At 41.3% G+C, this 71,943-nt stretch overlaps 3 protein-coding genes across 14 annotated transcripts in view; 1 reads left to right on the forward strand and 2 right to left on the reverse strand.

Moving 5' to 3' along the window:
* Nucleotides 1-2,082, reverse strand: part of ppp1r3ab (protein phosphatase 1, regulatory subunit 3Ab) — a 5,965-nt gene extending 3,883 nt beyond the window's left edge. The window contains 4 exon segments of the mRNA XM_031868702.1: nt 468-565; nt 675-742; nt 1,192-2,049; nt 2,051-2,082. Of these exon segments, the coding sequence (XP_031724562.1) occupies nt 468-565; nt 675-742; nt 1,192-2,049; nt 2,051-2,082 (1,056 nt within the window).
* Nucleotides 2,083-5,890: 3,808 nt separating this feature from the next.
* On the forward strand, nt 5,891-15,998 carry LOC116395129 (forkhead box protein P2-like). Its single transcript, XM_031868729.1, has 15 exons — nt 5,891-6,046; nt 8,401-8,505; nt 9,014-9,100; nt 9,549-9,657; nt 10,286-10,463; nt 10,869-10,973; nt 12,098-12,185; nt 12,393-12,530; nt 13,257-13,446; nt 13,539-13,609; nt 14,358-14,459; nt 14,570-14,691; nt 15,445-15,514; nt 15,598-15,719; nt 15,826-15,998. Exons 1-15 carry the CDS (start codon nt 5,891-5,893, stop codon nt 15,953-15,955), a joined length of 1,773 nt encoding a protein of 590 aa, XP_031724589.1. The 3' UTR covers nt 15,956-15,998.
* Nucleotides 15,999-25,768: 9,770 nt separating this feature from the next.
* ankrd26 (ankyrin repeat domain containing 26) lies at nt 25,769-50,850 on the reverse strand. Of its 12 annotated transcripts, none has more exons than XM_031868563.1 (45): nt 50,764-50,850; nt 49,700-49,965; nt 49,168-49,282; nt 48,845-49,018; nt 48,392-48,498; nt 48,179-48,316; nt 47,870-48,030; nt 47,717-47,743; nt 47,378-47,414; nt 47,228-47,297; nt 47,100-47,151; nt 46,813-47,006; nt 44,106-44,274; nt 43,443-43,504; nt 43,258-43,357; nt 42,906-43,010; nt 42,466-42,530; nt 42,315-42,384; nt 42,167-42,211; nt 41,449-41,715; nt 41,170-41,271; nt 41,012-41,085; nt 39,326-40,237; nt 37,976-38,151; nt 37,432-37,647; nt 36,955-36,973; nt 36,725-36,866; nt 36,359-36,572; nt 36,055-36,238; nt 35,637-35,783; nt 34,875-35,337; nt 34,044-34,549; nt 33,751-33,903; nt 33,389-33,564; nt 33,124-33,217; nt 32,961-32,987; nt 32,473-32,550; nt 31,354-31,488; nt 31,138-31,250; nt 30,472-30,619; nt 30,092-30,382; nt 29,623-29,858; nt 29,294-29,537; nt 27,474-27,519; nt 25,769-27,327 (listed from the first exon to the last, which is right to left on the reverse strand). In XM_031868563.1, the coding sequence occupies exons 2-45, from the start codon at nt 49,897-49,899 to the stop codon at nt 27,197-27,199; spliced, it is 7,185 nt and encodes a 2,394-aa protein (XP_031724423.1). In that variant the 5' UTR covers nt 49,900-49,965; nt 50,764-50,850; the 3' UTR covers nt 25,769-27,196. The 12 variants fall into 12 exon arrangements, 10 of the variants coding, with proteins under 10 accessions (XP_031724423.1, XP_031724431.1, XP_031724413.1 ...); XM_031868571.1 differs by having other exon boundaries at nt 50,304-50,823; XR_004213501.1 differs by adding an exon at nt 28,812-28,869 and having other exon boundaries at nt 27,288-27,327; nt 49,700-50,823.
* Nucleotides 50,851-71,943: the final 21,093 nt, after the last annotated feature.

Here is a 71,943-nt window from a genome sequence, read left to right on the forward strand (position 1 = left end):
TAGCTGCACAGGACATTATGTCACTGGTGTCACTCAAGTCCTGGTCATGTGATATTCTCTCAGAAAGTGCACCGGGGGGGTTCATGTCAAGTTTTCTGTTCCTCCTGTACCTCATAGACATCGTGGTGTCTTTAAGCTTGCGTTCATAGGCAACAATACATCAAACCTGGCAAATCAAGTTTGAAAATAAGAGATTGTTTAATCACTGAAAAAGGATCTGTAGTGTCTGATGAGAAAGATTTAGGATTTCAGAACAATTAGATCTCACGGAACTTCAGTCAGTCTAGTATTCTGCTATCTTAACCTGCAAATACACTTGAGTTGCAAGCACACATTTACTGAATTGGAGTTTAAATCTATATTTGGCTATAGTCCAAAGGCAAATCATAAAATGTATTAGTAAACTGGACTGTTGTCCACAGAAATAAACAGAAATGTGGAGTATTTGTGTTTTTCTTTTTACTTGCCAGTAATTTCTGTCGATCCTCCTCTGAAGTTCCTGACTGGCCGTCGGAGATTTGCTCGGCTTTCATGGTGTCCGCTATCTCTCCATGCTTTGACACATCTAGAGAAAAGAGCTATTTCTATTTATACTGAGGCTGCACTATTTACAGTGTCTTTTTACATTCCCCAATTGTATTCTTAATTTCACAATCAGCAGAATAAATATTCACCTGTTGAAATGTTCTCCTGAGATGAAGCTTCCGTTGCAAAAATGTTTTCCACAGTGGAGAAGCTCTGACTGTGAATCATTGGAATTGTGATCAGTCAGACTTTTATGTGACAACAATGTTGAGGTACTGTAATCCTTTTGATAAAAAAAAAACATTTCAAATAGTTTTGCAAGAGGTGATAATTCATAATGGATTTTAAAAACCTTTGTCTATTTTCTTGTCACAAATTGGTTGGATTGGTTGCACATCCCCTGCACCTCACCACATTTGGTCAATCCACCATTCAGCAATAACATAAAGGATCTTTGCACCAGTTCAAACGTAAAGAAAATACAGAACTCACGTAGTCTACACCTAGATGAACCTTAAGGCCCAACAGCTTTCATACAAGAATAATGAGAACAATTAGTCAGGCTACTATATCAGTTTTACCAGTAGCCAATATTTTTTCTGATCGTAAGGCAAAATCGTATTGAGCTTTAAAAATACTGATCAGTGAAACACTTTATATCCTCACCTGACAGTCTTAAGGCAGCTTTTCTTGTTCAATCTTTCCTTCTGTGGCATTTCTTTCCTCTCCTTCATTCTCCGGTGACAGAACAGCACGTAGTTCCTGTCGTTATTGTTGGCCCAGAATGTGCCCACCGAAGTCTCATATCGCAGACAAAAGTCAACTCTGGCTCCCTGCTCTCCGAACGGGGGCACCAGGGTGAGCTTAAACGAGAAACGGTCCGTCAGACTGTCACTGGTACCGGGCATGTACTCTGCCAGGAGGTCAAAGTGGCTTGACCAGGTGTCCAAAGTGGTTCGGACGTATACCGCTTTGTTGAAGGAGATGTTGAGGACACGGATCACTCCTTTCAGTATCGTGGTCCCCGGAAGTAGCTCGATGGTCTCCAGTTCCATTTTCTGCTCCCGGACTCTGACAAACAGCTCCTCGGTAGACAACGGAAGGGAGAAAGTGAGAGGAGATAGGAAGTATACCTCTGCATCTGTACCTTCGCCCACAGAAGAGTCACATTGGGGCAGCTTGGGTACATCCCAAGTGTCAAACTCCTTCACATGCACCAAACTGAGGCCCTTGACGTCTGCAAAGGACACTCTCCTGGAGGCAGACATGGGCGGCCCAGGCTCCGAGTCCTCGTCACTGTCAGAGCTCCTTCTCCGAGGGCGAGGAGAAGATTTGGGCCTGATGCCGATCACCACGTCACACTCATCGTCGTCCACTTCCAGGGGGCTGAGGCCTGGCACTCCTAAGAGGTTACAGGCCCCAGAAGGCCCTGGTTGTCCCACAAACTCCATGGAGCTCTCTGTAGGAGAGTCAGCGGGAAGTGAACTGCAATGCGTCTGCTTCTGGCAACTGACATTTAACATGACTTAACAGATGGAGTCGAGTTACAGATGACATTGTTGCAAGGGCCAACACTATAAATAGGCCAGAGGGGACTTAAACTATGTACAGTGGATCTAAGTTCAAGAAGAGAAAATATCATCCAATTGCCTCTTTGAGGAAGAGAGTTTGTGTGATATAATCTACGATATAGATTGATAATCATCTAATTATCTTACAGCAAAACAACTCCAACATCGAAACGTTTTGTGGACATTGTTCTTATGTAAATGTATGCCTGATAGTATGAAAGAAACAACCATTCCACAGAAGCGCATTCTTTTATGTGCTTATAACATATCAAGATGTATCTTGTGTTTGTACTATTTCCTTTGTTTAACTCACACAGCTGTGACAAAGTGGCATGCCCAGCTCCAGCCATGACCAAAGCGGTTAGTCCTTAATCTTACTGAGCAAATAACATACATATTTTCACAGTGAGTAAGAGTGTTGTGTCTCAACGCGAGAGCGGAGAGCCCCTCCTGAATTGGTTATGAACAGTATAAAAGCATGTCAAGGCTGTCTGGAAGATAATAGTTTTGTCCAGCAATCAATGAAAACAGAGCGATGACAAACAAGACAACATCTTTCAGATACTTCATACATGGAAGAAGAAAAAGCGGGATGTGACTTCAGAAATACATCTACGACAGAAGAGAGCAGCAGAGAAATGATCGGGGAAGAAACGGCTGCAATAATGGCAGATGCTGTCAGTAGCTATGAGGGCGTCCTCACCAACCCATCTCATCCTCTAGATAACACAAGCCGCTCCTCAGGCAATCCCTCTTCTGAGGGCACATAGCTCTTCTCAAAGCCCTCACTCTCCTACATTGCCCTGATTGCCAAAGTCCTCCTGTCCTCCCCGTCCAAGAAACTCAACCTGGTGTCCATCTACAGAGCAATGGAGGAGCGGTTTCCTTACCTCAGGGAACGACTGCTTTGTGAAGGTGAGCCGCTGCGAGGATGGTCGGGGCCATTACTGGGGTGTCCAACAAGCTCACCTGAGAGACTTCCAGCAGGGGAACTTCAGGCAGTACAAAGCCAGGGAGAGGAGGAAGATGGAGAGGGAGAGAGCTGACAAATCTGAGGGGTGTCTGCCTTGGATGGAGACCAGCTGCTTCCTGGGCAGGTTCTGTGAGTGCAGATCTTTGGGTTGTGTGGAGCCACAATGGCCTGTCCAGGAACAAAGGAGGTATCAGATGAGTTCTTTGGACTGGACCCCACCACGCTATCAGCCTTGGAGCGTCAAAGCGGGCCGGGTACAATCCTCCAGCTGGATGGGACGTTACTATTTTCCAGAGAGGCTACCCGTATAAGGCTACAGCTGGGAGAGGGCACGGCAGTCAACCCATGCCCTCCAGTCTGCACTGCTTTGAGTCGAATGACCCAGTACTGGGTGGCATGAAAGAGTCATATGACAGCAGGTTCACTACACCACCAGTGCAAGAGCTCAGTTTCCCTGGCTGCTGGTGTTTGTCTCCTGCCGTCAAAGAGATCATAAGACCTTTACCTTTCAGTCAACTTTTAATGCCTTAAAGCAGCAATGAAAAGTAGAACAGGGACACTGCATGGAATGTTTTTTTTTTAACCTGACTATACAGAAGAAATTTACATTACTTTTGTTTTTCAATATAAAATGTAGGGCAAGTAAATACTAATCCAGTAGGTGGCAGAAAGTTACCTTTGTAACAATATCTACATTTCAATCATTAATTGCTCTTTCATATTTAAACGTACAGCAAAAATCCACATTTACATGGTGTAAATATCTGCACCTTTAACATGTGTTACGTTATTGTTGTGTAAATTCATAGCTATGCCGTGTTATGTTTTCATTCTTTTTCCATGACGAGAGAGAAACACTATACATTGTGTGCAAATATATAAAAGGATATATTCTATGTTCTTTACCTTGATGTCCCTCTCGTCTCACCAAAGTAAAATGTCTCCTGATGCTATATGCAGCCTGGCCTTAGGTCCTCATCATCTTCCTTGATCATGTACTTGCAATCTGTAAAAGACATTTTGAAATAAAGACCTGACATTACAGGAAGCCACTGCAGGAGTGTAAAAAAACATGGTGTGCTTAGAAGAAGGAGGAAAGAATAAGAGATAAAATAATAAATAAAATAAATAAATAGTAAAACAGAATGAAAACACGAAACAGAAATGATTAGAAAAACATGAAGACATGTTCTCTACAAAGTTTAATTTCAGTTGTTTGTCAGTGCAGCTGTGTTAAAGTTTAACACAACAGGGTACATTGCATTTATCACAAGCCAAAATTAAAACACTCTATTTATTTTTAACAGATGTACTGATGTGCTATTCAAATAAAAGTGTACTGTAAATAGCTCTTTGATAACCGTTTGACAGTTGTGTGGCTGCAGAGTTCTTTTCGTTGTTGACGCATATCTAAATAAAGTCACAGACGACTATACTTATCCTTTTCTCAAAGAGAACGCTTTGTTTTAATCATGAAAGACAATAAATGATTTTTTGAGGTATTTATTTCTTTTATTGGATTGTTTATGTCTATGAATATCAACAAATAAAAGCGATATCTGCAAAATAAGCGACTGGAAAGCAAAAGATCATTTTTTTCACTATATGTTACAAATAGATGATATTCTTTATTGCAATAGAAGTGATATTTATTGATTATGCAAAATGTAGAGGAGCTTTTTGCAAATGCTGAAAAACAAAATCATCACAGCAAATGTGAATACACACAGCAGGTAAACTTTTAAGCCTACAATAAAAATGATTTATAGCTGAAGCTGATTTTCCTGTTTTGCACATGCTGGTAATCAACAGCTATTCTCACTGTCTAATTCACTGACGGACACTGTGACTCCTCCCCCTCAGGTAGACACACAACTCCATCAGATCGCTCCCATCCTCACTTCAAACTGCATGACTTGGAGACATCAACTCTGCCTGGCTGCTCTAAATTCGACTATTCACCTTCACGGTATGTAGCTTTAATACGATTCTGACAAAAATAGAGTGGGAGACCTTTGAAGAGATTTGACTTTTATGTATGTTTTTAGGAGGTAATACTTCAAGTATCTGTGCTCAGTTGCAGAGGTAATAGGATGTATTTTATAGCTCTCTTGCGTACATATGTTTTTTACCTCTTAGTTTCTTCTTCATGCACCGCCGAGATAAGTTAAGACATGCAAAAAGTTGGATTTAAAAAACTCCATGCAAGCTTTCCTGGATCTTCACGCCCTGCCAATAAGGAGCCACAAATACATTTACGGACTATATTCGGTGTCATATAACACAGATTTGAGGAAAGTGCAAGATAACTGTCGTATGCATGTTCAAAGTATCAAAAAGTATTCGTATGCATTTGGACACTTTCATTTAAGAACCCACTGTAAACTTACAGTATGTTATGTTATTTGTGCATGAAATCTGGATGATTTTGATGTAATGATGTAAATTAACTATGCTGAAATATTGACGCTGCTTTGCCGTTTCCACTCACACACAACAAAATTGTAACATGGAAATCACAGATTTATTAAGTTCTAGTCCGTGGTTGCATCTATAGAATCGCTTCACATTTTAAGCCTTGCGTTGTTTACTGCAGTTGTGCAAAGAAAAGTTTTTACTTTATTATTTTTCTCTTTGTATGTCCTATTAGCCAGCACCTCAAAAAGCATGCCCATTATCTTTGGTATTTTTGTTCTTGCCGTGTCTTTAACACAAAGCCACACAAAGGTGTAATTCAGCAATGATGCTGAACTGTATTTGCAGTGTTTGAGTCGCACAGTTTATTTAGGGTTGACTGTTTTCTTTTAGGACCTGTGCTGGAATGCCTGAGTCTCCTCTCAGTCCCCCGACAGCCCGTCAAACCCCAGCCAGCAGCCTCCTCAGTCACACCGACGTCGGTGCAGGAGAGAGAGTAGCTAATGGGGACTCCTGCAGTGGAGTGAGTGCAGAAAACTGGCAGTGTCTACACCATAAACAGGTATCTTCATCCACCTCCTTCTCCCCAACCTCCCCCTCGCCCTCCTCTTATTCCTTCGTCCTCCTGTTCATAAGTGGGAAATAAAACAGTCTTGGACAAACAGATGTCAAGAGAAATACACGACGGCTCTATATTGGACGTCCTCTGACAGGACACCAAACTCGGAGCCTGCAGCTCCGTTGACAGTGGCAGGGATTTCTTATGAGATCTGATCCGAGCAGGGAGTTGACACGCAGAACTCTGTTTGTCCTTCATTATTAGTTTGTGAGTCAGAGTCAGGGAGGAGTAATTGTCCACGGACCTAGGCCAAACAGATGCAAGTGAAAGGCAAATAAGCATGACCCAACACAATTTTATGGTTGTCCGTTGTGATTCTGTCCCTGGGAATCTTAATCTGGGGGATCAGTGAAACAACAAGATAATGAACGCCTGGTCACTGCCATTTCCTTCAGTCTGTTCCCTCATCTCGTTGCCCTTTTCTCTTAATTCACTTTCTAAATCTGTGCAACACACTTAACTTGTGACCCTACAAAAAAACATTGGTGCTGTCCATTGTAAAGGGTCTGCCAGCACTGCTAGCACAAGCTAGTGAGCAGAATTTTTAAACATGCTATTTTTATTTTATTTTTCAGCGAACATAATAGGTGAAAATGTCAAAACGCCACCGATGCAAAGGCTGCCTGTCTGCAAGAGAGTGTGATTTCAGTCTTCAAAACATAATAATGGCTTGTAATATGAAAGCTCTTCAACCCGCAAACTCTGCAAAATCATACAAATGAAGACCATTTACAGTGAAGACTGGTTTCTTCATTTAATGAAAGAGAAGGACCTCCATCTGTAATGTATTTCTTTTCTAACTGTAGCATCCAATCCACACACCACGAATGGTTCCCCAGTGATTTATAAAGCATGATAATGAAGCCAGCTGTATGTCAGTGCCTTCTTTAAAACTACATAACAAGATTCAGGAAAGACACAAAAAAGGGTCAGACTGGGTTGGCAACTAGCAATTGTTTTCATTATAAATGAATATATTGTCAGAAAATCCCAATTTATCAGATCCCAAAGTGATATCTTTAAACTGCTTGTTATGTTTCACTAAATAGCGGAATACTTAAATAGGTACATGGTGGGGTAAGGACATAGGTTATAGTACCCTGTGCATTTTTAGTAGACACACTAGGTTTATTGGCTGCTGCACATTGTTAGTTATGCGATTAGTTAGGTGAGGTGAGTAAGTTAATTTTGGCAAAGCCACTTTCTCCCTTTCCCCTCACATTAGGAGAACCTTTCTTTGTGTATTTAAATACTGCAAACAGTCAAATAAATGCTGCACATGTTCTGCTTATTCCACCACCACTTTCTCTTTTCTTTTCCTTTGTATGATTTTTCTGTCACTGTCTCTGGGTCCTTTAGTCGAAAAGAATATTAGATTTGAACAGAAAAAGCAGCAAATCCTCACATTTAAGAGGCTGTAAATGTAAAGTCTTTCAAATTGTCAATTTCAACAATCATCTAATTAATTAGTCGACTTTTGTAAAAAATAAAACCAAATCATAAATGCCTACAAAAAATGCACATGGTTACTGCTGCTGTGCCAAAGTGTGAATCCGTCATCTAATTTCCACTGTATCAGTCTGGTTGAAACTCAAGAGGTATTATCTGATGACACAAATGACAAACTCGAGGTCCCTGATGTGTTCCTCTTTCATTACATCCTGCAAGCCGCTAAGATATTACTCCAATATAGACAAAAGGCTTCACTATAACCTAGTCACAGCCTTTACACACGTCTGTATACAGCAAGTGACGTTTTAAATCTAGAAAAAAACATATTGTTCATAGAATACGTTTTATATTCCCCAGCAATCAATTGACAGCATTAGTATTGTTTTTGGCAGCGTTTGTAATACAACATGTTGAATTTGTAAGTGTCGTTTCTTAATGCATTCATGGCAATTGCTGTGGCCTCTGTTTGAATACAAAAGGAGACAGCCGCTCTGTTATTTGTCGCTCAATCAGTAACAGTGCAGATCAGTTATTATTCTGTGAGTGTTTGCCTTCATTAATACCCATACACTTCTATTAGGAGTCACAACAAGCATGTAATTGTGTTGCTAATTAACTGGTCAGCCTATCTCCCATCTCATTTACGGTCAATGACACAATCCAGCATGATGATGTTCACAAAAGGTTGACAGCACAGTTTTGTAATTGGATTGGAAAGAATCCTATTCGATGGTTATTACTGTTTAACACTTGACACTTGCCTTCTGTCTCGCTCACTCGTCCTCCTGCCTTCACTCTGTAGACTTTGGTCCTTAATCATTTCATTCTTCCTCTTCTGCTCAAAGGTTTTTCTGGCTATGATGGCTCCTCAGCAGATGCAGCAGCTGCTGTCCCCCAACCAGCTGCAGGCTCTGATCCACCAGAAGCAACAAGCCCTTCTGCTACAGCAGGTATTTATGCAATACTAATATGGATACCTTACAACTAATAATAAGAATACACTGCACTGTGGTTAACTGGTCAATACCAGTGCAGAATAAAAGTTTTTTTTTGTGTACAAATATGTATTGGACTGAAACTACTGTAACACAAGTTGTGGATGCAATACAATGTTAACATTAAGTGTGTTGATTAGCTAGTTAGCTTGTCATTCCAAGTTGAAACTCAGGCCAAGCCGAGTTCAAGTTCAAACAGTAAATGTTTTCATATAACAATCAAGGTAAGCTATGTCGTAAATTAGCTAACAGCTAGTCTGCTAAGGCAAACTAGCTGGCTCACACAAATATAAAAAACTCTTACAAGAAAATGTGTTATTTGTTTGGCTTACAATAATGCACAAAAGTGTTTTTACTGAAGACAATTGTATTTGCACTCTTTTACATATTTTACTGTAAGTTGTTAGGCAAATGTCTATAATCATTTTAATGTAATAGAAATGGTCCATCACTGTTTTTCCAGCAACATCTGAAAGAGTTTTACAAGAAGCAACAACAACAGATTCACCTGCAGCTGCTTCAACAAAATCCTGGCAAGACAGTCAAAGAGGTGAGGAGTTACTTGTGGTCTGTTTTTTTAAATTCATTTATTTTTTTCAGTTTGTTTAACTGGTTTTGCACTAAGTTTACATACCCATCTTAGCATCAAAGCTCTTTTGAGTAATATCAATACAATTAAATAAATTAAAAAACAATTTCATAATATTATAATAATTTTTCCTGAAAGTGACACAAATAATTTAAACGGTAGGGGATCCATCAGCAATGTCCAATCAAGAGAGAACACCTTTGTGTGTTTTGTCACTTGTTTTTGAGATTTGAGAACAATGATTTGTATCCAAAGTGAAGTAATTGTTGAAGGATGCATTAACAGATGAAGTATATGCTGCTGATTTTAGCCCAGGATTAAAACTGCCAGAAGGAAAGAAAGTGTGAGCAGAGTTTTACATGAATACTATCTCACCCTTCTGTGGAATTGTCTCCCCTCCATCCTCCAGCTCCCTGCACAGCAGCTTGTGTTCCAGCAGCTCCTCCAGCTCCAGCAGCAACAGCAGCAGCTGCTCCGGTTACAGAGACCAGTCCTGTCCTCTCCTGCCCTCTCTCCAGGTCACTATGTGTGTCGTGATGTTAGCTGCTACATTTTGAATGTACTGTGTTGAAATTGTCCGTACAGTATCTGTATTTTTAGTGTTGTAATTTGAGGGTAAAGTTGACGGTAAGGTTGCGTCATATCGTGAGGACACAAAAATAGACAAACATGGACATGCGTCTGGTACGCTTTTGTCACTGAGACCTCGACACAGGAAGATTAGTTTCTTGTTGATTTTACGCTCTGTTACATAACTGCACTGAACTCAGAGGAGACGATGATGAAAGTGAAACCTAAAAGTAGAAATTTGATCCTTGCTCATTTCCAAGCTGTGATAATTATTCCTGGATTACAGTGAGGAGGTAACAGCAGGTCATGAGAAAGAGTTGCTCTACCCGTCCTGCCCCGAGGCTTTGAGGTGCGAATGAGTAGAAACTGTGGAGCACAGATGAAAAAAGTGCAGGTGTAAAAAAGCACCAAGATACTTATTATAGAGGAAATATAATTCTAGAAAGACATGCCATTTAGTTGCTCCTAATGCATTTTGAATATATAATTAACCGTGCATTGTTGTTGCAGTTTCCTTCAGCAACATGAAAAGCACTACATCTACAATATACTGTATGCTTCTTTTTTATGTTTTAGCCGGTTTCAGCCCTGCGGAGATGCAGCAGATGTGGAAAGAGCTCACAAATGGTTCAACTGAAGATAAAAGCACATCGAAGAGCAACCAGGACTCGTCTTCTAACAACATAGTGTCAACAAAGGTCCCGGGGAGGCAGACCGGTGACCAGCAGTCGTCTTCTCCTCACGGGGCAGAACGGTACGATCTGTCTGTTGGTGCTGTAAACTGATTGTGAGAACTGAGACGACACTGCTTCTTTCTAAACATCAAAGACTTGTCATTCTTTCTCTCAAGGAGCGGGTGAGGAGCTGTTTGCTTTTGCAGCAAGACTAATTCCCCTCGGGACGATATATATTTTGTCTTGTTTGTTTGCTTTGTGTTCCACCACCTGAAGTGGTGAAGCAAAGAAAAAGTTTACATGAATACATGTCCCAAATCAAAAGTAAATAGTTTTCCATTTGTTTTCCACTTGCTCCCCTCCACCTCTCTCTGTCATTTCCTGCCACCTGAAAAAGAAAAGAAACGCCTTTTATATCTGTTTTATTGCTGTTTGCACATGTTTTGTTGCTGTGGTTTTCAATCATGACAATACTTTCACTCTAGCGCTGTCAAAGCCGATCGCGCTGCCACACACACTCTCTACGCTCACGGTGTGTGTAATTGGCCCGGATGTGAGTCGGTGTGTGAAAACTTCAGCCAGTTCATCAAGTAGGTTTTAATTCCTAATCTCTTTCTGTTTCTGATTTAAAAGAATACTTCAGTGAAACTCTTTCAGTATCAAATACTCCTGGAGGCTTGACTGGTGGCCCTGACATGTTTGTAGCCGATGCATTCGTTTTTCTGAAAGATGCATCTGTGGTAATCTTTGGAAAAAGCAGTAGGTCATTTAAACACAGTTACAGATGAGATATTGTCTGAGTCATCAAGAACTCTTATAAACATCTGGATAAAAACACATTCTGTCTACTGCACACCAGTTTGCCAAGTTGTAATTTTAACATATTTAGGTCGTCATAACTTACATTTATCCTTGCTCATTTTGTACGACACAAGAGAAATATAAACATGTTATTGTGTATTAAAATAGAAAATAAATGAAAGTAACAAAAATAGAAATAAAAGATAAAATGTATCTGATAATAACACTCTTTAACTTAATTAAAATGTCATTCCCTGCTACCACCTTTGTCTGCAAGAGGTAATTATAGTCAACAGGAAATTATAGGAAACAGGATGAAAATAATAGTTTTCATAGAGCAGAAGATGGAGTATTATTTCACCCAAAAGGACAGAATAATATTTGAGGATTCTAGAGATTCTTTTAAACATTGCTGTAAAAATGACTTTTCTTCGTTCAGGATTTATCTTTCAGACAAAATGATGCTCATCTCAGTGACTTCAGTGACTTAAAAGTAAGAATAAGACGTGAGAAGCACAAACTGGGGCTGAAAGGTCACTCAGTGTGGCTTCACTGCATTTACAATGTATTTCAATGGTGAATAAAAGACGTTAAAAACAAACATGTCGTATCAAAACATCCATAGAAACCTCTCAAACCACTCGAGCATCATCATCCTCCTCTCCTCGGTTGATGCATTATGTCCAGAATGCTTCAAACATTCCTCACTCAGCCAAGAAAATATCATGAAATTCATTCCTTCGCCAGCAGTTTGAAAGAAGTTTCCACAAATGTTTTGATAGATTTTGACACATTTTTCATTGTAGCTGCTGTGAATTCAAGCTGACTACAGTCACTATATCTCTGAGTATTTGATGCTCAATAGACAGATTTTCAGGGGAGTATCCCTTTAACGCCCCTCTGTGTGTTTCAGGCACATAGGCAGCGAGCACACTCTGGATGACAGAAGCACAGCGCAGTGCAGAGTGCAGATGCAGGTGGTTCAGCAAATTGAGCTTCAGGTGAGTGCTGGAAAGACAAAAGCTAGAGCTGCAGCTTGGATGTGAGCTGGTGGCCAATGCAAAGCTGTCCCGTGCTGTTTGGCGTCAAACGACATTTGAGGTTTTATGTCACCACAATGTCACCCGTGATATATATAGTGGCAATATTAGTCCATAATATTCAGTTTAGTTAGGCAAAACCCCCTCTATCTTCATTTCCTCTAACAGCTCTGCAAAGAACGGGAGCGTCTGCGGGCGATGATGGCTCACCTGCATCTGCCATCTTTAGAATCTCAGTCGATCTCTGCACCCGCGAGTCTACAGCGGCCCCAATGTGATACGGCTGCTGACCCACGCGGCCTTCAGGTATAGCGTGCAGTAATAGCTGTGTGAACGACAGAGACAAAGCATTTCGGCGCTGTAAGCAGAGCTCCAAATATGTGGTGGAGAGTGAAAGCAGCAAATGTCTTGTGTAGCACATATGTAGATATCGCCGGTCTGTAATTGACCCTGGTCAACTTTTACAGTTGGATGAGTAGCAAACATATGTTGGGATTTTCATATAAACAAAAAAAAACACAAGTACAGGACACACCTGCATCAGAAATGTTTGAACCTGGTCAGAAAACTTATGCCAGATCGGATCACAAATGTATTTCTTGAAAAAGTTTCATCATTTTGCACCTTTTCACCTTTACTCTCAAAATACTTTCCCACTTTTCCTTTGTTGGGATCTCCATTCTCATTGAGTGTGACTCACTGCACGATGTGAGTCCCGAGCGCTTCCTTTCGGTGCCCAGCTGTTGGCTGCCATTGTGTTTTCAGACAGCAGACATGCTCTCATAATGTGGAAGCTAATCAGTTGTTAATCTTGCAAATATTGCACCATAATCAAAACACTCACCAAACAATTTCACCCTATAATTAACAATAATTGGCTTCCTTCCTCTTGCGATATTAGTGGAATCACCTCTGAGGAGGCGAATCAAATTGCTCTGTTACACTCTCCCGCTCTGTTTTTGTTTCTCTGTCAGTTTTTTCATTCCACTTGCTCCTTTGTTAACTTGTATCATCTGCTTGCGTCGCTCTCAGCTCGGCTCGGTCGCTGCCCCCAACAACCTGCCCTCGCTGAGTCCGTCAGACTCGCCCCAGGTGTCCCCACAACCCCTGGCCCCCGTCAGCACTCCATCCCAGGTGTGTGAAGAAGAGTCGCCCGCTCACACGTCGTATGACGGGGCCTTAAGACATCGCCATCACCCTTTGGTCTACTCACTGTCTTCGGGTAAACCTAATACTGTCGTCATTTATATGTTCATGCAGAAGAGAAACACTTCACAGGACATTGTCCATTTACTATGTTTTGTCTTGTTTCAGAAAATGAATATGAGCTTTACAAGAACACCGATATCAGACCACCTTTCACCTACGCAACACTCATAAGACAGGTACGGCCTATGCATTGGAATAGATTTCTGTCTTTATTCAACTTTAAACATTGTATAGGTATTTTAGATGACATATGTTTATAATATTTAAATAGCTACGTAGAATAATTGCTTAATTTGCAATTCAAATGCACCAGATGTTTTCTCGACAGTGATTTTTTCAGTTTGTTTTTATATTTTGTATTCTCTGGTACTTATAATGTGAATAAGGAGAAAAACAACATCTCTATGTTCTGTGTTTCTACATTCATGTTGATTGCCATGTGAGGTCATTTATTAATTAACTGTCTACAGCGGAAAATTGACAGAAAATAGGCAACAATTTTGTCGATTTATCATGTTGATTAAGTAACTTTTCAAGCTAAAAATCTGCTGGTTCCAGTTTCTTAAATATGATTATTTGCTGGTTTGTGATAGGAAACGTAATATCTTTGTGTTCATCAAACCAAAAAAAAATAAGAATATATTGGTCAACTTGGGCTTTGGGCTATTTACTGACATTTCTAACATCAAACAATGGATTGGACAAAGGATTAATCATACTTAGGCAGATTACTCAATAATGAAAATGAACCTTTTCATCCTAATAAAGGTATTTTATTCATAGAATAAGAAAATGAAAAGACTGCGTGACAGTTTTGAGTGTGAGACTGTTTCCTCCCTCCTTGGATCAGAGGTGAAGAAGTCAGGGCTGTAATCTGATCCTGTAATGTGCTACAGTTGTTTTTTATTTCCTCTCCATCTACAGGCTATTATGGAAACAACAGACATGCAACTAACACTCAACGAGATATACAACTGGTTCACACGGACGTTTGCTTATTTCAGACGCAACGCTGCCACTTGGAAGGTACCCCCCCCCCTCTGATAATTAACTCTGTGATCCCGGTGTGTGTCATACCTGATTTAGGCAGCATGTACTCAGTAATATCTCCTTCGCTCTGATTTTCTCTGGATCAGAACGCGGTGCGCCACAACCTGAGCCTGCACAAGTGTTTTGTGCGTGTGGAGAATGTGAAAGGCGCGGTGTGGACGGTGGACGAGTTGGAATACCAGAGGAGGAGATCTCAGAGGATCACAGGGTACGGTAGATGACTTCCTGTTTGTCACAGGTTTGGTATCAGGTATCTGCACATATTTCATTTCAAATATTAATGATATTTAAGACATTTCTTTAATCTGTCCAAGATAATAATTGATTCCATTTCATTGGCAACACGTGCCGAAGCTAAGATACTCAAGGGTTTCTCACTTTTGCTTTAGTATTCAAGCAGAATCGCGGCGGTGTGTGTAGGTGTACGCTTATATTTATTGGAGTGTAGGCTAATTAACATGCAAATCCTTGTAATTGCTACTGTTGTGGGATTTAAAGCACAGCAAGAAGATGAAGACTGGATAAAAAAACAATTGTCTATTTTATCAGACCTTTTCTTATGAATAATAATACTTTTAAATCTGTGATCGGTTTAGACACCAATGTGTTGCCATCAAGTTAGAATTGACACGATATATTGTCTTGTGTACAGCGCTGCACTGGGTGCTCCGGTGTCATAATAGTTTCATTATTGCACCCATAGAGCAGGTGTGTTCTCCTTAATAAGCCTCAGGAAATGAATGATAAATAAGACTGGTGACAGTTTCAAGGTTCTAGTTGAAGGCTCCTTCTGACTTTCTTCATGCGACTGAATTATTTGTCATTATAACTGACCTTGCCTCAAACTATTGCTGTTTACCATGTTGTGGCTTCAATATATACAAGGTATTGATTTGCTTGCCATGAATCAGACAAGGATTGTGTCCATTTCTAAATTCTGTTACCTTGGTTTATTCCACAGGAGTCCATCGCTGATGAAAAACGTGTCCTCCAACCTCGATTTTGGGACCGTTCTGCATGCCAGCTTACAGGTGAGAGGGTTAGCGCGCACATTCCTGATTAGAGGAGATTGAACCAGAGTCTCTGTTTGATTTCTTCCTCTTCTTCTTTGTAGACGGCGGTGGCTGAACTGACAGGATTCAAGAAGGAGTGTGTCAGCAGAGACTCCAGGAGTCAAACACAGGAGAGCAACGCAACAAACAGCAACAGCCGTAGTAAACAAAACTTCCCTCCCGTGTAAGTCCAGCAGTGAGTTTTACTTAATGCGGACTCCAAAAATCTATGAAACGACTGACATGCTGAAATAACTGATCAACACGTCTTTGTTGTTCACCCCTTGAAGGTCTCTTTTCCTGAAAGACGAAGCGCTGAATCTTGATGACCAGGAATCTCTGATGCCAACAGTGAAAGCAGCCAGTCTGCAGCACGACACGGCTGAAGACGACGAGGAGCTTTTGTTTGGCCTTGAATGACAAGAGAAGGGCTTCAGACTTCCAGTAATCAGTTGCAAAGCAGTAAAGTAATCCTTCTTTGAACATTCAGGGACGTAGACCACAGTTTACATGTTGATCTTCAGTGTGTTGAGCCAGGAGGCCTGAAATTCTCACCAAGACAAATATACATCAAAATGGTCATATTCCATATGTGGTTTATTATATGATTCATATATTCATACACATGAAAACTGATTTTGTTGACGTGTCTGCAGCAGAACACTTTTTCTTTGAAGTACAATATAATACCACCTACAAATTGATAATTTTCTGCTTTTATGATCAGCTGAAGAAAAACATGTTTAAATATATAGGTCAAACATGTGATAAAAGAGCTAAACGTTTAGTGAAATATGAGATTCAATGTATTTAAAGCCATAAAGCTGCTCTCATTTGATGTTGATTTTTTTTTTTTCAAAGGAGACGTGTCCAAGAAAAGTGCATCATGACAAGCATGAAGTAAACATTAGAGGAGAATGTACGCAGTCAAAGATAGAGCTGGGATCTGATAGTTTGGAAGAAATTGTGTCTTTTTCACCATGAACAAAAGTAAATGATACATTCCAAAGGACAAAGTACATATTTGTTATAATATGACGAAGAGAATGAATGTGTTGTCTGTTTATTGTGATAGCTCAAATAAATAGCACAGGTTGAATGTGAATGCTACATTAAAGCAAAGAGAGAGATGTTCTGTGGTGACGGCTTTCTTTTTATTAAATATTTGATAACCTGCAGTCTGTGCTGTGGCTTCTTCTCTGTCGTCTTTGTACAATGAGCCGGTTGAAATGTGATTTATCAATGTTCATTTTCTTAAAAAGTAAGTAAAGTCACTACGTCTCGTGTGTTTCTCTGTGTGTAACTTATGTATTCAATACGGCGCTGTTTCCACTGTAATACAGATTCCACACATTCCTCTTGTATAACATTTTGAGTATTTACAATAGAAGCTGTGCACATACAAATATCTGTATTTATACATGTTTTTGTAATTACATGTCCAAAGTGTCTGATTGCGATGTAATAAATATATGTAAGTGTTAATTGTTTGTAAATGAATGCTGTTTATTTTTATCATTCTCACCTGTAATTAAATGGTGTAATAAAGACATTTGCGTTCAGTTAAATGTTATGCTGTTAGACTTTGTTACCCACCACCAGTATACTAACAGCACACGCTGCCACTGTCTTAACATGGATACACCTGTGAGAGTGTAAACGGCTATTTTATATTTTTTTGACTAATACAAATAGCAGGAGCAGGGTCATGTTGCCCAGTTTGTCTAATTCTAATGAGGATTAAGATAATAATGTAATTTTAAATCTTTTCATACATCAGCTATACAGTGCAATCCAAATCCTCCACAATATTGCAGCAAAATGCAATTTTGAATGTGTATTTAGCAATGTGTTTATGTAGATGGTGTGAACACAATGATAGTTGTGTCGTATATGAGGACAGTACAAATGCATGTACGACTGTGCATTAATTAAAGGTGCCATACTGTAAAATACTACAAATAATAATGATGAGCATCATTATATGAACAACAGATTGTCGTTTCAGAACTAATCATTTTTAAACACACAATATTTATGGCTATTTGTCTTTTGATGATCACTGAAAAAAAGATTTGACTTTATTCTCCTTTTCATCACACCATCACGTAAAATAATAAAATAAACGAATAAACAATGGCATCACGCCGTCTCCTCCACTGATGAGCACCATCAAGTGAAACTGTAGACTTCACTACCGAATGCAGAACAAAGGCCTGAGATTCTTCAGCTCCCTGTTTTGACTAATGTCAGTAATTGTCTTTGCTGATATCAAGTTAGCTTTAAGTTTGCTGTTGCCTCTCAGGGCTTCCTTTGATTCGCTGTCAGCCTATTAGATGACATTTTCTTCTGACTGCCTCTCCACGCTGCGTTCACTGACTGAAAGTTAGCATGGCGCTAGACAACTTCAACAGCTTCACTTATGTGTTGCTTTGATGTGCCATATACTCACTGTGAGGCGGGCAAGTCGACATGTTTTTTCTGCGCAGCACTTTTGACAGCACTTAGTCAACAAGCCGTCACAGAGGGCTGTTCTCTGTTCATCTCATCAGCACGTAATGATGATGCTGTCGTCCATGTGTCCAATCTCTTCAAAAAAATCCTCCTCTGTGGGAAAACAACATTTGCACAGACGAAGATTTAAATGTCACTGACTGATTACTTATGGTAAAATGGTTTGATTTTGTTCCGGGAAGTTGAAATACAAACTCTGAAATAGTGATTGATTGATTACTGTGCTCTCAAATTATATACTTAGTGTTTAAAAAATGCATGAAGACATTTACATTTTACTGCATGTTAACGGCTGTCGAAGGTAACACGGCTCGTTTAGATGAAACGTGAACACGCAAACTCCATCCACTGAGACAGACCATGAGATTGCGTTAAAAGCTAGTCAGGAGACCTTTTTTTCGTCAAACAGTAATTAAAAGAATCATAGATCAATGAGTCTGTTCATTTATGTGCAATAATGACTTGACATTTTGCACATAAATATGCAATATTAAAGTATCTAGAACAATGTTATAACCAATGTTTTTTGTTGTTTTGTACAGTTTAAGTTTTACCTGAAAATATTTTTGAATTTGTTTTTTATTTTAGAAACAATTCTTGCCTTTTCCTTCAGGCTCAAAAGTGCTGGACTGGCGATGTTGTTCACATACATGTATCTTTGTAACGCCAAACGACTTTCCATGGAGCACAGAGATTTATTACACATTCTAAAGCCCTCACTCACCATTGTTCTTCATGTGCTCTGGTTGGATAGTCTGCCTTGTCCACTTGTAGACTTCATTCACTGGCATATTCTTATTCATAAGGCTATCCTTGGTCTGCTTCTTTCTTACCTATCCTTCAAAAAAAAGCATGGCAAGTTATTGTCTTCGCTCCCAGGATTGTTTCTACTATTCGCCCTAAAGCCAGGACTGAACTGGGGAAGAGTGTTGAAGTAATGCTGTTTGTTTCCTCTGGTTGGAATCAGTTAAATCACCTGAATCTTCAGGAGCTGGTCTCTCTGCATTTAGAGGCAATTTAAATGACTTGGAGGCAGGCACAGCTGGCACGTTTTGATTGATTGGTGCCTTATGTTTTGATGACTTGTGAAGAATGTTGATAAATGTTTTTGATATTTTATGATTCTGTGATTTGCTCTTTGTTGGCTTTTTGTGTTCCATGTGGTTTGCTTTTGTTTCTGCAACATTTGAGGTGCCGCCTTTCTCGGCATAAAAAAAAGAGATCTTTAATCTCAATTGAAACTCCCCCTTGGTTAAATAAAGGTCAAAGAAATAAATAAAGCTGTGTCTTACCACATGTGGGATGGGCCAAACGTTTGGCATGATATCGAAATAAATACTGACGAACAAACTATTAATTCTGAAGCATGAATTACATAATTACAGAGCAAATTAGTAATTGCATAATGCAGGCTTGATAGTGTTTGACAGGTTTGTATGAGATGAGAGGGCGAGAGAGCTTGCAAACACACAGAATTCAGCTAACACACTTGTGGGGCATGTGTCTCCATTGTGTTAGCTGACTAAAAGCAGAACAGAGGAGGCAACGTAGAGTCACAGAGCAAAGCCTCGGCCGCGTCTGCTGTTCTGTGATGTTTAGAGCGGCCACTCGGTGATCTGCTGGGAAGGGGAGTATTACTAAGTCACTGAACAACAACAAACCCCCCCCCCCCACACACACACACACACACACACACACACAGTACAGCTCGCAGTCTCCTGAGCGGTGACTCAGGTCGGCATGTTGGGTGTTGTTGGAGGTTTCCTGACCTCTTGGTGCTGACAGAAGCAAAACGGTGAACGGTTGAACAAAGTGTAACAGAGACCCTGAGCAGTCATGAGTGTCAGACATGTTACCAGCAGACCATTTACTTGTGGACGGGACGGAGGAACCGAGCAACCTGACTAAAGGCAAGTACTCATCATCACCTGACCTGAAATAAGCTGTAAAAGCAGCTTATTTTTCTTCACACATATGAGCTGCTGCTATGGCCACTTATGAAGCTTCAAATGAAAGGGACAATGTTTTTAGGACCATTTGTATCCCAGCAATAGTGAAAGTTTTCAGTGTTACCTGAAGAAACTTGGGCGGTAAAAGTCCTGAAACACAATGAACACCATGGGACACTGAAGCATCTTAATTATTGATGTGAGAAGCTCTTTAAGACAGGATTACGCTGCATATATTAAATAATAGTGATTTTGATAAATGACTGCTGTCTTTATGTGAAACAATGTACGTAAAGTGAATTTTGTGGTCGGTGAGGAATCTGTCTTATCTTTCGATGGCTCGTCAGCTAACGTTACTTTCTTCTGATGTGTCTCAAGTTAGTGAGTCTTTACAATCAGCACGGGGAATCCTTTCAGCATGTGACCCTGTTAGCAGAGGAAATACCCCCCCCCACTGACCTCATCCGCAGTAAGTGGAAAGTGTGAGATCTGTACAGCAAACAATACAGTGACCAAAACTAGATGTAAAACATCTGGAGAAAACGCTAATTGAGCATTTATATCCTGTTGATATTACTATTTTCTGCTTTTTTATTTTAACAAGCAGCATTATATTCGTTATATATGAGAACACCTCCTATATTTGCATCTTATTTGTTTATATATGTGGTTATTTCCTTTACTTAGATTTCACCTATTTCTCCCATCCACACCTTACAACTATACATAATTATTTTATTTTATTTTGCACATGCATACCCATCTGTTTATGTATGAACATTTGATTTATGTGTTTTCATGTTGTTAATTTTTGTTTTTTGAGTTTCTGTTTTATTTGTTTATTCTGTAATTATTTGTGCTTGAGCTTGAAAAGTGCTGTATAATTAATATTAATATTCCTGGGTGCAAAACGAAGGCTTTATATTCCAAAACTGGTTTACAATTACCAGTCTGTTTCTAATAATTAAATTCCAGATTGATTACAGCTTGAATCTGCTTTGTGCTCACTCAGAAGCTTTCATCACAAAGGAATTCTATTCCTGTTCTGTGACGATGTAGGAGGACAATCTTCACTGGATGTGTGTCTGTCTTTTTGCCCAGCCCAGCCTCAGCCTGCTGCAGCCGCACCAGCAGAGGCCTCACAGGAGGCAGCGGGGTTTAAGGAGCCTCAGTATGACCTACAGACCTGCCTACGATGTGGCCTCACAGTCCCAGACCACAGACTCCCCCCTCCGTCACCGGGCCTGAGCCGACTGCAGGGCTCCAGCCTGTCTGTGCACAGCAGCAGCAGCAAGAGGAGCAGGAGGGGCAGGGGCAGCGTGTCTGGCTCACAGCAACCTACTGCTACACCTGCTGGTAGGAACAATAATGTGCCTTCACTTCCACGCTGTTTAAATTTGACTGGACAATATGATCTACAATTGATATCCTAATAAATTGACACATTGATCTCAATAAAGGTAGTAATTAAATAAGTTTTACATCGATATAAATCATTTCTGTTCCTGATCTTACTTTTTCTATCTACTTTCAAATGTATAAATGCATTAAATACTGTATGACAGTACATATTCTGGACTGAGCCTTATTAAATTCACGTTTTGGGAAAATAAGTTACAGTGAGGGCAAAAAACATTTAATTGATTTTCTGTGTTCCCACCATAGACAATCCATCTCCTTACAAACGCAAAGTTTCCCTTGAAGACTTTCAAACTGCTGCACTTTCGTCCAGTTTTATCAAAGCGTGCAGCGGGCCACTCCTTGTTTATCCTTGTGTTCATGTTGTTATCTCTCTGAAGTTATGCATTAAATCAATACGGTAGCCACACATAATGCTCCTTTTTCATCTACACACATATATATATAGATATTAGCATAAGTTATGTGCGGGGGTGTATAATTCGAGCGGCTAAGCAGGAAAATGCTGAACCCCACTCCCCAGGGAATTCTGCCACCTGCTTTTCATTTACTTCCTTGAGTAAACAGGATAAAACAGCTCAATTTGCATGAGCTCACTCACTTTCTGGTCCTTGTGAGGATGAAAACGGTAGCTGAGCAACAACACAACGGTTAGGACTTGCAGGAGATGCACTGTAACACACCAGTGGGGTTAATGCATGCAATTTCATCTGCGCCTAATTTGGGTGGGAGAGCAATTATCTCGTGACAGCTTCCTCCTAGTTGTTGTTCATCGCTGGAAACCTCGCTGGCCTTTTTCATTTTCCCCTGAGGACTGAACGGAGCTCTGTGATTAAGTAAACACAATCACACTTGATCACGGCAGTGGCGTAGTTTGTCTTTTAAGTTCTAGTTGGCACGACAAATAAACATGCAAGAGATTAATTTGGGGTTAATAGAATCATTAGTCCCCGATTGTGATGGTGTCTGACAGGCTTTTAGAACATACAATAGCAATTCTGTGACCTCAAATGTGATATTCGTGGCTAAATCCTCTTTTTTCCTCACCCACAGACTCCTGTTTACACCTGCTGCTGGCATGCCTTTCGTGCCAGTGCTCCGTGCTGCTCCTGGGTCTGTTGGAGGCCTGTTCCTCCTGCCTGGACACCCTCTGCTCCTGCTGCTGCCACGCCTGCGCCCGCTGCTGTTCGGCCATCCAGGAGGCGCCCGTGGAGGAGCTCAACTGCCACGCCCACTGCCACTCGGTGCTGTTCGAGTCTTGCTGCGAGCCGACCGAGTGTCTAGAGTTTTGTCTGGAGTGCTGCGAGATCTGCCATCGCAGCTAGCACACCGTCAGGCCTGAGCACTAATCTATAAGACATGTGGCAAGACTGAAACGAAAGACATTAAAAGCCAACGTGGAATTCATTAGGACGGCAATGACATTTCTTTTGACTAAACGTCTTATTCTCAAAGTTGTGGACAGCTTCAAACAAGCAAGTCTTTGTGATCACCTCATCCATCTACTAATAATTCTTCCACCACATGCTGCTAAAACTTTTGACGGTCGCTTTCCAAAGAGGGAAGATGTTATTTTAGTGCTTCACACTCTTCGTCGTGACCTAAAGCACTTTAAAATAATAATAACAATAATAATTGTCCAAGAAGTAGATAAGAACATTGATATCCACACTTAGGCTTATATGGTGTTAATCCATGCTAAAGCACAAACAGGCGTTTCTACACTTCTGTTTGTGTACAGATTAAACAAACGAGATACAGTTTGTTACTTATGTGAGATATAGAGGTGCTGGTCAGCACAATTCTGAATTTTGGATGGAGCCAAGCCAGCAGTTTACCCACTATTCCAGTCTTTATGCTAAGCTAAGCTAATCACCTCCCCTATCCATACTTAAAAGAATAGTTTGACATTTTGGGAGATACGCATATTCACTTTTTCATCGAGTTAGACGAGCACGTCGATACCACTCTCATATTTGTCCGTTAAATATGAAGCTAGCAAGAGAAAGATAGTTTAGCATCTGCCTATCGGCACCTCTCCAGCTCATTCATTGGTCATTGTGCACAGAGCAGTACCACAGGGGTTATTTGATGGACTCTTTGTGGCATGGAGCATTGACTTCCTGGAGTATTGTCGTCACCATGAGGTTACCAGGCTAGCTGTCAACCCCTGTTTACAGTCTTCATGCTAAGCTAAGCGCCTCCTGGCTCCGGCGCCAACGCTCCAGTCATGAGAGCGGTGTAAATCTACGTATCTGACTTGCAAGAAAGCAAATGAGTGTATTTCCTATTCCTTTAACATCTGTGCCTTCTCATATGATTGCAACAGCAACCACGCTGAGGGAAAAGGATGCATTATTTATCGCCTGGTTGATTTAGTGGAAATTAGATTCAAGGACCTTTTGAAATGTTAAAAGAAATGTGTCAAGGTAATTTGTTCTGCTTGTTAAATTCCTTTGGATAGACAGGGTGAATAAAATTGAAGCCAGAGTGGGGCTCAATAATACTCAAACAAACAACAACAGAAACTTGCAGCATGTACAAACTACAGTGCATTCCAGATTCAGGCTTTATTCTCCAGAAATACAGCTTTTTGTTTGTACATCAAGTTTCATTTAACGACTTTGACCCAGCAAGACCCTGACCCAGAGGGGTCTAGCCTCTTTGCTGTTTTGTACGGGTTCTCATGTTGTAAGATTGCAGGTTTGACTTCTCCCTGCACAGCTCTTTGCAGCTGAGGAACAGGGCGACAAAAAACTTGTCAGCTCTCTCGTGAATCCTTTTTCATATGTGGCATAAAAAGCACTTGGAACATAAAAGGATGCTTATTCTCTCCAGATCTTGGAAGATCGAAGCGGGCTCCTTTAAAGTCGTCGCGTGAGATGACAGCAGACAGGCAGAGTAAACAGCCAAAAATAAAACAAAGTGGCGATAAAGACAGCACTGTCAATCTGTCCGGGCGAGCCAAGAGGCTCATTTAAACCATGTTAGAGCGAGTAAATCAAATTTAAGTATCTCTTTTGCCCACAACGCATTCCGATTCTGCTAGTGACAAGAAACAGCAGTGACGTCCAATTTAGAGCATGGCGAGCATACACCAACAAATAAACACTGGTTTGTTCCACTTGTCCCCCTCAATTTGTTATACCCTTTACCCACAGCTGACGTCTACCTCCACAATAAACAGCTGGTATTGTCAGAGTGAATTCAGAACCACAGCGGGATATACAGAGGGATGTATATTTTTGCTGTGGAGTAATGATTTGAAATCACCACGAAAATAATTTTGATGAAAATGATGCCTTTTCATTTTATTGTGGTACAAATAGAAATAATTAAACTAGCAGCTTTTGTTACAATAGGATGCAGGAGACGGAGACATTTCTGTTCTGTAATTAGGTCGACCAAATGGCAATTAGTTCGTAACTATCGGGTCAATAGATGTTAGTCTATCTGTCTAGAATGACAAATATTTTCCCGTTCCAGCTACTTAACTGTGAGGATTGTCTCATGTACCCGTAGATTGAGACCCCTGATTAGGACCGTCATGCTGGGGAATACAATTCACATTAAGTATAAATTACCACTTAAATAAATAGAGGAGCATTCTTGTTAATACGGCTTGAAAAAGGTTTGACTTTTCTTATATTGTTTTGTGTCACGCTCATATTTGGGTTTGAGAGATGCATTTGCACATTCCTATCACGGTAGTAAAGATATATAAATAAAATGGCCTGTTCAGTTGACAACCTCATGACGCGTCCTCGGCTTGAGGTTGAACACCGACACCTTGTTCTTTCTTAAGAGCTGTCGGACTAGCAGTCTGAGATAACAAGACTGGGCATCTCAGCTGGAGGATGACCCAGTGAGGAGCGGTTTGTTTTAAAGCTGAGCTGCTTTTCACAAACAACCCTTTCAACATTTTCTCTCTTCAGAATCTGTCTATTAGTATTCTCGCACGCCTCCAAAGCTTTATGACAATGGTTGTAACCTCCTCAATCAAAACGAGCTTTTCGTGTAGTGTATGAAGTGGCATCTATTGAAAAAAGGGGAAATAATAACACCTAATAGTCAGTCTGTCAGATGTGCCCATCTGCTGTAAAGGAAACAAAAATAAATGTAACCAGATTTGAATATCTAACATTTGAGGCTGACGCAGAGAGGACGGATCAAAGGGAAGAGAGACACACCAGAGGGGGGCAATCATAAACACATTGTCTCATTTTAATAAGTGAGGGGAATGGTTTTTAAACCAGCGCGCATCATCAAGTTTCATGTGTTCGGGAGTGTAGACGTGGGGGGGGGGGGGGTAAAGTGAAGTACATCAAAACATAACTAATGAGGGGTGGGCTAAAAATGGCTGTGCATGAAATATTGATGGCAAAAGCTGCATATTATGTTGAATTTGAGATACCTGGATTCTAAAGCACGTTCTGCACACGACAACAAGAACACAGAGTGATTCAAGCACAAGAGAGGTCAGTACGAAACGTACACTCTTCTACTACAGCTCAACTGAATCCAATAAGGAAATACTTTCATCAATCATCCTTTCATAACTATTCAGTCAGATACTTGGAATCTATCCGTCAGAGGTTTTAACAGGCGTAAGAAGCGGGGTTAAAAGGAGAGATTTATACTGTGAATGTACTTCATATTTAAGTTCAAGTACTATTTGTATAATAAGTAACATCTGTAATAGTTAAATATGCATGTTTTATATTTATGAATATTTCTATTCAATGTCAATAGCATGTTTGTCTCACATGCTATTCAAAGTTTATTTTGTTTCATTTTTATTTATTTTTGCCCACGTTGGATTTATTCTGTATTTATTGGTTTGGTTTACTTTTTATTTTTGTTTCGTCAATATCTGGACAATTTTGTTTAGGACATATTAAAACAAAATCACAATCAGTCACCTTTCAGACCCCTTCACAACAAACTAAATGATGGATTTATGAATCCCTGCTCGTTTTATTGTCGTTCCTCATGTCCACTCCAGACACCGATGGCTCACTCAAAACAAAGGTTTTTTTTACTTTTATATTTTATTTGCAACTTTAGAGTATTCTGTAATGTACAGGCGTCATAAACGTTTTCCTATATGTAATCTGTTACAGTATTTATGAAATGAATGAACGAAAAACAAACAAAAAGCGCGTGTTTCACTTTCGGTGGCCCTGAAAAGCAAGCGAACCAAAAGCTGAAATGACAGTCGTATAAATGTAGTCACCCTGTTTCAATAGCCAGAGAGTATTCCAGCTCGTCTTATTCAAGTATATCATGTTCATAAAAAAAATAATAATGAATAAATAAAACAAACACAATACTCCAATGAGTCTAGACAGATATTGCACCATTTGATGGCACGTACCAAATGTAATATCTTGGCAAAACGATGAATGATGCAAACATCAAATACTTAGAAATTTAAATTCAGCAACACCAATATTCACAAATAAAAATCCAAACCATTGTATTGTCCTAATAAAAACAAAACTTACCGATTGAATGGAATTAGTCAGACGGAACAAATACTTTTGAGGTTCTCGCTAATTGTACCCATCAACGATGCAATATATATATATACACATATATACATATGACTCACACCCTTTGCTCCTGAGTGGTTAAGTGCAATGTGCATTATGTTTGCTTTCTTTCATAAAAGAAGGGAGAGTAAATATGTACAAAGTTCCATTCTTGGTGTGAAATAACTGGTGTTTTTTTTAATGGCTGAAGTATAACGATGACTTCGAGCAGCTGTGAATCGTGTTCAGATCATGTTGTTCTTCTTTAGTACCTCCAAGTACTGCTGCGTCGCCCTGCTGACGGGGTCCAGCTCCGCCCTCGAGGCAGAGCCCACGGGGGACATCCGGGCTGAAGTCACGTCCAGCTCTGCTGTGGCTGACGACCAGAGAGAGACCACAGTTACCATCAGTGAGCAGCAGCTACAAGTCAAATACTGCTCGCGTCCGATTCATCTTTAAGATATCAAGGTGTTTTTAAGACAGCTACGACGTGTGCCTTGTTCACAGCTTCAGAGCGCTCACCGTTGTTTAGTTCTTTCGATATGTTTCTATCCAACTCACTCTGCATCTGGAAAAAAAAGGCAAAGATGTCGTTAGATTTCAGATCGAATGTTTTTGGTGGAAAATATCAGCCGACATAAACCGAAAGAATATGGCCTTAAAAATAAAAAGACAGAAACAATGATGTTTCACCACCAAACACAATACTATGGTGAATGGATAGTGGAGAAACACACTGCAAGGAAATCAGGACTATTATGTGAAGCAGGACATCCAAACATGCAAGCTCTGCTTTAGAGTACCGATGTTGCCTTTAAATCTTGAGTCAATACGGTCAACCGATGACCCAAAATTATGCAAATAGTTTGACCAAGGTACACTGGTACATTCATAAAAGTCCGCATGCAACATATCAAGGATAAAGGTATTTCTCTAAAAACTGTTAGTATTCCAGAATTGTATTTCTCTATGCACGCAGAATTAGATGTACACACACCGACATTATAAACATACAGTATGCACATGGTACGTGTTTACTCCATTTAGTTTGGTATTATTTGCCTCATCAGCCCTGAAATGTTTTAATCCTGGTTCTGTGTTCGTAGAGCACTTTGTAACGTTGTTTTGAAAAGTGCTGTATAACTATTATTAATATAGTATATACACAAACATTTCTTTTTTTATCAGTTCAAATGAACATGTTAAAACACATTTAATAAATTCAACGGTCCCGTTTAGCTTCAACTCTTTACTTGAGCTTAATTCATCTGTTTCAAGTCCTATTATGAATCTGTCCATTTTGTCGCTCCATTGAGCATTTTTCCAAACAACATTTCCCTTCACATTGTCTTTTTGTGGCTTACTAAATCTGCTTTAGAATAGACAAATTATCAACAGTACAAATGATCCTTAAAAAGGCCCACATCATCTCTACTCTAGCAGTCAACTTACAGCATGGAGAAAGTCAAGTCGAAGCAAAGAGACAGAGTGTCGTGTAGTCAGTTACATAACGAACCACACAATGCAAAACCCAGGCTTCTTGCACATTTCACAAGTAACATTATATTCTATTCTTTTGCCATTAAACCTTTAAGGTATGACATTTGTTATGTCACTTTAAACAACTGTGTGGATCCTTTAAGTAGGAAATTCCTGAAACACAAAGCAGGAAAAAGCGCTGCAATTATCAGGACCACTGTAATCATTTTTTTAAAGTTTACATTCTACAACAACTGCGTTTTCAATGTGCAAACCCTGAACATCGTGGTTGGCATGTGAACAAAGCTATTAATGTCGGCCCACCAGCAGGGTGAAGGGAATAGCAGCCAATCAGACACCGAGCTAAACACGTCTACAAACCTGCTTATGGGTCTGGCTGAAGAGAGGAGAGATGAGAGACAGACTTTTGAGCTAGAAGCTATAAGAGTGAGAAATAGAAGACAGGTTAGAAGTAAAGTCCCACTACCATAAAGGCGAGAGATAGAGTGAGGAAGAAACAATGTGCAGGAGGAAGAGGAGGAGTGGGGGAAGAAATGACTCTTCTTCTTGTAAAGTGGGCGAACAGGTGTTAAGAGAGCCATTAGATCAATATTTACTTTCTTTTAACAATGTCTTCTCCACAATCTGAAATATGTGATGTGTAATGTCTTAATACTGACAGATGAACATGTGTCTGCAGGTATGACAATGCAACAACACACTAACCTGTGTATAGCAAGCAACATCTTTGAACAGAACGGCACCAGTTACACAATAACAACGCTGACAACCATGACGCTATGGAAAATGAAAATGGCCTCCATAAAAAATATGTAATCACCATGACTAATGGCCGTACAGACCTTGGCTAGATAATCCTCCACTCTGCTGTTCTGCCCGTCGGTTACAGGGCTGAGGAAGGAGAGACCCAGGCCTAGGCTCCTGTTGAGGGGCCCCAGTGTGGCCCCATAGTGTGCTGGTGAACTCAAAGAGCCCACGTCCAGCGAGGGCCCTCCGAGACTACCGTTTGCGATGCTGCTGGCGATCAGAGACCTGCTGCGCTCGTTGAGCAACTTGGAATTGGCATCTTCGAGCCGGCTGCTGGCCCTGTGGGGGAAACCATTGACACAATACAGGTTTGTCAGCATCAGCACCGTTTATGTCCGATTGCCCCATAGAAACCTGGTCTCACCTCTCTAGTTTGGCAACCAGAGACTTGCGATGGCGCAGCTCCTCTGTGTAGAGTTGGCGGTATCGCTCCAGCTCTGTGCGAGTGGAGTCTCTTTGGTTGAGGCTGTCATGATGGGTGGTACGGGCCCGGCCCAGTTCCCCCTCCAGCTCCCGGATCTTCTGCTCCAGCTGGGAGCGCAGGTTGGCCTCATTGGTCGCTTTGATCTGATCCAGTGCTTCTTGGGATGCTGCCTGGGACTGAGAGACAAACACAGGCAATCATATTAAATCAGGCTTAGTGACACCGAAGCAGCCATGTCCATAAATACACAACAACCCACTTATTCAGGAGATTTATTATTCTGACTTCAGTCTGTTTCATCATTTCTTTAAGTTTCTTTTATATTTCTGTTGTGTACGCTGTAGAATATTTGCTCAAGTATGGACTTCATTCACATTAATCAATAAAATACACCCGACAGAGCTTTTACCTGCAGGAAGATGTTGACCTGCTCCAGTTTCTGTTTTAACTCCAGACGGGCCCGCTCCTCTGCGTCATGGCGGTACTGCTCCATCTGGCTCTGCTCCATCTGAGAAGCCTCCATTCGGCGTCTCAGGTCCAGCACTTCCTCCTCCAGCTGCCTCTTACTCCTCTCCAGTTGGTCATTACTGCAGTTCAAGCTCTTCAGGGAGGCCAGCTGATCCTTAAGGTCACCGTTCACCTTCTCCAGCTGGCTGCGATGGGACCCTTCCTTCTCCAGCTGCCCCCGCAGATCGTTCACCTGGTAACATAAGAAAGGTTAGCGCTAGTAGCAGTATACTATTTAGGGGATATATACCAAAATCACAATGCTTTACCACACAGACAAACCTTTTCTTTCATTCGTCCAAAGGCCCCCTCGGCCTGGCCGTGCCTGCCTTGGTCCGCCTGTAGACTGCTCATAGGAGAGCCAAATTCAGCTCCACCTGTTTCCTGATCCCGCAACTTCTTCTTAGCGGTCTTCAACAAAGTACGCAACCTAAAACACATACACAAATACTAGAAGTAAACAAATAAATAAATACAAAGTGAATATCTAATACAAATCTTTTGCAATCGAGAATTAAGTAATGACCTAATACGCATGGCTTTCTCAGAGACTCCATATCAGCTTAACTAATGATATGCAAAGTTATTCCAAACAGTGTAATTATTCACCCAATGAACAAAGCTGCAACCAGTTTTGACTACATGTAACTCATTTATACCAACTGTTCAGATTAAAAACATCAAAACAACACAGAAAATATTCTGAGAATACACAAACCAGTCGCAATTAAGTTGGCACACAAAAACACCAGACAGACAAACTTCAGGGACTTATTATGGATTGACAGGAGGAGGAGGTAAAAAAAAACTGAAAACCTTACACCAGATACACACCACAGCCACATAAGCCGGGAAAGACTGCGCGCTACTGGATCTTAGTCGTGTCTACATAGTAGGAAGGAGTGCTGCCGTGGGTGAGAAGGGAGCGAGGAGGAGGCTAGGAGTCACCTGTACATTTCTTTTTGAAGCTCTGTGTTTCTATTCATCTCCTGATCCAGCCGGGTGTCCACAGCCTTCTTCTGCTCCGATATTTTCTTGGCTTTCTTCTTTTCTATTTCCATCTGGAACACAGCCAATAACTCTTGAGGCCCAAACCACGGCATTATATTAATAAATCCATCATACACAACATTAGCCTGTATATGAGCACCTCACTATGATCACCTGGGTGCTCAGGTTTCCCTTTTCCTTTTCAAGCTCTGCCAGGCGCAGTCCTAACTTAGAGCGGCCCTTCAGCTCCTCCTCCCACAAGGCCTGAGAGTCCTGGGCTGTGTGAGACAGCATGCTTTGCTTCTGGACCTGAGGAAGAGAAAGACACAGGTGAGAAATGTAAGCATCACACATATACATATTATTTTAAAAACGTCCTGTCAGCTTGTTACAATGATCAAATTTTAGATAGCTGGTTAAACAGCAAACTGTACATCTCACCCGTGAGTAAAATGTCTTATTTCTCACTAGTTTAACCTGCTTTATTTATTCAATAGAATCTATCAGTTAAAGTTTAAAAAGACTTAAAACGATCACTTGGTTCTTAATTTCCAGAAAGGGTTTGGGGTGTCTTTGGACATATGTTTGCTGATATTGCGAATTTTGCAACGATACGATTTTGATTAGATTCTATTCAGAGACCTTCGATCGTTGTAAAACGATATACTGTATGCCCATATAACACAATCAGTTACATTTATATCGACCAAAAGCAACTAAAATATGATTTGACAATTTTGTTTCTGGGCCTTTTGGAAGGAGGTGCGAGTGGACAGAATTACTGACAAAGACTTTCCATGGGAATTTCAAAATAAAGGCATATCCTAAAGATGATACATTATGATTTTTCACTCATTGATAATATTGGATCATTGAGTAGATTTATCAATCCACATCGATGCATCATAACACCCTCTTGAAAATATTAGCTTCAATAGTTATATTTCGGACGACTCATTGTTTTACACTGCTCTGCTTCAACAAACAGTCACGATCAAAATAGTTCGTCCAATGCTTCCATTTTCTCAAATAGGGCTACTTTTCTGTTTTATGTGTGAACTTAAAATTGTGTGGTATTCTAATGATGTTGTTTGCACAAACAACACGCTTTAAAAAAGTCAGATTATTACCCTTTTAGTGATCATGAGAAGGGAACATTTGTAAGGAACTCTTTTGTAGGAACTCCCTGCTCAGACTGGTCAGAGGTGAATTACAGACTTAATAAGATGAAAGTAAGAAATGGAAATCTAAGCTGAAGATTTTCTGAGTGAGGAAACAAAATATGCCACCAACCTCCCGAGTGAGTTGGTCTTCCAAAGTCATCTTACTGCTTTGGAGGTTTGTGACCAAGTCCTCCAAATGACCTCTGACCTACAGAAATAAGGAACGTTTAAAACATTTAAACATAATGTAGAGAGGGTGCTTTAGTTCGTGTTTCTATTGTCTTTTGTTTATCATTTTGGAAAGTTGAGAGGACAGTTTAGACTGCAGGAAGTAACATGCATCATGCAGCTTAAGACAAAAACGAGTGAAAGACCCCAAAACCAGGCTAAAGAGAGAAAACGCATGTTGATGTCACCAAGAAAAAACCCAAACTGACACAAAGCTTTTACTTCCTCCACATGTTTGATTTCTGGTCTAGCAGCGCAAAAACTCCACAAAGCCCGAGTGCATTTCATTTTGATTTCTGGTGATTTATATAGTAGAAAAAAAAACTAAAAAAGTAAGAAAACAGAGGTAAGCCCACACAAAGAAACTAAGCCTAAATCCACAATACCAACCCCTCCTCCAGGCGCACAGTCAGACAGCTGGAAAAAGATTGAATACCTTAAAATGACTTCACAACGTAAAGTCAGCTATTTGATGTCACAATACTTAGATATTGTACTTTGCTTCTTTTTTTTAATCCCAAAAAATAAACATGTTGCCACAGAGAACACTCACCATGGCAGACTCCTGACCCCCTTTCTGAAGTGCATCAATTCTGTTGGACTGTTGCTTTGCAGCAGCTTCCAGCCGGGCGTTCTCTATCTCGAGCCTAATTTAACATCACAAATACTCACACACTGTATACTGAAACACATCATCTAGACTCATGGCTGACAATACATTTAACATAATGTAGTGAATATGTGGCAGCTAATAAAATAAAATAACTGGATCAAACTTTAATCCAAAGTGTGTGTGTCCAGAATGTGTTAGTACATACTGTTGCACAGCTTGCTCCAGCTGTTTGATGGTGGTCTCAGAAGCTGCTGAGGCTGACAGCGCCCCCCGGTGTTTCTGAGCAGCAGTGGTGAGTTCCTTTTCCTTCTCGTCCAGAATGCTCTTTAGACTGTTGATACGTTTCTCAGCTTGCACATACTGGTCTTCGCTTTCCTCCAGCTACATGATAGAGACAACACATCCACCTCATCAGCATTGCTTACAAAAGGACTTAACTTAGAAAATAATGAGCCATCTCATTTCAGTACAGCTTCAAAGTGTTTGTCTCATAATCATGAACACAGTTGGAATCGTTGATGTGGTGAAAATATGCTGCCACAAGGTGTCACTGTTCGCTGCTGTTACCTTTCCTTTGACCCGGTCCAAGTCTTTAAAGAGGCGGGCCTTCTCCTCCTCCAGGTCATTGCGGTAGCGTGTGTTGACCTCCAGAGTAGCCTCGCTCATTGACAGCTTCTTGAGTGAGTCAGCTAGCTCTTGCTGCAGCTGCCTTAGACTAGTCTGTGCTCAGACATATTTCAAAGAAAGTAGGGTTTGATTAGGGAAAAAAAGGGAAATCATAAACTGGCATGTGCAAGAAAGGCTAAGATTGGGTCTGGGAGAAGAAGTTAGGTAATCCTTTTACAGAGTCCTAATCTTACCTCTCTTTCGTTCTTCTCTTCCTCTAATTTGTAGATCTGATCTCGGAGATCAGCAGCCTTGCTGGCGAGCTCCTTATTTCTCTCCTCCACTAGTTGTACTCGCTCTTCGCTGTCAGAGCGCAGCTTGGACAGAATGTCACTGAAGCGCTCTTGGGCGTCTGTCACAGCACGCTCTTTTGCAACGCCTTTGTTTTGGGCCTCCTCGAGCTGTTGCCGCAGTAGCATGCCCTCACTCTGGGTTTGGGCTAGCCGCTCCTGCGCGGCCTCTTGGCGCGCTCCGACGCGGCTGATCTGCTCCCTCTCGGTCTGAAGGGACGATTCTAGCTCCTTGAGGCGTACGGCCGCCTGGTCCTTCTCCCGCTGTTGGACCTCCAGCAGTAGGCTTTTCTCTGTCAGCTGCAGCGTGGCCCGATGAACTTCATTCTCCATACTGTTTGCACGAGTCTCTGCCTTGGCCAGCTTCTGGGACAGGCTGTTGACGGCCTCGCGTTGACTGGCCGCGTCACCTGTACAAATAAAATCGTTAGGAGTTACAAACCGGCTCCCAGTTAAGCAAAAAAGATGCGCATAACAACAGCTGCTTGTACAATTAAATTAAATTGAAACTGAATTGATTAAAATCTGCTACAGTCAAGCTCTTTTCACTCCATCTCCCCTTAAACAGATATGCATAAATGAATGAATTACACATAAGGTCACAAACAGCTCTTCCAAGCTGATGTGCCTGTTTGATAAATAACTTTCATGTCTCTAAGCGTGGAATATGTCTGAAACAAAGCACATAGCCTGGTTGATGGTTGGAGCTGTCCATCCATTCCTTTCTCTACTGACCTGTGAGTCTGTCTTTAAGACGCTGGTGTTCCTCTTTCTCCCGGAGCAGAGCTCTCTCTGTGTCTGTGCGAGCTGCCATGCAGAGCTCGGCCTCCTTTACGGCTCCAGCCAGGCGGATACGAGTGGACTCAATTTCTGCGTCCAGTGTTTCGCGGGTCTGCCGCTCATTTTCCAGACGGGTTGTTGTCAAAGCTAACTCGGACTTCAGGGTGGTCACCTGGTTGTTGCAGTTGAAGACAGTTTGGGTCAGGGCTTCAGTGTTGAGTTTGAGATCTCGCCGAGCATCCTCCAGCTGCTCTTTGAGAGTCTCGTTCTCATCCAAAAGGTGGTCCTCTTTGAGACTGCTGTTGGCATGCGAGCGCTCGAGGTCCATTCTCAGGATGGTCAGCTGCTCCTGGAAGGTAGCGCTCTGCTGCAGCAACTCCCTCTCCCTGTCACTGGCTTCAGTGAGCTGAGACAAGGCCTGAGAACAGGAAATAAAATTAATAAGTTAAGATTGCCTCGAGTCTGCAGGTTTTCTTTACTGATTTAATTTCTAAATGTATGATTTATTATCAAAGTATTATAAATACTAATCTTCTATTAGCAGCACCAAACTATAGCACTCTTACTTCATTTTCAAAACCGAACCGGCACCAAATGTTTTCCTGTTCACTTCCAGCCACTTATAAAGTAACACAATATCAATAGATGCAAAATGATAGAATATCATCTAAACCATAAACCAAACTAAAGCAATGGATACCAATATGTGAGGATTACCTCATTGCTTCTGCTTATGTTTCTCTTGTTGTCGTTCTCTATCTCCTGCTGCTTCCGGAGATGGCTGCTGAGCAGATTCTCCTGCAGCGTCCGAGCACTGCGCTCCTGAGCCAGCAGTCTCTGGGTCTCACTGTGGTCCTCTTCAAGCTGGGTGGTGGACATTTAAAGCACTAATCAGTCACCATCACATACACACCAAACAACAGCTGGACAAGCTGGAGACTGATACAACTCTCAACAGCATCTCATCACCATAAATACAAAATAATGAGAATTACTTTATACAAAGTACTGTATTTGAAATGATCTAATGAATAAAGCTATGTTAACTCAATATCAAAACACAATATTAGCCGAGATCAATATAGTGAAAACACATGTTGGACGGAAAAACTAATGAAGTTTAAATAGGGTGTACCTGTTTCATGTTGTTGACCAGTGTTCTCATATCCAGCTCCAGATTCCTGAGGGAGAGCTCCACCTTCTGTCTCTCCTGTACCTCTAACTGATGCTGCTCCTCCATCCTCCTCAGCTTATCTCTGGTCGTGTTGTACATCATGGTGGCATTTCGGCGATTTTCCTGCTCCTGTTTCAGCTGAAATCTATACCAAGTTTCAGACAGAGAAATAGGCAATCACATAAGATGCAGTATGATGCACATACACATGAGAAGAAATGGCTGGAGAGTACTCTCGCGTTCGAGAAACGGAAGTTGTTCCCACTTGAGGTTTGTGACTTCGGTCTGCAGCTCCAGCTGGTTGCGCTCCAAGGCAGATTTAAGGTCTTTAACTTCCTCCAGAGAGCTCTTCAACTCAGCCCTCTCCATTTCCAGCTGGCTCACTTTGTCTGCCAGGTACCCATGGCGACTCCTCGCCTTCTGGATGGAGCGCTCATATTCGTGGAAAATGTTCTGCAGCTTCACCATGCTTCTCGCGTCTGTGAGGGATAATATGGCAAGTCTTACCAGTTAAGGAGCTTACACCAGATCTTGCTTCACAAACTGAATAAGTTACAAAAGTCATGAAAAGGCAGAAATAATTACTCATTATTATTATATAAATTAGCATTTGAAGCGGCTGAATCAGTACCCAAAGTGGCTGAGTCCAGCTTCTGAATGAGGAGGGCCGCGTGGCGATAGCCTGAAGTGGGAGAGTCGACTTCCTCTGTTGCCGTGTCGGATGACTGAGTAAGTTCATCAAAGTCTGCTGCCAGCCCGTCTTCCTCAGGGTTCTGAATATAGAACCAAAGTGGGGTGTTTATATTATTCTTATTCTGTACGCAAATTTCAATCCAGTTCTGAACAGATTTTGTGTTTTACCTCATTTTTCTGTTTTTCACTGGTTGGAAACCAGAGCCCATTAGAATGCAGAGAAGAAAAAAAAAGGGTTATTTAGGAAACTGATGTGCATGTTCTCAAGATAAGAGAGCTGTATTGGAGAGTTGTTGGAAGTGTAATGGTATAATGCAGTATACTACTGATTTTTTTTGAAAATCAGAGGTTAGTCATGCAACTATGTGGGTAGAAAATCATTAAAATCATGAAGAATTGCATCCTACTGATCACCCACCACCAATATTGTAACGGTTTGTTTGGACTGAATGCAAAGATCTACCGTAAACAGAGACCTTTCTCCCTAGAACGAATCTGTGACTGTTCACGTCTACTCACTTCTTTCCGTTAGCTTTGTGAAGTTGTGCTGCCTGTCTAATTAACTTTGCGTTCAGTCTGAACACACCTTACGAGTTAGTGACAGAGAGGTGAAATTGATACAAAAGAAGCATACTGCATATATACCTTCCTTCATCGTCGGACAATTCACTTAAAGGGCTATCATCAAACACCGCGGGAGGATCTCCATTGACATGAGTGTTGGTCTGAGGGGCTCTGCTGCGCCGGGCCCCTCTGACCAGCTCCAGCTGTAAGGTCTCCTCTACAGCTGCTCCCTCCTGTCTGTTGCTATTGTAGGTCTGCTGGGGTGGGAGATGCAATTGCACTGGTGCCCCGTTGATGCTATGGAGAGCAATAAACCTGATCATCAATACGTTGTGACATCTGCACTTTGGGCCCTTGGACTCAGTTCCTTTTGTTGAATATGTGAAATATAAATGTAGCAAAAGTGCATTTATCAAAAAAGAGCCTTATGAAAATGATTTAGAGAACTATACACACACACACACACACACACACACACACACACACACACGCCTAAAAGGAAAAACTTTTCTTCTAGATTATATCTGATTTCTACACTGTGGAGGATTTTGGATGTGTTGTTCTGAAAGCAATAATTAAACTCTGTAATGATAACCGTCAGGGCCTAAAGTAAAACAATGCATACCTCTTGGTGGCCGCAGACTGCTGCTCCTGGTGAGTTGCTGCAGCTCGACTTGACAGGGATCCTAACCTGGTCTCAGGTTTCTCAGTACCCGCTTTTTCCAATGCCATTCCACCAGTATCACAGGAAGTTGTGGGTTTTTGCTCCTCCGATGCAGTCTTTGTCGCCTCCTCGCCAACCTGAAAAGACAAGGGTAAACATTTGATAACTGGACTTGAGAGATTGTTCCTCTCATGAAACAGGTTGGGGCCAGCCTTTTAAGATGCGTTTTGGAGCAGGGACTTGTGCTCTTTGTCATACATAATTTAGTGTCACCCCTCCCATCGGAGACCTAACACCTTAGTGTGGTTACTCTATTTGACATGGTAATTTCAGTTAATAATAAGGATGCACAATCCCACACATTACAATGATGCTGTGGCAAACCTGAACCGAGAAAAATCTCACCAGTTTTGACTACACTGAAATGAATAGTAAACATCCAAGAACTAGAAAGGTTCTTTGCTAATTCTACTTGAGCTCAACACTACAGTATTACTATCTCTTAAAGTACTGCCTCTAGCCGTTTATACTGTATGCTATTTACGGCGACATCACACTGTCAGTGTCCCACTGTCTATTGCAGACATTAGTTGTACTCTCTGTGAATGCAAAAGCCAAACTGTGTAGCAACGACAAAGCACAAAAATATGTTTCCTTCTATGGTTTCTTTCCACAAAAACACTCAACAAAAGGCTGGCCCAAAAGAGTAAATCTATTCATCCCGTGTGTATAAAGACCAACCTTTTCTATGTCAAATGCCATATTATCACAACAGCACTTCTTTTTAGGGCAAAGAAGGCTTTTATTTGTACAATCTTCACACCACATACCCTAAAAAGAGATTTCATACAACAGAACTTATTCAACATAAAGATACATGCGAGGTCCATGCATGATGAAGGACAAGTCACTACTAAAGCACACATAAGAGTGAACGTTTAGTTTTGGGGCACACTCAAGGATGACAAACAACCAAGGTGTTCCTAACTGCAAGTCAGTACTAAAGGTTACTTGAGCGCAGTGGAAATGACCTTCAATTAAACAATAGTTAAATTCTACATGTTAGTTAAAAAGACACAAAAATGTAAGGAGAGCATGCAAGATGAGCTCTTCTACTTGAAATAGAACCTAAAGAAAATAAATAAAGACATATAAAGACAATGAACAACACGACTGATTAAAAGAAATGAAATAAAGAGAAAGTGAGGCGATCAAGAAGGGAGTATAGGAGGGGCGGCCGTCCTCTACCTCTTTCTGGAGTTGGGCCTTTTCTTTCTCCAAATCCAGGAAGACATACTTCAGGATCCCTACCTCAAGTTTAAATCTGTCCATGTCCTCTTCCAGCTCTTCATCCGAAACACCTGGGATAGAAGCTGAACATCTGCTTAGTGAGGCGGGGTGAGCCTTGGTGACTTCCTCAGGATCCTCTTCTGAACCGGCGTTGTTCCTCTCAGCCTCATCTACTTTAGCAGCGCTGTCCCTCCAGATTAGGTCCAGATGTGGCTTCTGGAATGGCCCAAGTTTAGCCTCCTCTTTTAGGGATGTGCTCCGGTCAATATCAGAGACGGGTATGCATTGATCATCAGTAAAAGCTGTGGTAACAGGATCTATGCAGCTGCCTCCCCATGCTGTGGCGGGTTGAGGTGAAGGAGAGCTGCACTCCTCCATAACATCATCAGTGAGTAGATCTGGCTCTCGACACATGTTGCTCTCACTCGCCGGGGGCTCGTGGAGCTGCATCCTGTCCTCGCATAGGGAGTTGTCGGTTGACTCCGTCACAGAGTCTTCCAGTCCAGACTCCCTCTGCTCAGGTATGGTGAGAAGGACGGTACTCCTCGCTCTGGCCATGGGCCGCACAATGACTTCCCCTTCTTCCTCATCACTCGAGTCTTCTTCTGCGGAAGTAGATTCGTTGCCCGTGGCCCGTTCTTCTTCTGCGACGTCTTCAGCAGAGCGTCTTGATTTTAGCAGTTCTCCAAACCTCTCTTTCAATTCCCCGGCAACATTCTTGAAGGTGGATTTGACCTCCCTTTTCTCCACTTCCACCCAGAGCTTCTCGTAACGATTCTCCCATGGAACGTTATCTCCCGCTTCATTTCTTTCTTCAGGACTGCGTTGATCTCCAAAGTCTGAATCTCTTTCTCGACCGTCAGAGCTCACATGGCCGGATGGACTTGGGTTATTCAAATCTAACTCACATGTATCTATTGCATCATCTATCTCCTTTGATGGCATGGGTGGACAAGGAAAAACACAAAACAGAGAAGACAAAAATGCAAAAAAAACAAGTTTGGACTAAATACTAACATACATACATACATACATACATACATATATGACTGACATATAACACAATATTAAAATAAATATGGAGGCATTTAAACATCACATTCTCAGATCCTTCTTATAATGTTAGCAAACTACATTCTAATTATAGAAAAGACTATAAGTATAAGTAACAACTTGTTTGGCACTTTCAAACAGAACTTTTGATTTCTGGCACAGTCAAGATTTTTTTTTTTTCTGAACAAGTTGTCAAAGGCCAGAACAACAGATGTGGCTGTCATGCATTAAGAATTTAAAGCTGTGTCCCACAATGGCAAATGCATATTCAAATGTTTTACCCATTTTTTCTGCCAATATTTGGGATAATTGCTTACAATTAGCCAAAACTAAAACAAATGTGAGTCTTCGATCTCGCTAAGAGGTTCCAAAATACTGCATTTTCACGTGTCTCACTTGACACGGATCAAAGGGGAAACACAGGCTTTGAGGACCCCTAAAGCCTTGATGAGCAATGTCACAAAGTAGATCATTTGATTAGATTTGGATAGGTTGCTATTAATACAACCGTACTTTTAAATATGCACATACAGTATGTACAATGAGATATGACTGGGAAAGCATGAATGGTGATGTTGTGTCTGGGACAAAAATGTCAGGAATAAAAAAAATAAAAAATTGTGGTAGGGATGGAATGTGGTGAGTATTTCTCACCTTTTGTTGCTGCTTGTCCGACTCTACTCTGTTACTTTTACTGTCTTTTGCCATCGGTGAGAGCTCAGGGGAACCTAAGGAGACAGAGAGGATTTATCCAGAGCACATGTGCACACAAATATCTGACGGCACACTTAAAAAGGTCCAGTGAGACTTACCCGGTGTGACCTCTGTCTGAAGCTCAGCTATATTTTGCAACTGATTGTCAATTTTGGCTGTATTGCAAGAGGACACAACATTGTCTGGCTCCCAATCTGATTCTGAATGAGAGCAAGAATACGAAGAAAGAGAAAAATGATGTGAAGACAGAATTACTCCGATATAAATGCTGTTAAATCATTTCCTTGAGAAAAGTTGGGAAAGAAAATGTTTGTAATTATCATCCGCTGAAAGTGACTGAATTTGACTGAGACAGTCATGATCCCGATATGCCTTACCTTCTTCACTGTCTGGTTTCTGAGGCACCATCTTCCTGACTCGAGGCTGGGGTTGGGGCCCGGGCTGAAGGGGTGTGCTGGGCATCGTCTTGTCGGAGTTGATGCTCCTCTGAGGTATCAGGGGTGCTGCTGGAGCAATGTCTTCATCCTGCTCTTTAACAGATGGATAAGAGCATTCTGGGAGCTCCTCAAGTCCAGGGGAGGGCATTCTGCGGCCAGGCAGGGTTCTCCTACTGGCAGTACTGGCCGAGTCCCAGTCTGACGCATCTGTGTCATTAACACAACAAGTTATAGGTCAAAGATGTCATTGATGGCATTGATGTTGCTGAGGGAAGGAGGTCAGTCAACATTGGGATAACCGCAACACATGACAACACCACTCAATGGAACAGATCAGGGAAAGGCGAGATCAAACGAGGATCTACAGCTACCAGAATAAACAGTTCATCTTGCCTAATCCACTAGTTCATGTTTACTGACCTGCTTTTTTAGCTTCAAAAGGTTTGATGACAGGAAAATACAAAGCGTAATTAAGCCAGTGTTGCATGCAGACAGACAATTTTATATAAAAGCTTAAAAAAAGACAGTGGGTCCTAATACCTACTCTGTAGGTTTCAGGCAATTTACCCACAGGGACAGTGGCTTTAGATGATCAACTACCAACTGTGATTATATAAACCATTTCATTTTTTAAATAAGGGAGCTCATTATTTCTTACCTTCAAGATCATCAACGTCACCTAGACCAAGCTCTTCCATTAAGTCTGTCAAATTAAAACAAAATGTTCAATACAAACAACTCTTCTTCAAATACATTCTTACATTTTAGATCAACAGGAACCCCGTGCTCCAGGTGACAACATGTACCTGTCTTTCGTTCGCTGTCTCCTTCGAGTTTGCTCAAAACACGGAGAGGTTCCCATTTTGTCTTCTCAGTCTGGTAAAAAGGAAGAAATGTTGCTATTTGATTTCAACAGAGTTTATTTTACCTTCTACAGCATTGAGTTGTTGAACCTACCTCTCTCTGTATACTATCATCTTTCTCAGCATGTTCACCTCCATTCTCATCAGTATGGATCTCAACTGCAAGAGACAATACAAGTCTGTCATGTTAGACACAGAATGAACTTCTTCTGTGAAAAACTACAAAACATTCTAGTGAAGCTGGGTGGGTTTGGCAGAACATTGTGCAAAAGCATTCCCATGCAAATGAGCTCATGGTTGATTAGCATGAAGATACTTGGTAAGGCATCAGACGAGTATTTCAATTCCTTGTTATATTTGGACACCAATGCAGCATCAGCCAAGAATGCTGATAAGTGGTAAAATAAATGGGGTTCAAGGGGGGCAGCAAGCAGGGTGGAGTAGTGCATTCTGCATGCATTCTCTTATGGTGATCATGGGGTGATGGTCAGACTGCATGCTGTTCCTCAGACTTGTGAGTCAAGACATTCATACCCTCTCCCTGGCTGCCTCTTGGCCTGCCTACACTCCTCCGAGCTTCTAGATCTGCCATCCTATTGCCTCCTTCCCCTCTTACAAAAGAGGGAACATAAAACAACTCTACGAAAGAAATTAACATATTGTTGGAAAGGATATTTTTTGATTGATGGAAATTATATTGCATTGCACATTCTTCGCTATATTTAGAATGAAAAGAAGAAAGCCGGGAACCATTACCCGCAGACAAATATAGTTCATGCATACAAAAGAGCAGTTTTGTATTAAATAAGTTCATAAGGCATGAAATGGTGCCTGGAATGGTTTGATTGCTTTGAAAACAAAAAAGGAGTAAATGAAATAGACCTACTTCCTTTACTCTCTTCCTCAACAGTGGACATCTGTTCTTGATCCTGAGTGTGCAAGCTTTGTTTCTCTGCACGGGGCATATCGGGGTTATCGGAGCGGGACTGAAAGAGAAAAATTCCCCATGTGAGAATCTGTGTGGCAAACATCTGGTCCTACAAGATAGTCCAAAATGTGTCTCTGCCATACCTCAGAGTCCCAAGAATCCTGCTCCTCCTCTCCCTTCTCCAGACCCAGCTCAGACAGGAAGTCTATTTCAACAGGTGTAGATTAATCAGGTGTAGATTAATTACGAAGTGAAAAGTGATAGAAGTGAAAAGTGGGCGGTGGTAGTTGCAGAGCAATACAGGATGTCTGGTATAGGAGTTTACCACAATTTGATTTGAATTCCTGGTGCTACGATTCAAATCAAAACAATTCATGATGCATCCCCTGTATGATCATATTTACAATAACATTAGTTACAGAACCAGAGTGTAATATTACATTTAAATGCACTAAATGGGTTTAGTTTGAACAAATAGTATTAATATATACGAATTAAGCAATATAAATGTTGATTTTTCTATAAAAGGAAAGAAATGTATTGTATGACATTTGTCCTATCTTCTCTTTTGTATATTTACTATTGCTCTTTAATAAGGCAAAGGTAATCTGATTACTCAATCAATCACATAATCTGTAGAATACTTGATGACAATAATACATAGCTGCAGCCCTTGTTGTCAGTAAGATGTTCAAGGGTGCCTCAGTAACTAAGGAGAAGACGGCCTACAGATACCTTGAGATCGTATTAGTGGAAATTGAGTTTTTAGTAACATGTTCAGAACAGCTGTTATAAATGCTCCTTACCTCTTTTCTTATCTTTAGAGACTTCTGTCTCAGGAACAGGTGAAATGGCCTCAAGGGAGTCTCTGCTCTCTTCAGGTTCATCATTTTCATCTGAGACGTCTTCTTCCTCTTCGTCATCTCCATCCTCCTCTTGGTCATTGTCATCCTCGTCCCCAGTGGAATCTTCTTTCTGTGTAAAGAAAAGCAATGTACTCATAACGATGTGCTTTAAAACCTACCTCTACGACTGTGTGTGTCCATAAGAGGCATCTCTAATGAAAGGGGAAGCAAACTGGGAACAAGCAGATGAAAACAAATGCATGTGAGGTGTTGTCAGAGGGCTCGAAGAGCCCAAACTACATTTCACAAACTGCTACACTACACCTAAAACTACCTGTTTTACCTGAAGGACAGGCTCTTCGATGTTTCTGAGCTCTTGACTTCTCATGCCTATGCTCTTTGCCTCATCAGGTGAGTCTACGTCAACATCATCGATGTCAGTCTGAGGCAACACTTCATCAGAGGATGTGCTCCCGTCCGAATCGTGGAGTTGACCAGCAGTGACACTGTCTTTGGTGGCAGGGCTCGATGACATTTTTGCCCTTTTTGGTTCTTCATCGAGGTCCTCTGATGACACTCTTGGCTGGGGAACGACGGCACCTCTGTTTTCTAGAGGAACATAAGCAGTTAATCTAGCTTTGTGTTCATCGTCTTCGTCAGACACCTCGACTGTGGCGCTGGCAAAATCGTACTGCAGCTTTTGGTCCAGGCTGTCAGAGTCCTCACTTATCTCTCCGTCTATGCTGGGATTGTCTTCCTGAACACCCGCCAGCAGTTCCTCCTCCGACCTGTTACCCTCTGGATACTCATCCTCTCCATCAATTATGGTTTGAGGAGCCTTTTCATTGTCTTCATCTCCCTCTGACTTCCTGTCTATTGCACTTGTGGGCCTCAACTTAGCTGGGGTAGAAAGACATGTTTTCAAGTCGTTACCGCAGGCTGAGACTTCATCTTCTTTTCTCACCGTTGTCTTCTGCTTCTCCGACTCATCACTTTCATCTTTGTCATCCCAGCTACTATCATCGCCTTTCTCATTCTCAGAGTATAATTTTCCATCCGTTTGTCCAACTGATTCAACATCATCGTTATCTAGTGTTTGGCCTCTGGTTGTTTTTTCATCCTCAGCTACTGGTGACACTGTAGGGGAGGGGTCATTTGACTCTTTCTCAGCACTTTCTTTATCTTCTTCTTCTTCCCAAGAGCCATCACAACGCTGCTGCTCTCCAGTCTGGTTTGCGGTTCCAATATTAGTTTTAGAAACTGGTGACTGCACATCACCTTTAGTAAAGGAGCCTTTATCGTTCTGGTCATTATTTTCAGAAGAGGAATCCCACTCTGATTCATCTACTGCTGCTTTTTCTGCTCTGTTTTTGGACTGAGGAGTGCTTGTTGAACATAATCCCAACGTGGGCAACGGTTCATCTTTCACTGGCTTAGGTGAGACACATTTTGGAGATGTTCCCACCGCGGATGAAGAATCCCACGAGGTATCCAGGTGGTCTTTGTTTGGTTGAGGTACTGAGCATTTCGAATGCAGTGTTGCTGCTTTTGGTTTTAAATGAGATGATCGAACGTCCCTTTTCTGATCAAGCGTCTCCCTGTTTACCTCTTCTTCTTTGGGTAGTTCTGTGTCGCTGTCCTCTAATGAGGAGCCCCATGAGGATCTGCGTCTGTCCCCTTTGAAAGCTTCTGTGTTTGATCCAGCATCAGAGGAGCCTTCTGTATTTTGAACTCCATCCTCAGGCACAACATTTCTCCGATTAGCTAGTACTGTGCTGCGACCGAGTCCCCCCGTTTGATTCTCCTCTTCATCAGCAGTGTCCTTTCTCACTGTATCACCGCTGTTTTGTTCATTGCTCCAGAAGTCGTCAGCACCAATTTCCATCTCGGTTTCAAACTCTTCCTCCTTAACCGCAGTAGGGGAACAAGTTTGCGTGTGATGTCTGGATGTTGTGTGGATGTTTCCTGCTGAAGCCAGTTCTGATGACCACACGCATTCCTTCCCATGGCTGTCGTCTTCATCAGAAAATTTAGATTCGACCCTAATGGCTGACACGACACAATCCTCCTCTACATCTAATGTTGCCGGCATTGCGTAACTTGCTGTTCCAGCTGGGCAGACCGTGTCGTGTTTTTGAGTCTCTGTTTTGGCCTCTACATTCTCCCCCACTGTACTAGGACCAGTTTCGCTGCTGTAAGAGACGTCAGTTCCAGGAGTGTTTTGAGCGTCAGCACCGTCAATAATGTTAAGGGCACTGGTAACGGAAGCTTTTTGTATATCTTTAAATTCACTAGTGTTGGCCTCGACAGATGCAACACATTTGTCATCGTCTTCCTCATCACATTCATTTTCTTCTTTATCCTCTTCCTCTTCATCATCTTCATCCTCCTCCTCTTCGTCATCCTCCTCATCTTCATCTTCATCATCATCATCTTCTTCTTCATCATCATCTTCCTCTTCTTCTTCCTCCTCTTCTTCTTCCTCCTCCTCAGAGTCCTCCGCTTCTGGGCTTCTCTCTTGAGAGTCGGACCTCGCTTTACTACTTGAAGGCTGCTCCATGTGTTTGCCTTTCTCTTGCTCCTCTGCTTGTTATAGGCATTTGGGGGGGGGGGGGATAGAAGGAGAGAAAGGTGTCATAGAAATGCAAGTCCAACACAAGTATTTTACCTTTATGTAGCTGGGACGAGGAGTAGAGGTCATCTGGGGTGCTCTGGAAAGGAAGGAAGTGGGAGCGGGATCTACTGGGTGCTGCAGAGCTTTGGATGGTAAAGCCTTCGGGAGGGATGGGATTCTCTGGACTCTATTCTCACTCTCTGGCTCAGATTCTGTACCGCTCAAGGATCTGTCAGGCAGTGCCGAAGCTACAGGGCAGGCAGGGATAAAAGATCACTTCTAAAAAGCACAAACTTGTGAGGGACACTAACAAGTGAATAAGGTTAAACATGTCTCAGTACCTTCTCCTCTTTTAGATGCAATCATTTTCCTTAGGTTTACCCTCTGTGGTTTCTGAAAGACAGCATATGAGATGAAGGCCAGAGCAATATTTAGGAAAAACACAGTTGCAAAAAAAAGTAGCACCAACCTTTTCCATTAAAACCAATTCATCATCATCTTCTGATGAAGCCCATTCATCTGCAGCACTTTTTGAAACCCTGAGGAGGAAGGAAGAACGGTTTGAGCCGGGCAGCCAATTGTAATTGTGAGTTACTCACCACAAGAAGATTATGCTCACCGACTTAGTGACTCCGACTGAGAATTGTCTTCAAAATCTGCAACAAAGCGGCGAAGCTTATTTTCAGCCTCACTTCAATCAATTTTAGAAAAGGTACAAGTCATATCTTAATATCAAAACTTTAAAAATAGTGAGATCCTGAGAGCATCTAAATCTTAAGAAGCAGAAAAAGTACAATGCACAAAGCGCTAGAATCTAAGCAGCATAAAGAAGTGCATTTCCTGAAGAGAGGAGTAGTTTAAGTATCCATTCTTAGTAAATATGAATGATCTTTACTGGCACAAAACTGACAGCTTTTGACTGATTTTGCTAACAAAGCGCTTCTAAGCAAAGTAATACCTCCCCCTGCTTCATTTGTTCCATGCTCTAGATCCAGTCAAGAGGTAATGCATGAGGAATAAATAAAATAATCACAGTCAATAATTTACAGACAGAATAACATCCTCCCACCACTTTCATCCACTAGTATGTGATGAAAACGTATCTCCCTACCATCTTTGTCAGTGGCTGGTCCTCCCAAAGAGAAGCCTGCTTCTATGTCTTGGGAAGGACTGCCCAACAGCGCTTTTTTCTTCTTTTTGATCGGACCTTGATTGGAGAGGGAAGGCCCATCATTCCTCTGGGTGCTGTGCTCGATGATCAGGAGGGAACAACTACATGAGAGACAAGACAGTGACAATGCCATAAGCCTTAACAAGAACAAGAGGAAGAATTCAACTGTGAAAAACACCATAGATGCATAAATTACAGAAGACATACAACTGTAGGGACATATGTACAAAGAAAAGAAGCACAGCTTACGGATGATGCCCATTCATCACTGCGTAGTCATCAGCTGACCATCCTTTGGTATCCTTTAGCACGAAATCTGCATCAAACCGCAAGAGCAGCCGCAACATACCAATCTGTCCATTACCAGCAGCGATCATTAACGGGGACCTGCAGGTAAAATCAATGACGTCAGCAACATTTAAATTATTGGAGATGTATCGCAAATCCTTGTTTCATACTGACCTTTGGGCTTGGTCCATAACATTGACACCAGCACCCTCCTTGAGGAGAAACTCAGCCATCTCGATGTGGTCCTCACGCACTGACACAGTCAAGGGTGTGAACCCCTCCTGAAAATATAGTCACAGTCAACAACCTCATTCATTGGACCGGTGTCTTCAGAACAGCAATACCTCATCGTACGCCGAGTATCAGATATCATAGGTGGCATTTTTGATTTAATATTTTTACTGAAGCCTAGAGACACGCGTCACTGAACGCATAAGCTGCATCCAGACAACTCATAAGCACAACACATCTTTCTCACAGCAAACATGTTGACTTGGAAACAAAACACACACTAAGAGGTCCACCCCTATTGGCCATATTTGGTTATTGCAATAAAGACTGTTATTAGGAGCTTTGATGGCATGATATGTGTTACTACCTTATTTTAAAATATGCCGACAGAATCACCTTATTTTGTGCATTGATGTCAGCCTCGTGCTCCAGCAGCAGGACAGTAGTGGAAATGGACGGGATGTTCGCTGCCAAATGCAGGGCCGTATTGCCATTGACGTCCACTAGGTTCGGCTCGGCGTGGTTCTCCAGCAGTACGCTCACGGCGCGCTCATGTTGACCCTGCACTGCCTGATGTAGAGGAGAATGACGTGATTGCAGAGGCCTGAACGAGGCTTGAAACAAATACATGAGGAACGTAGCCAACTATGTTCACGACAATTATATTTGAAATGAAATGAAGAATCACTCTGTGGTGGAGTCTCATCATCCAGGATTACCTTCATTAAGGCAGATCTATTTTGATTGTCGCATAAGTTAAGCTTAGCTTTGCTCGCGATGAGGAATTGCACCACCTCGACATGTCCACTGGCGCAGGCAATGTGAAGTGCAGTTCTGTAACAGTAGAGGAGAGATTTTTATATGCAAGCATTCCTATTCTTAATAAAAACACTACCATTGATCCTTAGAAGTACTTCTATTCTAGGCCTTACTTTGCTTGTATTTGTAACCAATCAACATATTGCTTCCATTCTGTAAATTGCCTCAAGTACTATACGTACACACTCAGTTACTTCTGACACACACTAATTGTGAATGGTAATTAGATCCTACTTTGAAACATAAGTAGAAAAGAAACAGTGGGGTGTCAAGTACATGTTAACACTGCATGGCTGCAGTCAAGGGTTGATTGTGAAAGGTGAACATATGATGAAACAGTGGGGAAAAGGCTCCAAAATAATGTGTTAAAAAAGATATAGACGGATCAGATACTGTTAAGGATGTGACAACAAGTGCTTTGATCCCACTTACCTGTTCTCCTTGTCAAGTTGATTGATATCATTCTTTTTAGCCAGCTGCTTCAGCTTTGCCAAATCACCCACCGAGGCAGCCTTGTGAACCTTCCCGAGGTCCTTTTCTTTAAGTTCATAGCCAGCAGAAAGCACACTCCAACTGTCAGGAGTACCGGACGGGTGTTTCTTTCTCTTGGTGAAGCTGAATATCTTCTTCATTTTTGCACCGTCACTACCTGCCACTCATCAGGTGCTGGAGGATCAACACAGGCGCCTCTCCCATCCCTAGAATTAAGACGCGCAAAGCGGATTAGAAGCCTATAAAACACTGCGGTGTTTCTTCATATAAGATATAGCGTTAACGATGTACTGTTAGCACAAATACTGTTCCTCACACAGCAATATTAGGTGGCATAACCTAGTTTAGGCGCATAGAGATCTACTGCACATCTAGTGAGATAATAAGCATAACGTTTAGTATCTCATTACTTCAGATGACGGTAAAAACACAGCTGTCATGCTAACGGCAGCGATACATCCACGTAAGAAGGCTATAACGTTAACTGCGTAAGAAGGCTATAACGTTAACTAAGCTAACATTAGCCTCAATTTCTTGACCATACCTTTACGCAAAGGACGTCGTCTGCGTTATCTTAAGCCTTTCATTTTAGCACGATTTTGATGCGATAACGATGCATGTACAGAGCAAGCTAACGTTGTTTTACATGAACGTTATTTAGCCGTATATATCTTGTGGCTTGTTACCATGGTAACTGATTGTAACGTACTGGTTATCCAATCCGTTTATGTTGGAGAATACTGTTGTGTTACAGTAACGTACGCAATGCCACACTACCTTCATTTTCTTTCATCATATCTATATATATATATTTTAAAAAGCTTAAGTTTTAACCCCGCTAACTCAATGCTAATTAGCAAACTCTTAAAAAATCAGAACCGAGTGTTTGGTAACAGAACGATAACTTTAAGACGAAGGAAGTACGTGAGGCTTTAATTATGTACGAAAGCTTGTGTGTGTACTTAATGCAAATTGCCTTACAGTATATTAACTTAAACACTAACCTGTTGATTGTCCGAGTCAGACTTTTATCATAGAGCTAGCGATGGCTAAAGCTAATGGAGAACATGCTGGCCGTTGGTTTTTCAAGGATCCAATCAGAAATGAGCTCGAGGTGACGAGGGGTTTTACTGACCAATAGGCGGCTTCGTTGTATGCCGATGGTTGGTTTACAAGTTATGGAGGGTGAAACGAAAGAAGGCTTGTTGGTGTAATGGCAAAAATTCACCACTTGGTTGCGACATCTGTCTTGAAATTAAAATGTTATTGGACCATGCGGTTTCAAAAGACCCTAGTTTCACACAGTTCTCTTGGTCAACCCAATAGAGTAATTTAGAATATGAATCAAAGATCGAAACTCAAAAAATAACAAAACTAGTAGATAATTAGATTTTTTTATTTAGTAGATTATTTTTCATGTTAAAAATAGGAATTCATGTGCTCATTCAAACAGACAGACAGACAAATACTTTTTTCTCTAAATACGCAGAGAAAGTCATGATTTTGGTTGGAATTAGGATCCAACAGTAAAATATAGAAATCAAATGCAATATTCCAGCAATAATAATTATCTTTCCAAGGCTCACAATGTTTAATTGCTGTCAGGTCTGCCATCCTATTGTGAAGTCTTTCTGGTGACAGATGAACAGAAATACCTTTATAATGAAATCCAACACAACATCAGTCTATGTCCTAAAACTTGCTATTAAACCAAATTAAAACCACTTTGACACAGAAGGTATGTATTATTGCTCACAAAATGTGGCCTCACTCATTCTTAATATCTGCTTCTATTTAATCCCCATTTGGAAGCACGGAGGCATCTAACATTTTTCTAGTGCCATGAAATTTAGGCTTTACCGCCAATAACAAATGTTGCATACTTTCAGTGTCCTTCCATAGCGAAAACAAAAAACAACAAAATGATTGCAGAAACATTAAAATGACTGTTTTTTTTTGTTTGTTATTTATTTAATGCAAAAAGCACATAAGCTTCAAGGTAAAGGTTATAGCAGAGACGTGTTTAGTTTGCTTGATGAAAATAAAATGCTCCCTTCCGTTTAATTGTTGTGCAACAGAGGTCAATTTAAGCCAGGTGAATTGCCTTATTGCTTTTAACAACTGTTCAAAGCTTCATCATAGATGTGTATAGTGTTCATATTTGAGATCCAGGACAGGGATTCACAGTCTCATGTCTCAGCCAGATAATGTGCTGCTTTCTAAACTGTGATTTGATTGGTTTTCTCAAAACATGAGGCCACAGGGGTATCGCTTTTTCCAGAAAAGCAAATCATTCATTTGAATCTCCTGTTTATGGGCTACCATCTTGCCAAAAAGCCTCTTGAATATGATAAATCAAAAACAATCCTCTAAGACCTGTTTTTATTTCCAAGTGAATAGAAGAATATTTTTGGATCTTCATTACACATTTGCTGTCATGATATTTATATTGTGCAGGGAAATAATTCTGATTTGAGTATGCAAGCATTTTGGATACCAAATTATGCAAGAATCATGCCACTGCACTGTACATATTAAGCAAGATAGCAATGTAATATGTACAGGTTGAGGATTTCAAATAGGAAAAAAAAAAATCGTTTGTAGATTTAAGTTTTCTCAAATGACCCAAATAGATTTGCTGCACATAATTTAGCCCCATACTTTAGAGTCCTCAGTTCTGTTGAACTTCAAATGTCATGACAAGTTATTTGTGACGTCAAAAGACATAGATGCTATCGTAAATCCCCAGAAATGCTATGATTTGTAAATCATAGTGGTTTTGTTGGAGAGTACGTATTTAAAGCCAATTGCTTTTTTCTTATTATATCTTTTTAAAGGGTTATGTTGCAGGAGGTACTGAAGGACATTTTCAAGCGGCAAAGCCATGTTCTCTAATCTCTGCTGTTTGTATTTTGATTAACAAGAGTTGATACTTGAGAAATTTCGTTCAAGTCTTTGCAGGTCTTTTGCAGATCATGGATGATGAGCAATTACCCTGGTTTGACCCCACCATGCTTCTGCAAATATAAGGTTTGGATGCAATACTGAGCTGGACTTTCTAAAACCCCACGATTCGTTGCTAAGATAGGGGACAGAGTCCAGAGAGTAGGCTTTGTTATTGTCACACTCTTGCTCAGTTTGTCCCTTGCTCTGCTCGGACCAATTACATGCCTCTCATCATGGCAGGTGGAGTTGTGACGAGAACGAAGACCATACTTATTCTCCTGTGGTGTTGTGCTCTGTGTCATCATTGTTGATGGGACACACACTCACACATACACAGATGCACATCATTCTCACATCTCTGGGTCTCTTGCCTGCCCTCCTCAAACTGAATCGTTCACTGCAGAGGCATTAACCACTTTCACTCTTCCAGCTCCTCGGCCTCAATCTCTAACTGTGCTCTCAAATCGAAGAGGACTTGTTTCAAAGCCATCCATCCCCCTCAGAAGTCCTTCTGTGTCTGGTCTACCTTCGTGACTTGAAGGTGTGTGACTTGAAGGTACAAATCTAAAATCCAATCTGTCTGATCCTTAAAGATTTGCTTCAAGTTTAAGGGCTGATTAAATTCAAGCTTAAAAACTATTAAAAAGACAAGTATCACACATGAATTATGAAAAACACACAAAAAAAAATGCTTCACACCCTCCATACAGACGTCTTGTAATACTTTCTAATACCCAGAGGGATAACGGAGATGAGGGATATAGTGAGTGTGAAGATATGGCCCTCATTAGTAGTATATAGGTGCCACCATCGCGCGTGCATGTAAGTGCACCAGATTGCGCGTGCACGTGAAGTGTGCATTTTATGATTTATGACTTTTTTTTTTTTTTTTTTTTCGAATTTGCATAATGATCTGAAAACTGCTTTATTGCGTATGTAGCGAATGTATAAAGTTGTTTTTTTATTGTTGCGTGTGTAGGAGTGCGTAGAGAGAGAGAGGTGTTTGTGTGACTGAAACTTATTTACTCCTGCTGTAGCAGGCTGGTGTCTCCCCTAGACTGTGAGCAGGGAGCAGGGAGGGGAGGGGTCTGAAAGGTGGCATTGATTGCGCGTACATGAGCGTGTACGTGTTTGTGTGTGAGTGTGTGTGTGGTGAATAACTGAACCGCTTTGAGCATACATGAGGGTGCGTGTGTCCGTAGAGGGGCGTATAGGAGGACATAGAGGAGTGTGTGTGAGACTGAAACTTATTTAGGTCTACTCATACTGTAGATCAGGGGTATTCAACTAAAATTCCAAAAGGGTCAGATTGAGAAAATCTCCTTAGGCAAAAGTCTGAAACATTACAATAATATCTAACTCGCGCTATTTAGTGCCATATATAAATATATTCAAAAAGCCTAGTAGTAGTAACAACGTCTCTGTGTAGTCAACAGCTGTCAAATCAAATAAAGAAAGTACACATCAATTATATTTCAACAATTATTATTCTCAGTTTTCAAATTTAACTGGATGGATTATAATAATACATAGAAATACATAAATAAATGTTCTTCTCATTTCAAGTACAATAAGGGCTGGACTAGAGAATAACTGATTAAACAGAAAGCTTTTGAAGAATGTGCATCTTAAAATAAAGTAATTCATTTTAGAAAAATCAATTTCACTGAATTGTCTGCAGCTTTAAATTCAGTTCATACAGGTGTGAAGTGATGTCAATAGAAAAGCCACGATATTATATTTTTGTCATCTAAAAAGATAAATCAGTGAGCATGGACTTTATCTGTGGTTATTAAACCACTTGTTTCAGCTCTATTCTCTCTGTTAACATCATTAAACAGTGAATTCATGTGTTAGGATCCTGATCACATTGGGGCACAGGTTTTATTTACTATGTCTTCATTTAGAAGTGAGTGGGTACGTTAGTTCAAAAGAGTTGTGCATTGCCTCGTAGTGCGCTTCATTTGCAGCTTTTATCAATAGTTACGGTTTCTGAAACATACTGGTTTTAACGGCCTGTGGTAAGAATTAACATATAAGAGTCTGTTCATTCCTGCTTATAAATTCTATTCTCTCTGAACACGTTTCTCTTTTTGGAGAACGGCATGTGAGATATCTTCTTAGATTAGCGCAATATTCCGGCTCTTCTTTCTATTTCCTCGTCTCTCCCCCGTGTGTCACGGTGTGTGTAAACCTCGCTCGATTCAGGAAACATGTCGGAATACTCATAATTTGACTGGCTGTGCTACATCACCTGATGATGCACCGCTGAACAAGGGCCGTAACGGCTAAATAACACGCGCCGGTTAAAGTCCAAACTCTCAATTTAATATGTATAACCCCGAATTATCTATCGGTTTTAGGTCCTGGGGACGGATGCAACAGCGTCTAGGTCCTCCAGTGGGGGACCCATGCTGTGTAGAGGCACTGGGTGTCTCCCTTAGAGGGGATGTGTGTGAAAACGGAACTTTTTTTGGCGCGTTCATGAGAGGGTGTGTGTGTGTGTATGTGTGTGTGTGTGGGGCTTGCAGCCTAAGGCATGTCTTATGGGGGGGGGGGGGACTATTAACAGGACACTTAGTGAAGACACCAGTCTCTTGAAACATGATGTTTTTATTTATAATGTTTGTGTAGCAATATAGTAACAACATATTCAACCAAAAAAACAGGATGAAATTAGGAATAAAATGGTCAGCATTTGGATCCTTTTCTTTTAATTTTAATAAATTGCTAAAAATATATTTATTAATAGACTTTTACTTGCCATTGAAAGATTTACAAGTACTGGATTTCCATCAATTTTACAATGAATCTATGTCCTCAATCATTATTTACAGGAATTTATTTTGTTGATTCATAGTATAAGAAGAAAAAGCTATATCGACATCCAGGAGGTATGGTAGGGGGGTGAGCCAGGAGGGGAGGGCTGTGAAAACTGAACTGTTTTGCGCATGCATGAGAGGGTGTGTGTGTGTGTGTGTGTGTGTGTGTGTGTGTGTGTGTGTGTGTGTGGGTGGCTTGCAACCTAGAGCATGTCTTTCAGGCTGTGGGGGAGGGCTATTAACAGGCCACTTAGTGAAGACACCAGTCTCTTGAAACATGATGTTTTTATTTATAATGTTTGTGTAGCAATATAGTAACAACATATTCAACTTTAGTGGATATCTTAAGTTTTATTTTTGGCACGGTATTAATTTAAAGGGCTACCCAGAAGGCAGGAGAGCAACATGCATTTTAGAATCTAAAAGAATAAATACTAAAACAACCAGGGTTAAATTAAGAATATTTGTGATGATAACTACTCTATAATGTGCTGGTAATTAAATATGTCAGTATAATCTTTAAATAGCATTATCAACCATTACAATTTAATCTAAGTTTACATACTTATTTTAACCCCAAATAAACTTCTCATGAGACGTTTTTTTCTTTTTTTTGATGTGAAACACCTTGTTTAATTACTATTTCTTGAGTAGCTTGTAGGTTTGTGTCTCAGTCACTCTGAGATGGATAAAACACCCATGAGAAGTTGACTACTCTGAACCACAGGACACCAACCCCACTCTGTAGACAATGAAGGACTGACACAGATTTTCACACTTTTCTGGCACAGATTCACACTCCTCACCCGCACCAAACCACTCATTTCTCAGAGACAGCATTCCCCACCTTTCAACCTCAAAAGTTAGGAACTGTGTAGCACATGTGTGCAGGTCGCTCCATTTCTTTAGTGTTGAGGATTTTTTCATGTCCACATCATGAATTGAAGCCATTAAAACATTTGCAACTCTTCCTAAAAAGAGGGGTAGCTATGTAATAAAGTCCCATTGTGTATGGCTTTATTACACAGGCCATGCACGAGGTCATTGTATGAAATGTACACAGAGAGATGAAGAAAATATAAATTCCCCTTTAGGGGTTACGTCAACTCAGATTGTTGGTACAACTATATTGTAAAAATACTGATTGTTTCATATACATTCACAAAGTCACTCAAGTTATCATGCTTTATCACTTACTGTATAAATGATCATTTTAAATCAACTTGTCATAGGTCAAGACAGTGTATCATGTGTAATATATTCTTAGATAATTAGATAAACCATCTTTAAAAGGCTGAAATGAACTGTACATTTGGGTCTCAATAGCACTTAATCACAGTGTAGATAGCTGGTCAGGATAGTGTATACATGTTGGGCTCCTCACAGAAGGTTCACAGGAGTTTTGGTGCCTATTGGAACTGTTGGCCACTTTGACATTTTGGAGGATGAAAACCAACCGTGAGACTTTTCTACTTTTACTCTTACTTGAGAGGTAAGTTCCATATTGTAGTTTTTTTTTTTTTTTTTTTACAATTCAATTTTTTGGTAACACTACTTTGTAAATACTGATCGCTGCATATCCTAACCTAAGTGATTAGGTTGTTCCACACATCATTTATATACAATCATTTTTAATAAATTTAATTATAGGTCATGAATGTGTCTCAGGTGTAATATATTCTTAAATGTTTCACAGAAGAATGGGACCCAGAAGAGTTTTTTCCTGAAAAAGAAGCATTGTACTTCATTGCTTCTGAGGAAAGATAAAGTCATGTTTCAGAAAGAATTCATCAGTGAGGAGAAAGCTATGTTATAAGATTAGAAAATAAGATTATCTGTTCAATACTGTATGTATATTGGTACAACATTTCATTCAAGAAACTCAGTTCAGTTGCCAGTGAATTATAAGGCAGGAAATGTTTCTTTGTTACAGTATCTGCATTCTATTATAACTAACTATAATTGGGGATATATGATTATAATACAACTATAATTATAACTATATTCTAACTGCTACATGTTGCCATGAAAGGTGCAGCCCAAAAATGGGTTAAAGACATAGTTTGACACTGCGGTAAATGCACCTATTAGCTTTCTTGTCAGGGGTTAGACATGAAAACCAATGCCACTCTCATATTTGTAGACTAAAAACAAAGCCAGCAGGCTGATGAAGTAAAACAAAACCAAAAAGCATGATGTCTCTGGTGGCCTAGGTGTTTTATAACGGTGGACAGAGCCAGGTTAGCGGTCTCCACATGCTTCCACTCTTTATGTTCAGCTAAGCTTAGGCTGTTGTTGTGTTTAGAGATTGACCTAATCATGTAACTCTCAGCAAGAAAGTTTTACATGATGAATACTGCCATAATACATTGTGTACAGAGTTATGATGTTTAATTCTATAGATTTAGATACAGTAATTGTTTTCAAAGGATGCCTTTTGCTTAATCCAAACCCTTAAAGTAACAATGCATATCGGCATCAAGTGTTATAATTGCTGAGATTATTAGTGTTGGTTGTTCATGGTATGTGGTGACCGTTGCAACATTTATTAAACTTGTATCACAATGAATATAATATAATTAATGAATTAATTCCCTTTCATAATATATTAAACAGGTTATGGGGTAATGGCCACCGAAACCATTGAGCAGGGAGAATTCTTGCCTGAGTGTGTGGAATACACATCACTGGTCTGGAAGGAGGGACCCTGTTCAAGAGTACTCTCATGCAGATGCAGCATTTTTTGTATTTCTACGCCTTTCGGGGACAGACATTCTGGTAAGTACAATTGCATGAGTGCTCTAATTATATATACTTCAACTTTGTTTAATAATGTTTCTAAGCTGTAATAAAAAATCATTTCACTATGCAGTGTTGATGGCAGTAAGAACACTGCGGGACTTGGAAGATTCATCAATGATGATCACCTCAAGCCAAACAGCACAATTAAAATAATAAGTAATGCAGTGAAGTTACCCTGTCTTTGTTTTGTTTTTTATCGTCTGTTTTAATCATACTGTGTATACATATACTCCTAAACATAATATTATTTGACATAAACACAGAATGACTCCCTGTTAAACTGACTGTAATTCTGATTTTCGTGCTTATGTGACCAACAGATACTGGATGAACAGAAGAGCCCACACCTGTGTGCATTTCCAATCACACAAATAAACCCCCGGAGAAGAAATTGTATATGACTACGGAGAACCTAACTGTCAAGGGAGACATGTATTTATATTTATATTTTCACATTTTGTTACATGCCACTCAGGGAATCCATCATTTAACTAAGTGGTGAGGACTTCTTTCACCCTTATTAATAGTGTAAATATGCTTTGCAAACTGGCATAAATTACTTTGAAGCATATGATTGAAACCTTAAATGCAAAGTGACCCTTATATGGTACAGCGTAAGAAATGAGTGAATGCTGAAGAAAAGGTGCTTGAATGAAAATCCAACTATAAGGGCTAATGGAAGAGACTGGAAAGCAATAAAATACTCCATTAGCCCGAGGAATATCTCGTCTATCTTCCTTGCATGTCTCTCGACTCTTCAGGATGCTTTAGTTTAATTAACATTCTCATCCTGTACTTAACAAACATATAACATCTTAATTAGTGCACTCATATTAGGTTATTCAACATTCTCTGTGTACTGTAGCATAACCATGGTTCCAGTTTATCTGTAATATGTTTTATGTGGTCATCTTATCATCATCATCATTCTATAATGGCACATGTTCGCAGCTATGTTTACCTTGTACGGCACCTTAATTTAGCTAACATTTGAGCACAAAACCAAAAAAGTACAGATAAAATATATATGGGAATATTTGCAGGTATTTGTTCGTAAACTAAAGTATTGGACAAAAGGGAATTTTGAACGGATGATGGTGCTTGATAAAAAGTGAGGGGATCACCAAAGCCATTGGTAGTCATCCCCTTAACCATGACGGGTGTGTGCTTTTTGCAAGATATCTCACTGAAGGCACTATAGGTTAAAGGTAAGTGGGATCACACTGCACCATGGTTATCTGTACCGAATTTCCCAGCAATCTGTCTGTTTGTTGTTGAGACATGGGGGGGGGTGAAACAACATTCATATATGAATTCAGCATCAGCAACCTTTTCAGAAAGATTCACAGTGAACGGTGAGGCAATACAGGAAATGGAGGCTTGGAGATTGTTTTGGCCTGCCTGCTGATTATCAATGAATGCATCTAAAGAAATAAAAACTTGGATTTAGTATGCACCACAAAAACATATTCAATATACTTTAATCTTACATCATCTTGCTTGAAATGCAGTCGGATTTCTCTCCTTCATAGAGACACTGATTCTCAAGTTTTCCTTTGAACAAGACAGTTTTTTCACGTGTCACATGATCTTTATGTTTAGCCAGCGACGACACTACTACATGCCTAACATTTCCTTGATGGTATATGAGTGAACTGAACAGGGGGCACAATATTCCCATGGAGTTGGCTTTGTTCTGAGGAAGTTGGATTTAAAGCAGGAAGTCAATGATGTCCTTTATATGGACCATTTGCTGCTTTTCATCTGGTACAGCTGATGTCATTCATGTTGAAAGGCACTTCGCGGTGCTGTTAATTAAAACAACTCAAGTTGCTTTGGAGTGAAGGGCGCTACATTTTTAGCTCAGGATGGGGCAAGCTTTAGGGAAGTGCATGTAGAAATATCCACTTCCACAAATTGTCTCCTATTGCTCCCCTCTGACCCCAAGAACGGATGGAAGGATATGCTATGAATACTCATGGATACAACATCTGGTGAAATACAGGGCAGAGATTCATCTGCGAGTCACACTGTGTTTATGAAAAAGTTTATGGGAAATTTTAAAACAGCTCTTTTTAGTGCTAATTTTGTCTTTGGCACCAGAAGAAGCTTGTTGGATTATTGCAATCGACTCCCAGGTGTACAGCCCAACACAGGCGCTAGGCAAACTGAATAAGACGAGGTCTTATTTGATGAAAAAAAAACATCCAATCATGGCTAAACCAGAGGTGTATAACAAATATATTAACACTGAATACAAATACGTCACTTCAACTGATTTTAGTCTTTACACTTCAACAACTGTCACGTTGTTTCATCGCTTCGCTTCAGGGATATTTGACTAACACTTCAACCACTTTAACTTCTCTCAGTGCTTTAACCTCACCTTCAACTTGAATTCCTTCAAGTGCTTCATTCTGGACTGTAATTCCAACAATAAAGCCTATCCTGTCCCATCTGGTAGCTGATGCTCTTATGTTCATTCATGATCCAAAACATATCTAAATATCTTCAATAGTTCCGGCAACTCCAAAGTTCAGTCAGGATTTTAGGAAAATTGAGAAGGAAAAAAATAAAATAAAATCAAACTGCAATTAGGACATACAGAATTGGAGCATGCAGCAGGTAGTGAGGGGAATTCTTATTTGCTACGTAACTAAAGCAAACATGGGATGAGAACAACACCTACATGCTTGTACACTGGCTCTACTCCCTCATCATAGTGCTTTCAAAGTTAGTATTCCCCCTCTATAGTTGGTAATTTAAAAGAAGCTGGGTTGGATGTCATTCATGTCAAACACGCTTTGATCACTAAAGCAGGTGTCGGCAGAGTTATCTCTTCATGCAGAGGTGCATTTCTTTCATTTGAGCAGGCCAACTGCATTCCCAGGATAAGTCAACACTGCACGGTTCATTTTCTGAACAAATAAATGATCACTGCAACCTCACTAATTGTTATCAATGCTAAAAAAACACATTTCTATAACAAAAACCAGCCCCTGTGTATGCAAATGACTAATAATGAATGTGAAATGTGTTTCCAGGATATTATGTGCAAACTGCAAGTATGAAATAAGGAGCTTACTGATGAATTTAAGAACTTAAGTTTTCCTCATGTTATTTTTAAAACATTTAAATAAATATTTGGGCATATTTATTTTATGGCAGCAATAACCAGTACAAATCATGGGATTTACCAGGGAATCCTGCAAGACATTTAATGTAAAATCTGTTGTGGTCACTGTTGCTTAAATAGAGAAGTGAGATATTAAAGTGTAAGCTGCTCCAGCAGCAAGGAGAGTTAACGAGGTAAAAGCCAAGAGAGCGTTTGTCATTCTGTATTTAGTTTGGAAGAACGTCTTTGCTTTGTCACTGTCCATGACATGTTATCATTAATACTCAGTCTTTAATAATCGGTGTAAAGATGATTAACATGCTTTGTTTTGAAGACACACTAACCCAAGGAACCAGTTGCGGTCTATTCTGACTCAAACAGCTTCTATTAGTCATGGATATGTATCATATTCACAGATGTCGTTCTTGTTCGTTTCTGTCTGACAGCCAACACAGAAATACAGGAGTATTTATATACAGGAGTCTGTTTTCTTGCACACACATTTTAAAACATTTGTGCAATCAGTCATAGTGACAATGTGTCATTTTGTTTGAATCACATTGCAGACATTGCCAGGTTAACCAGCTTGGAGGCACCGGGGCAAACATTTGCTTTGGGTCCCTATTGGCCCTGCTCATGCAACCTCAATCATATTGTTCAATTAGTTCTGCCAATGAGAATATAATTGGTTATCCTGTACACACTACATGTATTGTGGTTTCTTCCACTCCTCGTTTTTTTTTTTTCAAAAGCGAGGGTCAAGGGACAGAGAGATGTATGCTGTAAAGACTGTCAAGCCTTTTGAGGCAAATTTGTGTTTCTTTTGATGTTGTTTTGTGCTCTTTGAATAATAGTGACTTGACTTTGTAGTCCTCTGCGAATCGCCACCTTAACGTGGTGGAGGAGTTTGAGTGGCTCAGTGATCCTGGGAGCTATGTTGTCCGGGGCATTAGCCCCTGGTAGGGTCTCCCAAGGCAAACAGGTCTCGGGGGAGAGCCGAGACTAAGAGCGGTTCAAACGACCCTAATGATAAGCAGCCCACGGACTTTAGCCACCTCGCCCGGACCAGGGAAACCGGGGCACCCTCCCAGAGCCAGACCCAGGAGGGGAGCTCGTCGGCGAGCGTCTGGTGGCCGGGCCTTCGCCCATGGGGCCCGGTCGGTAGCAGCCCGAATAAACAGCATGGAGCAGCCACCCTGTGGACCCACCACCCACAGGGACAAGCATCGGGGTCGGGTGCAATGCAGACCGGGCGGCGGGTCAGGCGGGAGGCCTGGGCGAGCCGATCGCCGGTGGCATAGACTAGCTCTAGGGACGTGGAACGTCACCTCGCTAGCGGGGAAAGAGTCAGAGCTGGTGCAGGAGGTGGAGCGATACCAGCTAGATATAGTTGGACTCACCTCCACACACAGCGCTGGCTCTGGAACCAAGCTCCTGGAGAGAGGTTGGACTTTGTCCTTTTCCGGAGTTGCCCAGGGTGAGAGGCGCCGGGCGGGAGTGGGGATACTCACGAGCCCCCGGCTGAGCGCCGCTGTGTTGGAGTTCTCCCCGGAGAATGAGAGGGTCGCCTCCATGCGCCTACGGGTTGCGGGCAGCAAGGCTCTGACTGTGGTTTGTGCTTACGCACCAAACAGCAGTTCAGAGTATCCGGCCTTCTTGGAGTCGGTGGGAGGGGTCCTGGAAAGGGCGCCACCTACCGACTCCATAGTTCTCCTGGGGGACTTCAATGCTCACATGGGCAATGATGGAGAAACCTGGCGGGGGGTGATTGGGAGGAACGGCTTGCCCGATCTGAACCCGAATGGTGTCTCGTTATTGGACTTCTGTGCTTGCCACGGTTTGGCCATAACGAACACCATGTTCGAACATAAGGTGGCTCATAAGTGTACCTGGTACCAGAACACCTTAGGCCGGAGATCAATGATCGACTTTGTAATCGTATCATTTGATTTGCGGCCGTATGTCTTGGACACTCAGGTGAAGAGAGGAGCAGAGCTGTCAACTGATCACCACCTGGTGGTGAGTTGGATCAGATGGCAGGGGAACTGGTTGGAAAGACCCGGCAAGCCCAAACGTGTAGTGAGGGTGAACTGGGAACGTCTGGCGGAGGACCCTGTCCGGGAGGTCTTTAACTCCCACCTCCGGAAGAACTTCTCTCACATCCCGAGGGAGGTTGGGGACATGGAATCCGAATGGACCATGTTCAAAGCCTCTATTGTGGACGCGGCCGCTAGGAGCTGTGGCCGGAAGGTCATCGGTGCCTGTCGTGGTGGCAACCCGAGAACCCGGTGGTGGACACCGGAGGTGAGGGAAGCCGTCAAGCTGAAGAAGGAGACCTTCAATGCCTGGTTGGCCCAGGGGTCTCCCGAAGCAGATGACAGGTACCGGCAGGCCAGAAGGGCTGCAGCTGCGGTGGTCGCGAATGCTAAAACTCGGGCATGGGAGGAGTTCGGGGAGGCCATAGAGAAGGACTTTCGGTTGGCCTCAAGGAGGTTCTGGCAAACCATCCGACGGCTCAGGAAGGGAAAGCAGGGCTTACCCCAGGCTGTTCTCAGCAGGGGGGGGGAACTGCTGACCCGGACAGGGGACATCATCGGGCGGTGGAAAGAGCACTTTGAGGAACTCCTAAACCCGACCAACATGTCCTCTGCAGAGGAGGCAGCGCCTGAAGATCTAGGGGGAGGCTCACCCATATCCCTGGCAGAGGCCGCTGAGGTAGTCAAAAAGCTCCTTGGTAGCAAGGCGCGGGGGTGGATGAGATCCGCCCTGAGATGCTGAAAGCGCTGGACATAGTTGGGCTGTCCTGGCTGACACGCCTATTCAATGTCGCATGGGGGTCGGGATCAGTGCCCATGGACTGGCAGACCGGGGTGGTGGTTCCCATTTTCAAAAAGGGGGACCGGAGAGTGTGCTCGAATTACCGGGGTATCACACTACTCAGCCTCCCGGGGAAGGCTTATGCCAGGGTGCTGGAAAGGAGGCTCCGTCCGTTTGTCGAACCTCAGATACAAGAGGAGCAATGCGGAATCCGTCCCGGCCATGGAACAGTGGACCAGCTCTTTACCCTCGCAAGACTACTGGAGGGGTTCTGGGAGTTTGCCCAACCAGTCTACATGTGCTTTGTGGACTTGGAGAAGGCTTTCGCCCGGGTCCCTCGGGGGTTCTTGTGGGAGGTGCTGCTGGAGTATGGGGTGCCGGACCCATTACAACCGGCGATTCGGTCTCTGTACGACTGCAGTAGGAGCTGTGTCCGCATTCTCGGCAATAAGTCAGACACGTTCCCGGTGGGTGTTGGCCTCCGCCAGGGCTGCCCTTTGTCTCCGGTCCTGTTCGTGACTTTCATGGACAGGATATCTAGGCGCAGCCTGGGGGTGGAGAACGTCAGGTTTGGGGGTCTCGGGATCGCCTCTCTGCTGTTTGCAGATGATGTGGTCCTGTTAGCCTCCTCAGATCGTGACCTCCAGCATTCACTGGGGCGGTTTGCAGCCGAGTGTGAAGCGGCGGGGATGAGAGTTAGCACCTCCAAATCTGAGGCCATGGTGCTCTGCCGGAAACCGGTGGATTGCTCCCTCCAGGTGGGGACGGAGTGCCTACCTCAAGCGAAGGAGTTCAAGTATCTTTGGGTCTTGTTCACGAGTGAGGGTAAGATGGAGCGGGAGATCGACAGACGGATCGGTGCGGCTGCAGTAGTAAAGCAGGCGCTGCACCGGACCGTCTTGGTGAAGAGGGAGCTGAGCCGGAAGGCAAAGCTCTCAATTTACCACTCGGTCTACGTTCCTACCCTCACCTATGGTCACAAACTCTGGGTCGTGACCGAAAGGACAAGGTCGCGGTTACAAGAGGCCGAAATGAGCTTCCTCCGTAGGGTGGCCGGGCTCAGCCTTAGAGATAGGGTAAGGAGCTCGGTCATCAGGAGGGAGCTTGGAGTCGAGCCGCTACTCCTTCGCGTCGAAAGGAGTCAGCTGAGGTGGTTCGGGCATCTAATTAGGATGCCTCCTGGACGCCTCCCACTGGAGGTTTTCCAGGCACGTCCAACTGGGAAGAGACCCCGGGGAAGACCCAGAACACGCTGGAGGGATTACATCTCCCAGCTGGCCTGGGAACGCCTCAGGATCCCCCACAATGAGCTGGAACATGTTGCCGGTGAGAGGGAAGTGTGGGTCAGCCTGCTTGGCCTGTTGCCACCGCGACCCGACCCCGGATAAGCTGAGGAAAATGGATGGATGGAAAAGCGAGGGTCAAGGGACAGAGAGATGTATGCTGTAAAGACTGTCAAGCCTTTTGAGGCAAATTTGTGTTTCTTTTGATGTTGTTTTGTGCTCTTTGAATAATAGTGACTTGACTTTGCTTCCAAGTTTGAATTAAGTACAGTACAGTGCAGACAGAGGACTACAAATACCAGCTTCATTGTTTTCATTATTTTCAAACCAAACCCAACTAGTACTCCTATGCTGGAAATAATACTACTGTATCTGGTAAGATGATTTCTACATGTCTGATAGTTTGTGGTTATTTGATTAAACATCTTTCTATTTTGCAATATTAACCAAGTGAGCACCATATACGGTAAAATAAGAAAGGTCATATAACTAAAGATATAAAGTTCAGTCTTTTTAAAAAGATAGTTTGTTGAGACAGAGTTTTCTACAAGACAGGACCATTTTCATTATGCAGGGCCTGCCTTAGGCAAAGTACGTTTGTAACTAATGAATATGCCAAAAAACATCGACATTGCAGTGCAGCTGGGACTGAAGGGACAATACAATCACAATAACTATACCACCAACATCACTACCGCACACATTCAACGTGCCCATAACTCCCTAAAGCTACCCCCTGAATAACCATCATGCAGCCAAGTCTCTGCACATGTTCTGTCCAACAGAAGTGTGAAAAGCTTCTTACACTTCACACTTGTCGACAGAGATGCGAATCGTGAGTGGACTGTTGATTTTACATGGGAGTGTAGCAGACCAACGCAGCTTGTACTTAGCATTTCAGTCATCCTTGCCAAAATTCTTTCAAAATAACATAATGTGTTTTAGGCTAACAAGTCATGTCTTGAATTGTTTGTTTTTTGATCAACTGGATTCCTCTCCAGTGATTTGGGTATTATGTTTTAATAGCATTTAAAGCAGCAACATGATCTTTTTCATTGTAAGAAAACAGTTTGCACACTTACCTCCTGACAGAGGTATGGTGGCCAACATGAGTGAGCTAGGAAAAGGAAGGAAATGTAGCAAATCAAGCAAAGATAGTTGTATCGGTGCAGAATCTAAGGTTTACTTTTCTATGAGATGTATTGTGCTAACACAGTCCAACACAATATTCCTTTCAGTCCGATCTGACGGTCAGATGTGCTTTCTTCGTTCTCTTCTTTATTATGTAAACATTGTCTAATGGTAGCATACATTTAAGCGCCTAGCATTGACAGGGTAGTGCTATTTCAATTTATGAGGGGGGGGTCAGTGAGTGAGGCCACAAACATGCACATACTCATACGTGTACAGATATATTTAAACCCCTGATTGGGGACACCACGGACAAGGGCTGCTGCTGTAGAATGAAAGGAAATCAGCCCTGTTATTTTGAGACTCCTCGGCTGATAAATTAGGGCCATTGGTAGGAACATCTGGAAAGGATTTTGTTTCTCATCATCTGCTCGGCTGAGAACCTTGGCTTGCTGTCAGGAAAGCACAGCAATAGCCCAAGTCCCATCAGCTGAGAATTGGGAGGGAGTGAATGGGCACGCAATTACTCAATGTAACGGTTAATGTTTAATGTTTAATGACCAACCATGAGAAAACCCATTAACTCTGTTAACAACAGAGCGGCAGGGTCTCCCAGTAGTTAAAGTTGTTGAGATGTTGTCTAATGATACAGCATTGTATTCTCAGTTGTCAATTTATAAGGTACACCTTATAACTACAACAAATGCCATCTATACAACAGCACTGCCATAAAACCGAAATGAATGGAGGATATAATGGTCAGTTTCTGTTAAAATTGTTTTTTAAGGGAGTGTTGATTACATTTCATTGTTATTTTGGAAGCTGTAATTCTCAGTGCTGTTGAGTTAAACTGAGAGGCGTTTCTAACATTTTGTCCACCCAGAGGGTTGACTGAAAATAAGAAACACTATTTGTTTTTTTTCTTCTCTTTTTTGTGCTCCAAAATGAAAACCACATAATTTCCAAATGGTCAACAATATAAACACATGTGAAATATTGCAATTTTGTTTTGTTGTTCCAACCATTTTCAAAAACAAACCCTCACATAACTTACTCCCTGATTCATAGAAACAAACACAGAAACACACTAAATCCCTGGCAACCAAAACATTGAGGATCCTGATAACATAAACACATTTGATGAAGTCCAACTGTTTCCACCTGTCGTGCAGAGTGTTCAGGGAATCATTCATAGTGAGAATCCTGGCTCAGTGAAGGAGCTGTTCATCCTCACATTTTCTCACTGGAAGACAGTTTGTGTGTGTCTGCCATTAGTGGGCTGAAATCAGAACACATGGAAGAAGACAACAACTCTGTTAACAAGTGGGAACCAAATGAATTCCCATGGAATTTTATGATGCACAGTGGAGAATGGAGAGAAACGATACAACACATTATCACGCTCAGATTCAGAGTTCAGTTTTTAAGATAAACACCGGGAAAACACATTTATTATGACGAAATATCCTTGTTGAAAAACGATGCCTTGCATTCATTAATACAAGAGCCTCTAGCTGTTTCCCAATGGGGTAAGGGTCATTTTACAAATTTCTTTTTTACCACCCGCTAGGTAAGTGATACAGTACTTCAGAGATAAGATCTGAGGTTGTGTTGCACAATGTTTTTACACTTGCAGTATCCGCATCAAGTACAATCTGACTTAGATGAGACAATCCTACACTGCTTAAAGTTTCAACTAGTATTAACAAATATAACAAAAATGTTTTTGAAGAAGTTTACCAACCCTAGCTTTGAAGTTAGGAAAATGATTGTGGTTTTGGTTAAATATCTGGGAAAAACAAACTCTGACTAACTTACTGGACGCACTGGGATACAAACCAAGCCATCAGTATTAAACACCTCCCTTTTACTTTTGCTGTATGAGTGCCACATTACTTCCTGCTGTGGAACTAAATGTTTCCAGTGAAAATATCTTCATCTGCAAATTAACTGCATATGTGTGTCAGTCCTATGAGACAGGAATGGTAAATGTTCACCCAGCTATTATTTTTAAGAAAATAGCGGCTACAACTCTGCATTTTTTTCTATTACGTAAGACCTTTTAGGACGCATACATTTATTAAAGCAGTGTAAGTCTCATGTATCCTATTTGAAAATAATATTTGCCTGAGGTCATACAAAAAATTGCTCGGCAATTAGGAAAGTCTGAGCCACATGTCTGATTACCTGTGGTCAGCTTCACCTACTATATCTCTCACCATAATTTGATTTCACCATTTAAAATTACGTTACCATCATGTAGGAAGGGCTGGTTTTGTGGTTAACACAGTGCCAAGAGTAAATCATCAGAATTTAATATCGGGTCCACAAACTTGGAAAACATAATTTTCCTTTTCTTCTTCTTTTTCTTAAGGTGAGAATGTCACAGCTCAGTGTGTGTGGAAAGTGACTCATCCGAACAAATCAAGAAGCCAGACAGAGTCACTGAGAGGCAAAGACCGTTCTTCTAAACCAACATAATCACTCCTCTATTCACATAAACAAGTTATCAGTCAGGTCAAATGTGATGTACAGGAAAAAGCACGGATACATGCAACATTCATACAAAACTCAGACTGTTAGCACTGAAGCTTGTTTTATTATTAAGCATTTATAAAACTAATGTACAGAAAGTAAGACAGCATTAATGTTCAGGTTTTGTTGAACAGTGCGGCTTCATGTGTTGTGCAGTGTAGCCATTAAATACTCCCTTCCATTAATGAAGTTTAATGGCATCTGAGGCCATAATGCAAATTCCTTTTTCTGATGTTCAGCCTGCCAAACTTCATTACCATCAAAGGTTTCTTCAGAGGTATTCCAATCGTGTTTTCTGACCTGCAAAAGCCAAAGTATTACTGCAATCTTTCTATTTTCTTTTTCCTCTTTACTGGAGATGAAACTTCCCATGTTTGATGATTGATTTGTGATTTCCATGCCGTTTTCATCTACAAGAAGACGCCCACAGTATAATCTCTGGAGTATAATGCCTATGGAAAAATAAACACTTGAAAATGAGGCCATACTGCATGTTCGGCAGCTGGCAAAAGACACCGTGCTGGGACTGGGAGATGTGGTTTATGTCAGTGAAGATCTGAAGTGACAGGGTAGATCGGAGAGATAAAACCGGTCATCTAGTTTCCCCTGTGGTAGGTTGCTAAAGGGTTAATTTAGTAGAAGAATGAAAAGTTGGATGTCTATTGTAAAAAAAAAATAAAATAAAAAAAAAATAAAATATATATATATATATATATATATATATATAGATATATATAGATATATTTTGCTCACACTTAATTGTATTTGTGTGGCTAGAGTAAATGCTGAAAGGTTTAACCTTTTTAGACCACAGAGCGGGTTTTTGGTAGATGCAATTCTCTAAATCTCTCAAAAGGGGCCATTTACTATTTATTGATTTAAATTTTTATATTTATTTCATCATATATATATGTATGTGTGTGTGTATGTGTTTATTTCTTATTATTTGAAATACAATGACTTTAGTTAAGTTTGAAGGCGCTCTTGATTTTATAATTATTGTCAAAAAAAAGAATGTCCATGTGTTTTTTTAACTAACAACGACAGTTTGGCATCTTGATTTGAACTTGAAACAACATTCTCAGGCACACTGAGGAAATAGCATGTTTGACTTGGAGAAACTTTCAACCAAATCATATACATTAATCAAATAATTCCTGCAATTGACGCCTTTGGCATGACGCCTGGCACTAATTTCCTTGTAAAATGGATATTAATTATCAGGATACAATAGATGTAATTTGACAATGTTTAGGCTTACATTACATAAGACTCCATACTATTTGCCCACTTGTCTGGTTTCTAACTGGAGGAAACCAACACATGGCACAATGGCACATGTGAACACACAATACACCACAAGGGCATCAATGAGATCGGACACTAATGTTAGGTGATGCCGCCAATGTTCCAATTCATCCCAAAGGGTGTTGGATAGGGCTCCATCCCTCCATAACCAATACCCGCGTATGCTTTGCAGAGTGGTAGAGGGCTTGGGTGGTAGACCAGGTACACTTTGGACAAGTCACAAGTCTGTCACCGAGCTAACACATATTGGTAGACACTAAATTCACAACCGCAATTTAAAGTCACCAATCAACCTAACCTGCATGTCTTTTGACTGTAGGAGGAAACCGGTGCACCCAGAAGAAATGTTTGAACCCAGAACCTTTTTGCTAGGAGAAGACATTGCCGTCAATTGCAACACTCCAGTGCCAGGCGGGCTTTGTTCTCCAAACATAACTTCCCTGTAACATTAACTTATCACTCAAGTGAGACAGACAGACTTTTGCCTTAGAGTCAGAAGCATGGTATTCACAGAGGAGCAGCTCCCAGCTGAACACTGCTGTGAACTGACAGATTAGAGTCAGGCTGCCTGATTCTTTTGTTGTTTTGGGACAGTATAGTTGGCTCACTCATTCAATGGGAAAAGAACGATACAAGTGAGTAATCCTCATATTTTCAGAGCCAACACTGAATCTATTGAGGAAACAACAAAAATGTGTCATCTATGCAATCATCTATGAAGTGGCGTCAACAGCAGAGCAGAGATCTGAGACGATTGGTATTGATTGACCCAGTTTTTCTGAAGGACCACCTGCAAACCTCGAGCAAGTAGATATAAAGTCAGAGCTTCAGTGACCGCAAACAAATGACATCAATATAGAAGTAATTAATCCTTTCATCCCTTCACACTTCAGCAGGATGTCGATGGATCACATTGGCATAAGGTCTTCAGACCTCACTCAGGCCTTTTCTTGACACTGATACTCCTCGCAGCCTCTCAGCTGCTTTAACAGCTGGTGAAATGTAAATTCCCAACATGTTTATGTAATCCATTTATGCCAGCTATTTACAGAAAACACTGAGATGACACTGTGGACTTAAGAGAGCATCTGGAAACTGTGTGCTTCAGAATGCCACTATGTACAGTATATTCTGTAGGTAAAGCTATTAATCAATGCTCTTTTGAATAGTATTGATTGCTTTATATTAGATAACATGTTCTTTTTGTGATGGATGGTGTGGACTTTCATTAATTAGTCGTGTAGTCCAATATCTGACCCATAATCAGAAAGAAGCGTAACAAATATGATTTAGCCGATCACATTTACAATAAAAAAATAAAATAAATCTCTGGTGTTCAGCAGGTAATATTTTCCATAGTCACCACAGTCAGCAACCTGAAAACTGAAGTACAAACGCAGAAGTACAGAAGACACATTTGCAAAA

Source organism: Anarrhichthys ocellatus, unplaced genomic scaffold (genome assembly GCF_004355925.1).
Source record: "Anarrhichthys ocellatus isolate YVR2014 unplaced genomic scaffold, GSC_Weel_1.0 scaffold2, whole genome shotgun sequence".
Taxonomy (NCBI): Eukaryota; Metazoa; Chordata; class Actinopteri; order Perciformes; family Anarhichadidae; genus Anarrhichthys; species Anarrhichthys ocellatus.

Bases quoted from the DNA above. Each gene is read 5' to 3' on its own strand.
- LOC116395129 (XM_031868729.1), top strand. From the start codon at position 5,891: ATGCCTGAGTCTCCTCTCAGTCCCCCGACAGCCCGTCAAACCCCAGCC. The intron at 10,974-12,097 runs GTAGGTTTTAAT...TGTGTGTTTCAG, and splicing joins AACTTCAGCCAGTTCATCAA to GCACATAGGCAGCGAGCACA. The intron at 12,531-13,256 runs GTATAGCGTGCA...CGTCGCTCTCAG, and splicing joins CTGACCCACGCGGCCTTCAG to CTCGGCTCGGTCGCTGCCCC.
- ankrd26 (XM_031868563.1), bottom strand. From the start codon at position 49,899: ATGAAGAAGATATTCAGCTTCACCAAGAGAAAGAAACACCCGTCCGGT. The intron at 36,573-36,724 runs GTACTGATTCAG...TATCCCTCACAG, and splicing joins GCTGGACTCAGCCACTTTGG to ACGCGAGAAGCATGGTGAAG. The intron at 34,550-34,874 runs GTCAGTAGAGAA...TTATTTGTACAG, and splicing joins TCTTAAAGACAGACTCACAG to GTGACGCGGCCAGTCAACGC.